General features: G+C 44.1%; 3 protein-coding genes across 3 annotated transcripts in view; 2 read left to right on the forward strand and 1 right to left on the reverse strand.

Moving 5' to 3' along the window:
* The window catches only part of LRIT1 (leucine rich repeat, Ig-like and transmembrane domains 1), a gene marked incomplete at its 3' end in the record, with an annotated part of 65801 nt that extends 58007 nt beyond the window's left edge, over positions 1-7794 (reverse strand). Inside the window, 3 exon segments of the mRNA XM_082308046.1 lie at positions 6415-6579; positions 6582-6631; positions 7752-7794. Of these exon segments, the coding sequence (XP_082164172.1) occupies positions 6415-6579; positions 6582-6631; positions 7752-7785 (249 nt within the window). The 5' untranslated portion in view covers positions 7786-7794.
* Positions 7795-19172: 11378 nt separating this feature from the next.
* On the forward strand, positions 19173-20774 carry SLC18A3 (solute carrier family 18 member A3; the record flags this gene model as incomplete). The annotated part of the gene is made up of 1 exon (XM_082309765.1): positions 19173-20774. The coding sequence occupies one exon, from the start codon at positions 19173-19175 to the stop codon at positions 20772-20774; it is 1602 nt and encodes a 533-aa protein (XP_082165891.1).
* A 5244-nt stretch (positions 20775-26018) lies between these two features.
* Positions 26019-55884, forward strand: CHAT (choline O-acetyltransferase; the record flags this gene model as incomplete). The annotated part of the gene is made up of 14 exons (XM_082308862.1): positions 26019-26081; positions 28168-28359; positions 30563-30681; positions 32102-32155; positions 34858-35038; positions 36042-36219; positions 40768-40937; positions 43034-43134; positions 43336-43464; positions 44631-44753; positions 46280-46421; positions 49565-49627; positions 53761-53898; positions 55615-55884. The coding sequence occupies 14 exons, from the start codon at positions 26019-26021 to the stop codon at positions 55882-55884; spliced, it is 1923 nt and encodes a 640-aa protein (XP_082164988.1).
* Between the last annotated feature and the right edge of the window lie 11297 nt (positions 55885-67181).

Here is a 67181-nt window from a genome sequence, read left to right on the forward strand (position 1 = left end):
GGGGAAGCAGCACTTGGCATCTCTCAGTTTTGGGTTTTTTCTGAAAAGTCAACATTCCTACCATTTTATTGTTTCTTTCTCATTACAGTAAGGAGACTCACAGAGCCCACAGCCTCCATTCACCCAGCACGTGCACAGAGCACTCCAGGGTGCATATTCAGATGTAACCTGCCAAAGATTTCCCACAGCCCACCAGGACAGGTTTACAACACCTGGTGCAAGGATTTGGGACTAGTATCCACACGCCACAGCAAAGACAGACACTTCTCCCAAGGACTGCAGGGCACCTGATTGCCCATGCTGCTGTTTGTTTATTTATTTAGCACAACTGGCTGAGCAGCACTGGCCAAGGACGCCAAGAGAAAAGCCCTTCTCTCCTACCACAGCACCTCTGGAGGGGAAAGGCATTGATCGCTTCTCTTGCTGTTAGTTTTCCAGGCTGTCCCTCAATCCAGAAGCACACTCACATAGGGACATGAGCCAGAGACAGGGAGCTTTACCCACGCAGCTATTCCCAACTCCCAGGGTACCTTCCTTCCCTAGAAGCAAGCACTGTCCTCCCAGTCCTGGAGATACATTAAATCTCCTAGAGATCTTTCTAACCAGGGGAACCACTTCCATGTAATGATAAAATAAAATCATTTTCCCAATAGACCGTTTCTAGTAAGAGCAAAGTGCTGGAGAGAGGACAGTCCCTGCATTGCTTGCTGAGGGGAAGGATCTGATATCCTGAGCATCCATAAGCCCATTTAATACAGTGACCTGTCTCCATTTCCTGAATTGATTTGGCATATGAATGTTTATACTCCGAGTGTATTTAAACTAATGGCTGCTAAAGCAGCTTATGTGACTTTTTAATCTAGCTTTTCCATACAGTCATTTGTAGAATGACTGTTTGGAAGGGAAACAGACAAGAAATTGGGGCAAAACTTCCACCAACAGACACTGAAAATGGTATGATGCGGCCACAACACATGCAATTACACAGGCAGATTTGTGGCTTGTTCATTAGCTTTAGACTACTTTCCCCACAGCTGAGCATTTCTACAGGCCACCAGACTAGAGGCACATGCACACTGCCTCTGAGCAGATCTCAGATGAGCCCCGAATGGGCTGCACTTTACAAAATTAATTTCAGCTTCTGTAGCAGAAAATACAAATTCTCCCACCAGTCCCTTTCCTCAGGGAGAAAGGGGACACATCCACTTGAGAGAAGAGGCCCACCCAGGTGGCCCATTCCCCTGTGCTCTCTCTCAAGGGTTTTGACTATCATTAAACACGAAGGCAAAAGGAGCATTCATCACTGAAAGACAGTTTCAAGAGCCTGCTGCAATGTGCAGAGACTGGCTCTGATCACAGATTACTTCATTTATTGAGCACATGTAATATTCTCTGTGACTGTATGGTGGAAGTCTTTTTGTGCCATTTGCCCTTAGAGAAAATAACGTTGATCTCTTACAAAACGCTAAGATCTGTTGATCTGTTATTAAATATATCTGTATCATACTATTTTCCTTTTCAAGGTCTTCCATACCTTTCTATAGTAATTAAGCATGCCACGCCAAAAATCAAATCAGTGCAAAACCGTATTTACCCCCAACATGTCACGCAACTCATTGTTTCAGCATACGACAGAAAAAAGCTAATCAAAGGACATCACACGTGACCTTCTGATGACTTCCCCAGCTTGTGTGCTGCAGGCTCACCTACCCACCACGCTGCAGAACTGCAGACAACACAGGACCGTGTCTAGGTATTGTACCTAACCAATAACTCCTTCACAGGTCGTCTTCTAGGCATTGCCACTGCTGTTTTAAGTATGATCAATAAACTGACATAAAGTTCATTTTTAAAATAAGCATTGTCTAAGCCTGCTGTTCTGATACTGATATATCCTTACTAACAGTGGTACAGACACTGCTTCAAAATTAGAGACAAAAAACCCAGTCCAAGACACTCTCCTCTATGGGGACGGGCGCTACCCACCCCATCAAACCTCCACCCGCACATGTCCCCACAGAGCCAGGAGCCAGGGCTGCTCGCACAGTCACAGATCCCCCATGACTGTCCTGCTGCACTCACGACAGCCAAGCAGCACAGTTTGAGAGGCCCTGCTCAGAGCAGGGAGTTGGTGATCTGAGATATAAATATAGGAAAATGAGCCAGGAAGGGATACATAACACAAACATAATTATGGTTCCTGAGTAATAAACACCGCCTTCAGTTTCCTGAAGAAAACCCTATTCCATCAGCGTGACTCCAAAGGTAAAGAGTCGGTTCCCGTCACCTGTCACAGCAGGAAAAGAAAAAATCACCTTTGGGTAATCTCATCCTGGGGGTAATCAAGTTAGCTCAGCCTGGCAGACGCTGAAAATCTGAAAAGCAGATGCAGCATGATATGACCAGCCCAGCTCTTTATGAAAGCCACCTTCGCTCCTGGGTGGCTGGAGCCATGCTCAGTGCAGGGGTCTCCACTTTTCTGGGCATCCCACCTTCCCACAGCAGTGGCAGCACCCAACTGTTGCTGCAGCTTCTAAAACTACAGAAGGAAATGGCATGATCTACTTAAACCACAAGATCCATCTGGCAGTGGGTTTCTGAGTGATTATCACATACCTCAGGTTGCCTCTGGACTTTAATCACCCACGAAGTGCGATAATCTCCAAAATACATGCCCTATTGTGGCTTATCCATGGCAGAAAATGACAGTGATGCATAAATGAGTTGTGCTTTCTACACACACTTGGATCTGGCATGGATCCCAGGAGCCAACTCATGCCCTCTGTTGGGTCAAGTGCAGAAAACAGCTCTCCTTTGCCACTGCCAGCTCAAAGGTACACCACAAGGTCATCTCCAAATACAGCGCATCAAAGATTTGCTGACTAGATACTTGCACGCACAGCTGGGAGATGGAAAGGTTGTTCAGTGCTGTGCCTCCTCTCAAAAAATAACATTATGTGGAAGAAAGCTGCTGAATATAGATCATCAGTCCAAGACTGACGGCACAAAGTGGCAGAAAGACGAGCAACGAGAAGGGAAAACCACAGGTCCCTGTGATAACTATTTCTTCACTTTTAGAAATTGCTTTGATGAGCTCTCAACAGGGGGTAGCTGCCATTTCCTTCAGTCTTCACTGAAGCTTTAGTAGAGGCGTGGGCTGTTTCTGTTGGGATTTTGATCAGAGAAGAAGTGGACTATACGATTTCCTGCAGAAATCAGGGTGTCCTCTCTCAGGAAGGAAAAGGGAGATTGGATAAGTAAGAACAGAACCAAAGGGGTGTTTAGGTTCAAAGATGGCACCAGAAGGATGCCTGAAAACATAGAAAATGTTCTTTGGAAGAAGGCCAAGATACAGAGGTGCATCTCAGACTGTAGTTACAAAATAGTTGATACTTTTAAAGCCCTGGCTGGCCCTCCATTCAGCTACTTGTCTAAGGAGCCCAGCCAGGGCTCAGCTTCTGGTTTATTTTAGACTTACAGGACAGAGCTGTCTGTAAAAAGTCAGAGGGAGATTCATTGGCTGGTCTCTTCAGGCCAATGGCCACTGGCAGCACACCTCACTGCAGCTTAATCTGCTCTAAGCAGCCCAGACAGAGCAGCTGCCATTTGCTCTGTGCTCTTCCATAAATGCGGATTTTACTGTGAAATCTGGATTTGACAAACTGGGAGCAAATAAAGACAGTTGATGATGATACCCAAGCATCCGAGCAGATTGCCCTTAATGGAGACAAACTCTGCCAGAAAGAAAATTTGTTTCTCTAAGAAACTTATATTTTTAAGATTCATATATTTGTTTTCTGTTCACCAAACACATCATTTGAACAACATTCAAATGCAGGCATTGTGACACATCTTCACTGGCATCATCTTAATGCATTACCGATGTTACAACAGAAAGAAAGAAAAAAAGACAGTATCACAACCAAATTAATATCTCCATTGATCATAAAACATAGTGTACCCATCCTCAGAGAGAGGAAACCTTTATGATGATCCTCCTGAATGTTTAGAGAATATAAAACTAAGACTTCCTTATACAAAATTCCTGTTGAAGCCAATAACTTTAAGGTAATTCCTGTGTGAGGAAGAAGTTGCTAATGTTCTATCAAGCACAAAAATACCAACTTTTTATGACAAAAATTCTGTCTTGTAATTCTTAATTCCTTTAAAATAGTTCTAGCACTAAATACCATTACCCGGTACAGGACCTAGTGAAAACATATAACATTTATTAACAAATTTTCTAAACATATACAACTGCTATCAGAGTCTCAGAGGCATGAAATCAGAGAGCTGATGTTTCTGTGCAGAATTTGGTGTCAGCATATAGCAGGCAAGAACAATACTTGTTAAAGCAGCAAATCAGTGCTTATGCTGGTAAGTAATGGAGAATGAAGTTTTTATATCACACGCTCTAAGATGCAGGAGGAAATATTAAAAAAGTGAGCTTTGTTGACCTGAAAGTGGAATTAATTTCTTGGTATGCCCCAATAACTAAGCTCCTTCTCACTTCAGAAAATAAGTCTTTTTTACATGCAAAAGGTGGCATCAGATCTCTGTGCTAAGGAATGAAAAAGCAGCAGTTGCTCCAAATATAAAAATAAAATACATTTTCACGCCAAAAAGACATGCAGAAATGCTGTGCTGTCAGTAACAATAAAATACTATCTAGTAAATAAAAGTGAGTTACAGTAAATAGAAGGAACCCCATTCCCTGCCAGGCTGCATCTCCTATAGCAACCGGCATATGTGCAAAGTGAAATGAAATTCTATCAGATAATGCTTCTCCATCTGCTTACACGCTGCTGCTTCTACGCTCTCTTCTTCCTTTGCTGTCAAAGACTTCCCTAAACGCTAGGCGGTAGATAACCAGATCTGGGGCTAAGATGGAAAAGAAAAGGGCTTTTTTCCCCTCCCGAAAATACACGATACCTTTGCACCCTCTACTGGGGACAGAGTCACGAGCAAACAGCCCGCAGAGCCCTGCCGTGGAAATCTCCCGCCCTCCCTCCCCACACCACCTCCATTTAACTACTGACCACTGGGTTTCATCTTAAACATTTTATTTCTTTTAACCCCGGGATATCAATTCAATTCTAGCCATAATCTCTACTGACTTTAGTTGCAGTTAGTGAAAAGTTTACACATAGGATTAATGAATAATAAGGGAAGCTCATGAAAATTCCTTATTTTATGATCATGTTCTTGCAAGGTCATTCAAGTCTTTGCTTTTTGTAAGGAAGGAGATCTCTTGTGCTTGGGTAAAAAGGCCATTTTAATACAAAAAAAAAAAACCCTTAAGTAGCAATGTATCATTAAATAACATGTCAGGAGGACAAACATTTGTTAGCTACTGAAAACCAGGCCTTTGCTATTGACACACAGAAACCACTGTGGCAGATTTTCTGTAGCGAGGATGGTGAGCCCTCTTCTGTAACTTTGACTCTCTCCCTTTAAGGTCAGGAGGAGCAGATCACAGTATGATGGTTTTATTCTTATCAGTATTTTTTATTAATTTAAATAGTAATCCAAGGGAAAATGTTCATGTGACTCAGTAGAAAGTGTATTAAAGTATTCAAGAAAGCTACTAAAGAAGTTAGACATTTAGTTATTCCAGTTTATCAAATAAAGATAGCAATAAACCCATTTTTAAAGAGCATCTCTGCTGTTATATTTATAACCAGAAGGTGGCATTAAATTGCCACAAATCTGCTCCAAGTGTCCTTAACTGCTGCCTGCCAGAACCTAGCAGGGAAGAGTCCTGGGCACTTCACACAGCTACAAATTTGTCTTTTAAGCTACTACTTGCGTAAACTCCCTGGAATTAGAGCAACGTAGCCAATAACTAACTCATGCTACACTGGCAACAAAAATGCTTTATTTCTTCCCTCCTGTCTGTTCACCCCGTGTAACCAGCCTCTGGCATATCTGCCCTGGCTTTTCTGGAAGACGACTGAAACGACAGAACTCAGAAGGACCCCACGTCCCTTAGTGTATACAACACATGCAATACTGTCTCATGTCAGCAGTGGAGCAGAACCTCAAATACTCAGGGGAGTTTCAGAGGAACAGGTTCCCATGATCCTTGCTACTTACATCGTCTCCAATGAAAACGTCACACCAGGGAAACTCGGGGTTTGGCTGGATCCTCTGTTGGTGTCCAGCAAGTCTGAGGGCCACGCTGCCACCTTGCCTCTCCTATAGTGTTTCTGTATAACTTCAGGGATGCATTTGTATTGATTGCCCAAACAGAGGCTTCCCAGGTTTTACTGAGAGAGAAGTTATCTCTGTAACTGCTCCACAGCCTGGAGCCCTACCCAAGTGCAATGGAAAGCACCCTGAGTGCACAGGCTGATATTGAAAGCATCTCTCAGATGGCTGAGGTTTCAGGAAGAAAAACCCACACATGCACACCTGCGCACTGACACCAAAGAGAGCCTCCGAGCCCTCAAAGTTTCCTCCGTGTGGTTCAATTGACCAGGACGCTCGATTCCCTCCTGCGCTGCTCCAGATCTGCACTGCTCCCCTCAGTCCCGGGGCCGATACGCACTCCTGAGCAGTGGGACACCCTGGGGCAGGCGCTGCTCCTGCTGCACCGCCAGCTGTCTGTCACGGATGCAGAAGAGATGTTCTGTGACATAAAAAGAGGAGGTTGAAGGGATGCTGGGAATATCCTGGTAAATCTGCTGCTACACAGCAACGCTCAGCCCTGCACTGTGTGCAAAGTGAACAGCAGGGTGTAAGAGCAGCACTAGAGACAGGCATAGCCTCCCTGGCTCCAAGCCTCTCCTTGGTGCAATGGCAAGATTTCCCAGCAGACTGCAGCAGACAGTGGAGCAGGAGAGCCAGGGTCCTGCTCCCCTTGGCCTGCCACATCCCCACACCAAGTCGCAGCCATGCCATCCTCTTTGAAGGAGGGAGCTTTGCTGCCACAGGGCTAGCTGCCAATCAGACAGCTAACAGCATGCAAACGCACGGTGCTCTGCCCATGAACAGTTGCTGTCTCAACACAGACTCTAGCATACTGCCAGAAAAGAACTTTAAAACAAAAAATATATATAGTTTTTTTTACTAAGATAGCTCAACATGGTTATTTCATTTTCCATTTTTAATGAGTTGGTCATTATTCTTTTTTAGTGAAATCTTGTCTTATTTTATTCTAGTGCTACCCGACCTCACCAAAAAGAACCCATTTGGGAGAAGAAATTGCCATTTACTAAAAAGTACAACAGAAAAAAAATAAGTAGGCATCCAAAGTTGCAAAACAGAAGGATAAACATTCAGGATATTTCAGCTCTAATGCAGGATAAGGTGACAAGGTGAATACTGGGACTTCCTTCTTTCTGTGATCATTTCCACGCAAACACAAAAGGAAAGTCCAGCAAGGAAGAATCCAGGTGTTGGTACTACTCTGTATTTACACAGAATAAGTAGCAATTCTCTCAATAAGTTTTAAGATAAAGACAAAGCTCATTTGTGGCTTCGCTTGGGAAAGAAATAAAGAAAAAAGCATAATATTTTTATTCCTGCCTTTCAGATAAACAATTCAGAGGTTTCTGAGTGTTCGGAGGTTTCTTTGTTTTAAAAAGAAGGCAGGGGCTCCAGTGACGGACATTTAAAGAAGAGATCAGCTTTGCCAATGCCCATGTGGCAGCCCAGACAAGATGAGTATGTGCATGCAGAGGGAAAAGAGAGAAATAAAATTCAGGGTTGGAAGAAGCCTTGCCATTTGGGTTGCCAGTCATCTGGACCAGCACAGCCTCCTGACAGCTCACAAGTCTGCATTTCCTTTGCCTGCGACTTGGTGGTAAAGGGACTGAGAGGACGGACCGAGACCAGCTCTCAGCATGACATGAGCTAGATGTGGTCAAGAGCCATACCTGGACCCACAATACAAACATGGCAGAAGTGGGGCAGGGGGAGTGTTTATGTATGAGCCCTATTACTGCTGCCTGAGAAAACGTAAGGCAGGGAAAGGTTTGGAGTGAAAAGGCAATGGCAGGTAGCTCTGATCAAAAGCACAGTGATGCTCAGTTTGTAGCACGTGAAACTACTGAAAGATTGAGTGCTGAGAGAGACTGAGGGAAATGCAAACAGAGCCCCCGGAGGGGAACCATCTTTCAGCAGGTCATGAGCAAAGCCAATAACGATTTCCACTTCATTTGTATGTGCGCTAAACATACTTGGCATTACTTCAGAGACTGGGGTCAAAAGTTCGATGATTATAGATCTTTGCTAAAGGCATTGTGCTAGAAGATGCATCTGGATAGCTGCTAGGAGAGGGTCAGAGACAGGTTTGCACTAATCCTTACCCCTGCCCTGTCCTGGTAGGGTTTCCCAGCTGAGATCCATCATATAAGTAATGGCACCACACTGAAAAACATCTGGCCCGTTACCTCACTGCCAAGATACTTCAAAACAGTGAACAGGAAGCAGAGCAAGTAGGGCCAGCATTCGTTTTGCATCTCCCAATAGCCTTTCCATGCTGCCAGTCTCCTGGGCCAGCAAAAGCCTTCCTGTGCTGAAGAGGGTCTGGAGCAAAATCTCCAAAAACATATCTAAGTACAGCACACACAAAAATTAAGTCATGCATATATGAGGGAGGGGGAAGGATAGCCATCTTCCCTGTCAGCTGTCAGGTAAAGGTAGGTAATTACAGAAAGGCAAACTAGAGCACTTTGAATTAGCCAGTGCCTAACACAGAGAGTGCGAATACTCCCCCTTGCAATAAGTCAGCATGCACACTCTTGCTGTCTCCACAGTGGTGCCTGCACTGCAGTTGAGGCCCTTGTACACATTTCAACACCCACTGCTTTCTCACCACACAGTAGGACACCAGGTACAAACAGCACCTGGTCTTGAGGGTATCCTTATGGGGCTTAAATGGGACCAAACTGTCCACTGCTAAAGGAAGCTTTGGACCAGCCTCATTCCCCCAAGGGAAGTAGTAGCAGCAGATGCCTGTTCCCAACCCCAGGGCAGCTCTGCAGCAAGCCAGCATCCCTCTGAGCGCCCCAGCCCCCGGAGCAGCACCAGGAGGCAGCTCCCTCACAACCATTGCCACTGCCTCTCTGGAAACAGAGGACACTGCACCCTTAGCTGCTTCACTGCTTGCCTCCCCATAACGCAGCAGCAGCAAAGCGAGTCCCAGCACTAGCTGATTTGCCTTGACCCAAGAGAAACACTTAGAAAACAATGGGCCAGACAGCCGATAACTTAGTTTCTTGGCAACACTGACAGCATTTTAACCTCTCCCTTTAGACTTTAGTGGTCTGGTGGACTCACAAAGTCAACGCCACATGCTCCAAGATACACAGCGGAATTCCCCCCGTGCCTCCAAAAAGGTGGCCATGACATCACCCCTTATGGCCCCTGTAGCACTTGGCTGTTGCTGTCTGGGGATAAGCTGCAGAGAAGGTAACCTGCAAGCACAGGTTTCTCTGCCGGAGAAAGATAACAAAGCTGCCACAAAAAAGCGTCAAGTACACAACCACAATGCTGGGAGTGTCCTTTTGAATCAGCAACTGATATCTTGGCTCTCTTGCCTTTCTCCAAAACATACCTGTGTGACAGAGACTCTTATGACTCACTGAGTTTCAGCACATAGTTTGACTTTCTTTACATTAAACTGGCACAAAAAGGAGGAGATTTCCGTTGACCCCAGGGGCATTACAATTACACTGCCTGTGTTTCCCAGCTATGAGTAGCCTCACAGAAAAGAAATCTTCCAGGGAAACCTCAAGCAGACTCAAGGGAAATGGAGGACCAGAAGCTTTCATTAACTGACACGGGGCTTGGTTGAACTGGATTCAGGCAATGAATACTAGCTAAGACAGACATCGGTTCATTTTTCAAGGACTCCTGTGCAATTTTCTTGAACTTTAACAAGAGCTTGTAATGCATTCTCTAAGGGTATAAGCCTCCTAGACACACATTGTCAATTTGACTTTTCACAAGGGGGGGAGGGGGGGGAGCTAAGGAAAACAAACCCATTTCTTTTTTAGAAACTCCCCACCCCTTTCTTTTGTAATTAAAACCACCATAATGACCACTGCAGTCTAAATCTAATAGGAAGTCTGAGTTTCTGTTTTCCATTGGCAGCCATTTGCACTGCTCAATTTGGGCAACTCACTAAAGCATAAGAACAATATTGCAAGACAACCTTCTTGAGTCAGCGGGTAAGAAGAAAAGCTTACCTAGACAGCATCAAATCACTAAAATTGATTGCACCCTATTGCTTATGCTCTGATTCCACTGGCAGGAAAGGTACAAGCTGGCTTATTTACACACACACTAGTGAACGCATTCACACACAGCTGCTTTCCACCTTGGAGCAATAAAAATTAATAATAAAAATAATTAAACCTCATCAGCCTTCAAGCATTTGGAAGCCCCAGAGCCCCATCACCAGATCCTCTGAAAATGCATCAGCCTCCTCATGAGAGAGATTGGGGCTTGGTTCCTGCAGGGACTGGCTGCCAGAACTACCACGGCGCCTGGTCGTCACGCTCCAGCAACAGATTATTCCATGGTATCGACCCCCCTGCTCTGGGTTAATTCTTTTAATTGTCTCACCACATCTTTTCCCATTAGGCTGATGTAACTTGTTTAAGCATACACAGATTGATTTATGACAGCACTAGGGATGTTAATCAGATGCCTGCTCTCCAGTTAATGCATGCTCTGTAAGAGATGCAGGACAATAGTTTCCCATATGGGAGCTCTAGCCTTTTGCCTTGAAATCAAAGGCAGCCTCACAGCAAGAGCAGAATTACACTGCACTAAGAAGAGGCAGCTTCCACCAGCGTTGCGGGTAAGGCAAGGTCATTGCCTCCTGCTCTTGATTCTCAAGTGCCATCTTCTTTAAATATAGCTGCAATCAAGGAAATGGAAAATCTTTTTAAAAGTTCACTGTTAGGAACTTATTAGAGCCCACTGAAATCCTCGTCAGGAGGTACAGGGTTCCCTTCAAATGCAACCTCATTTGTCTCCATTTAAAGAGGCACTTCCCTTAACAGTGTATGTCCAACATCCTTTAGCTCACTGCTGCGTGGTCCCTGCATTTCCCTTTTACTGAAGCGCATAGTGCAGAAGCCCACATAGAACAGCCTTCTTTTCCATACATACAGCTTAGGTCACGTAATGCACAGAAGACATAATGTTCTGATACTATGGAAATAGTTGAAAAAACAGAGTTCTCAATAGTACCAATAAAAATTAGAAAACTCTTTGGAAAAAATAGGACACCCTGCAGATCCAAGGTACTTTTCTTTTTATTGCTGTGTTCAAAATTAAATCAATTTGATACATTCAGCAAGAATGAAGTTCATCTGCAAGTGCCACCATCTCACTGAAAGTCAAAGAAAACTTGCCCCCTAGCTTTGTGCTTCTAGGAAAAGAAAAAAAAAAAAAAAGCCAAACAAAAAACTCCCACATATCCACCATGCCAAACTGCTAAAGAAAACTGAAGTTCTGATTCTGACTGTAACCTACATAACCAGACAACCTTTGGAATTACAACCAGGACACCACCAGTCCCATCACATTTTGACAGCAAAGCCCATGCATTTTCCCACTAGCAAGAGGGCTCAGAGCAGGACCGCTCTCAGCCGATTCTCACAGGTGCTCCTCCTGCTACCCAGCTGGTCCTGCCTTGGTTAGCAAATGGACTTCATCAGCTCAGATCTGCAAATCCTCCAGAGAGCTTTCAGTACAATTTCTAAACACAAAGTTACTAGATGTGCTGACAAATCTCAATACTTCTTAAGAAATTTCTTCCACTTACAGCCTACTCATCTTAGATTCAAGGGGGGGGGGGGGGGGGGGGGGGGACGGACTTATATAAAAACGTATAAGAAAATTGCAGAAACGATCTCTTGAACTGAGTTCCAGACCCATCTCAGACCCTTTAAACACAGCAGAGGGGAAGCTGATTTGGACATAACCAAGAAAAGAGAAGAGCAAACACAACAAGGCCTAAAAGTGACCAAATTGATGGCAGTACCAGAGGCTTTGGGGAGAAGAAACATTCACACAGTCAAAGGAGGGACACACTTCCAGAACTAAGTAACAACGATACACCTACGCTTCCACAGTTTTCTTATTTCATCTGACTTTTTCTGCAGCCAGACCACAGTCAGCAATGCCTCTCCATCAGTGCCGTGCAGCCTGGAACCTGCTAGCAGCAGCCTTGCAGCCCCTGAGCAGGGGCCAGGACTGCCCTGGGCCGGGAGCAGGATACACCCCCACGGCATCGGCCAGGCCAGCACTGCCTGCCACTCCACTGCCAAGCCCAGCTCTCATCCAGCCAGGGTCACCAGAAGCATCAACCCCAAGAAAGATTTCCCAAAGCCCTGCATCAGCATAGACATGCCAAGGATGAGACACCAGGCAGGAGAGGGGCAACCGGCACTAACTCCACATGCTTCCAGCCCAGGCAGGGAGGCAACGGGAGGTGCCCAGCCCCTGAGAGCCAGTCAGTACAGTCCAGGTTTCCAGTGTCAGGTATCTCATATTTACAGCAAGTTCTTTGAGAACAACCTTCACGCTGAGACCGACTCACAACATTTTCAAACAAAATAAGTGAGACAACTGTAAAAGTACCTTCAGATGATTCATGAACAAAGACTAAAAAACCCTTATCTAATGTATTATTAAGTGTGGATTATTATTCAGCTCTATTAAAAAATACCAAAGGCTGCTTTGATAGATCTAAAAGCACCAGCAGGAGCCACTGCCCTTTGTACCTTGCTACGAAGAGCCCCCAGCTGACAAGGGCCACACGGACCATATGCTGCTCTGAAGCAGCACTGACAACAGAGATCTCAGCAGATATTCCAAGTGACAAAAAGCACTACCTTCACTCTTCTGCCTCTACCCACAATCTATTCCAGGCCCTCGCTCCAACAGCGGCTTGAAACCAGCACTGGTTTGTCCCAACCCAAGACTGACATCACCTATGGCCTGAGCCCCTCCTCCCCAACAGGATAAGACTCAGCCTTATACCTCCCTGAGGAACCAGCCCCAATGAACACCTAATGTCCCTTCCTAAATTTGCGTGGATACTAATCCTACACACCTGCAAGTACCTACAAGGTGGCTTCAGTCTCCACTGACTTTATCTATGCTGCAACAAGCAGCATTTTCTCCTCTTGTCCTCAAGTGTTTTCAATACTTTGAAATGCCACAGCCATTCAAAACGTTAAGGCGAAGGATGAAAGCTACAGAAATGTAACCTCTTATGGACAAAAGAATGCAATGAGAAGAGATGGGCAAGACGGGTGATAAATTCTGCCACAGCCACACCTAACATGCCTATAATGTATGCACATGAGTAACTACCTAAGGCACTGAGTAATCACCTAGGTTTATCTTTTCTGACTTTCACAACTCACACATAAAAGTAGGATCCACTACAACTATGTTGTTTGTCTCCAGACACTGATGCCTATTTCATGCTTTACTCAGAATTGTCTCCTTTGCAATAATTTTGTAGAAAGGCACTACAAAATTGCCAGAGCTTTTCTTGACAGTGAAATTTCACTTAAATAGTATGAAGATACAAGCTGACTTGTATCCTGTGACTGGGATATGTCACATACAATATATCCTGCAAACATATTTTTAATTCTTTGCCAAGAGATTTGCCTCCCCATTTAAGTAAAATATTCATATTCAATTCATTCTGCTTGGGACAATGTTGATCACTTTACAGATTACCAAACCAAAATATCTGACAGGTTATTTGAAATACCCTTCTTCTGTAGCCAGCACAAGAAGAATGCCCAGCATGATGGAAACCTACATTTAAACTGTCAGCAAATCAGATTGCCAATCTGATACCGCTTTTAAAGCCACAGAAGCTATTTGTGAGTGTGTGGAAGATGTGTTTCCTGCTGTCTTAGTTCTGAGAGGCTGTTAAGCAACAAGGAGCTAATGAGGAATTCGATATGGGCTACGGCAAAGTCCCGAAAGGTGAGCAGACATGAGAGGCTGGTGGAGAAGCAAGTTAGGAATCAGTAGCACCAAAGCATTTCTTCAGTTCCTGCTCCCTGCAAAACTGGATGAGAAACAAGTGCATGCATGAACTTGAGGGTTTTTGGAGCAAGGATAGATTCTGTATTTTTACAATTGAAAAGCTGAAAAACAGGGAAACTTTGGAAAAAAAGCAATATTTTTATGGTTGGTTGGAGAACATTTTGACAGGCTTTCTCAAACAAGCAAAGAAAGATATGATAGGACAAAAGTGATGCTGAAGTACTAGGAAGAAAAGCAGTCATTGGGAGGAGCAGGATCTTCCCAGATCTTACAGCTGCTTCTCGCATCTCAAAGCTGGACACCATTTGTAGTCCTCATCTAGTCTGGGACTGACAGAGCAAATGTTTGAAGGATATAGAGAAAAGACAAGGGTGGCCTTTAAGGTGACACACACAGTAGACATAGGCATAGCGGGAACAAAACAGGAAAAGAAATTTCAAACTGAACATTAGGAGACTACTCAAGCCGTGAATTTTATTGGACAGCTAAGTATTCTCCAAGGGGGGAAGTGGAAACTCCATTTGCTCAGCCATTTAGAAGTAGAGACATGACTTTATTGTAGAGAATACCCTGTACTTTCAGAGTTGGAAGGCACACTATAATTTAATAGCTCTTTTTTAAGTCTAACTGCACAACTGTCTATTACGACCAACAAGAACATCAACTATTGCTAGAGCTAACATAAGCTTAGACACAAACCCTTGAATTACTTTCTCTCTTCACCTTCTCATCTATTTTTCTTCCTCTCTCTAAGCGTTATTGCCAAAGAGTGAAGCAGCATGAAGTATGGGTGCAATATTTTAAAAAAAAAAAAAATCAGATCATTTACCGTTCCTCAAAAAAATTTAGTTGTGACAACCATTTTTAAAGATTTGTTTTGCTTATTGAGCACAGCTTTTACAGAAATGGACAGGCACACTTTCATGTACAGTCCCTATCCCTTGTCACACCTGTATCATCCATGAAGTTTTGACAGAGAATTACAACAGCCATCGATGGTCTCCCCAGAAGGCTGTGCCTGGTGGCTATTCCCGCTAACGCCAAAAGCCCCGTTGGCTGCAGGCGCTAAGGCTTGTCCAGCCAGTACTGCCAACCAGACCTGCCCAGCGGGAACCCGAAGCAGGACCAGGGGCACCGAGCCCTGCCTAGCCTCCCCACCAGTGCCACCGCATGACACCACCAGCCATGGGATTTGCCAGCCCCTACCAGGACTCCCCCTTTCTTCTGCTCTCCGAAGCTCCTGTGTGTGCCTTTGTGTGCCTCTGCCTGCACCCGTGTGTCTGTCTGCTTTCAGAACAAAGATTTTAGTGCCCAACAGGATGGGTAGGAAGCTCAACTGACATCCAGGCATATGTTAAGGGCTAAGGCAAAACAGCAAATGTTTTCTCAATAATTCCACTCATGGCAATAATTTATGGGTTTCTGTTTGACAGCCCCACCACTTTGTGCACAAAAATGCTTTTGAAATTAAATTGTTGCAAATGGACTTTACCTTCTATCTCCTTCCTTTTCCTTCACCACACTTCTAAAGATTACAACGTACTTGTCAAACTAGGTGAGCATCTCCTATTTGGCAGGATCAGATTAGCAGGTCTTTTAGTCAGAAATTAAAATTAGAAAAGAAACATATAATTAGTTTAGCACTAAGTGCTAAAAAGTATTGCCATATCCTTAAGAGGACAAGCTCTCTATTGCAGACATTAAGTACTCAGGCTATCACGAAAATATTTTGCAGACATGAGGAACTCTTAACTCTCTGACTCATTGTGTTTGGACTCCTTATAGCAAAAAGTTTTTCTCCTGTGGAAGAAAAACTCCTGAAGATACACGATTAACTTAAGTCCATTCCTGACAGCAGAGTGCATCACAGCAGTTGTTGCTTCTCTCTCTCTCTGTAAAATCACCCTGATACAGCATCAAAACCAACTGTCATTCCAAAGAGCAAGGACTATCAATTCAGTAGGCAGCGGGACAAGCAAGCGCAGATTGTACACAAGTCATTTTTTCTGTTTAACTACTCAGTTATTTATTTTGATGTTTGGAGAGAAACCTTTCTCATTTTTCCAAAATTCCTAAGGCAGGCAGGTCTTTCTTTTTAAACTAAAGTGAGTGTTAGAAGTGTGACCAGCTGGTCATACTAAACCCCACTTTCCCCTCATGTTCAACTTGAAGTGATACCATCATCAGATATGTAGGTTTATATGCCTGTATGTGTGTTATGTATTTTCTGTTGTTTCTGGAATCTTGAAGATGCTAAATGTCGTTTCCCTTCCTGGGCCCTGGGCTTTTTTTGGACTCAAGAATAAATTCCTCTCTATGACAAAACAGTCATCATGAGCTGCATTTTTCTTCATCTACAGCCCCTAGAACAAAGGAAGCAGTAGGAAGTCCTGGTGCAGTCAACTCTGTTCTTTAGAGAGACCTAAAATCTTCTCCATCTCCTTGACATTAACAGTGGCTTTCCAAAACCGCATGTTCTGCACTGGAGGACAAATGAAGTACATCACCTCCTCCGCATTCCTCTTCGTAAACCAAATAAGTAAGTGTCACATCTTCTGGGCTTCGGGATAGAAGTACAAAATTTTAAAAGTCGTCTCATCTCACCCCAAAGTCCCTTCCCAAATATAATTACGAGTTTCTAAGCCAAACACCAGGGAGACTTTTTTTTTTACTTTAATTTACCGTAGGTCCATCAACTTTGACCACGTTTGAAGGTACATTTTCTCCCCATTAGTTCTGTCTAGTCAAAGAAGCTCACGTAGCGATGACGCATCTTTTACAGATAAGGGTATCTGCTGATTTGATTTACTAAGAAGGCTAAATTTATTATGCAACATTTTACAAGTCTAATTCTGCTTTCCCTTGATGGTAATAAATTCGATATCAGCTCCCCTGAGACAAGAGAACCAGTCCCTTTATTAGCCAGACATGACCCCCAGAGCCAGATTCCATTTTAGAGACGGGAAATGGCCATATCTCTGATTAAAAGGGAAACTTTAATCAAATAAAGTGCCTCATCAAGCAAGAGCCAAGATTCCAATACTCCCGACTGCAGCACAGCAATGATCCAAAGTCATATCTGCCCCCAACCCATTACCGCTTACTGCAAACGTGATATCCATCCCAAACAGGAGGTGCATCCTGCAGCAGTTTCCTTATCATCCTGGGAGCCGCTCCTCCTGTGCCCACAGTCCCTCACAGAAACATGTTCTCACACTGCTACCCCAGGGTCTGTTTGAGGAACCAGAGGAGGATGAGCTTTGCGGCATTTGGGGTTTTTTTCAGTCTCGCAGGTGACAAGTAGGTTGAACCGTGCAGCCAAGTGCAGCAGCCACGGCCTTCAGCTCAGTACCCTTCCAATAACACCTTTCTGTTCTCTCAGATACTTTCCTTCTACACTCTGAAATGATCTTCTGGAGCATTTAGGATACTAGCTTATTTAGAGTCCCAGGTCAGAGCTTTGTCCCTCTTGTCAGTGGTGTATTTCTGCAGTTTTACAGCAGGGTAGTAAACGAATAACAAATAATGACAGCAATGACCATACGGATGTCTGGGGGTATTGTTATTTTAAGTGTGCTTTAAGACTCCACTTCTGTGTAAGCACAATCGGATCTGTATGCCACTCCATGCAGGGATCCATCTTAAAGCCTTTCTGGCCATCTAGACAGTTTTCTTGCAACAGAGCAAGATACAGCAACTGACAGATAAATCATCTCCCTTTCAAGCCACAGAAGCCCAGCTATGCAAGCAAATTAAGGCACCCAAACTCCACGTCTACTCAGGAACCACTTGTCTGAGAGATCCAGTTATTTCATACAGCCTTCTGCAGAGATCCTCCTTGGATCAGCCCACGTGTCACTTCTGCTAGAGCAGTCACGCTATTTACCCTCTGCTTTATGCCAGGAGTATCTTCCTAATACCAAAGCCTCTGCACCGAGTGAGGCCCCTTGCTCTGCAGGGCTTCCATCTGCAGCAGCGGCCAGGCAAAACGCGGGAAGTATGTCATACCACCGCACTTGAAGATTATTTCCCCAGTATTTTCTCTGAGTGTGACACACACACATGCACGCCCGCAGGAGGATGGCTACTGCGTTGCTCCCTGCTTTCCAATGCAGCTTCAGTGGCCTCCGAGTTGCGAGCGCTGTCCCGGGGGGCACACCCACCCGCGGGGGAGCAGGGCTCAGCCCGGCCCTGCCTAGCCCCGTTCCCGCTCAGCCCGAGTGCTCCCGCGCCCTGCCCTGGCCCGGCCACGCCGTCGGGGGTGCGTCCCGGGCGGCGGAGCTGCGCCGGGGGTCGGTGGCCTGCCCCGGCGAGGAGCTCTCGGGTCAGACGGCGGCAGCCGGTGGCACAGAGCGGCCGGGGAGGGGGCGGCGGTTCCTTGCGGCCCCGGCGCGGGGGCAGAGGGGGCCTTTGCGGCTCGCACCGCACAGGGGCCGAGCCGGCAATCGCCGAGCTCCGCAGGCGAGCGGGGCTCCGGACCGACCCTCCGGGGCAACGGCGGCGCCGGGCCGCGAGGACACGGGACCGCTGGCCGCAGCACTGGCGGGCGCACGTCGGACCGGGCCCGCTGCCTCTGCGCCGTTCAGACCCAGAGGGAGGCGACGGAGCGAGGGCTCCGGAAGGCTGCCGGGGGAGCCGGGGCCGCTGCCGGGGCCGCTGGGGGGTCCGCGGGCAGCCGCGCCGTCGGGGCGGCGAGAGCGGCCGGCGGGCCCCCACCTCGGGGGTGGGGCCGCCTGCCCACCGCCCCCCCCGGCACACCCCCGGGGCGGGCAGGGACCGGCGGCATCCCCGCCCCGCAGGCCCCTTCCCGCGGCCGGGCAAAGCTGTCGCCGCCGGCGCGGTACAGCGGGGCGGGGCGCGGGGGGCGGGCGAGCGGCGGAGCCGGGGCGGGCGGGCGGCGGGGGGGCGCGGGGCCGGCGCGGCGGCGGGGGCGGGTGGGGTTTCCGTGCGCGGCGCTTATTAGTGTGGTGATGGAGGGCCGGCCCCTCGGAGCCGCCTCGCAGCGGCGGCGCGGGCTGGCGGCGGCCGCCGGGAGGTGAGCGGCGGCGGCTGGCGGCTCGGGCGGCGGAGGCGGCGGGGCCGCCCTCGCCGTGCCCCATGCGGGCGGCGGCGGGGCGGCGGCGGCGCTGAGGGCGATGTCAGAGGCGGGGGGCGCGGGCCGGGCGCGGGCCGCCGTGGCGCGGCTCTCGGAGGCGGTGGGCGAGCGGCGGCGGCGGCTGGGCACCGCCATGGGGGAGGCGCGGCGGCAGCGGCGGCTGCTGCTGCTGGTGGTGTGCGTGGCGCTGCTGCTGGACAACATGCTCTACATGGTCATCGTGCCCATCATCCCCGACTACATCGCGGCCATGCGCGGCCGAGGGGGCGCCGCCGGCCCGTTCGCGCCCGCGGGGGGCAACGAGAGCGGCGGCGGCGGCAGCGGCGGCGGCAACCGGAGCCTCCTGCCGGCGCGGTACCCGCCGGCCTCGGGGGGCAACGAGGACGTGCAGATCGGGGTGCTGTTTGCCTCCAAGGCCATGCTGCAGCTGCTGGTGAACCCGCTCAGCGGCACCCTCATCGACCGCGTGGGCTACGAGGTGCCGCTGCTGGCCGGGCTGGCCGTCATGTTCCTCTCCACCGCCACCTTCGCCTTCGCCGAGAACTACGCGACGCTGTTCGCGGCGCGCAGCCTGCAGGGGCTGGGCTCGGCCTTCGCCGACACGGCCGGCATCGCCCTCATCGCCGACCGCTACGCCGAGGAGCCGGCGCGGAGCCGCGCCCTGGGCACGGCGCTGGCCTGCATCTCCTTCGGCAGCCTGGCCGCCCCCCCCTTCGGCGGCATCCTCTACGAGTTCGCCGGCAAGCGGGTGCCCTTCCTGGTGCTGGCCTGCGTCTGCCTCCTCGACGGGCTGCTGCTGCTGGCCCTGGCGCCGCCCTGCGCTGCCGGGGCGCGGGCCAACATGCCCGTCGGCACCCCCATCCACCGCCTCATGGTCGACCCCTACATCGCCGTGGTGGCGGGGGCCCTGGCCACCTGCAACATCCCCCTGGCCTTCCTGGAGCCCACCATCGCCAACTGGATGGAGGAGTCCATGGGGGCCAGCGAGTGGGAGGTGGGCCTCACCTGGCTGCCCGCCTTCTTCCCCCACGTGCTGGGCGTCTACGTCACCGTCCGGCTGGCCGCCGCATACCCCCACCTCCAGTGGTTTTACGGGGCCCTGGGCATGGCCATCATCGGTGCCAGCTCCTGCCTGGTGCCAGCCTGCAGGAATTTCGGGCAGGTCATCGTTCCCCTCTGCGGCATCTGCTTCGGCATCGCCCTGGTGGACACGGCCCTGCTGCCCACCCTGGCCTTCCTGGTGGATGTGCGCCACGTCTCTGTCTACGGCAGCGTCTACGCCATTGCAGACATCTCCTACTCTGTGGCGTATGCCCTGGGGCCCATCGTGGCCGGCCAGATTGTGCACACCATGGGCTTTGCGCAGCTCAACCTGGGCATGGGGCTCGCCAACGTGCTTTACGCCCCTGTCCTCCTCTTCCTCAGAAACGTCTGCCAAATGAAACCCTCTCACTCGGAGAGGAACATCCTCCTTGAAGAAGGACCTAAGGGACTCTATGACACCATCAAAATGGAGGAGCGCAAAGGCATGGGCAAAAGCCTCCGGCCAGCAGGCGAGACGGAGGAGAACAGCATGGACCCCTACCGCAGAGACCTGACAGGGGTGTCCGAGGAGGACTCCTCAGACTATGAGTACAGTTAGGTTCCCCCATGAGGCCCAGCCCCAGGAGCCAGGAGGGGTGTGTGGGAGAGAGGGAAAGGGGGGTTGAAAGCGTTATTGCATTATGTTTCTGTACTGATGTGCAATATATACAGTTTAACCTTTGTCATGATGTAATGGCTTTCTTCTTCTAGACTTTTAACTGGTATTTCCTTCAGCATTCTGACAGGGTGGAGGGGGTGGAGAATGGGGGGGCAATCCAGAAGAAAATTATGTGAATAATCATTGGCATAAATCTGGCGGGAAACCTTTCAAAAAAACCCCAACAACAACAAAACAAAAAACCCAACAGCTTTGTAGCTGGGGTATAATTGTGCAAAGTTTTTTCAAGCTGAAACTGTGTGTGACATACTGTATATCTGTAAAAAATATAAGAAAAGCAAAAAAAAGTCTGTGTAAAATTTTGAATGGCATATTCAGGGACTTAGTAAATCTTGTGTACATATACTTAGATTTTCAGTTGGTTTCATATATTTAAGAAGAGCAACAACTATCACAACGTCTTATTCTTCCTTGGGAATAAACTGAAGTATTGTACTGGTTTTTTTCTCTCTTGTGCTGCTCTCTGGTAAGTGCAATATGCTGTATTACGTTGAATTCCAAACTACAAGAATAATACGATCTGAATAAATGGAATTGAAGGGGATCGATTGTCTTTGTTTCATTGTTGAGGGCTGCTTGAGGGAGGGAGCTGGTTGTGCTCAGCGTAACCCCTATGGTAACAATTCCTTGTAACACAAACCTCATCGGTTACCAAAATCACCCAGGAGAAAACCCCGGTACAAAATGTTCTCATTCATTCTTCAAAACATATGTTAACGGGGCCGAGCAAACGACATCACACTGCAAACATGCTATCGATTGCCTAAAAACAGCTCCTCGTATTCTCATGCGAATTTAATTTTAATTCTCACAATCATAAATTTCAATTTTCGAATATTCCAAAAATTACATTACCAGCAGTTAGAGACACAGCACTGGAAAACGCCTTGCTTGGTGCTGAATGCTGCCCCAAATGCAATGTGCCCACCTCAGTGTAGCCGACAGGGACTAAACAAAACAAAAGATGGGTGAAGTGCTTCATTCAAACCTTTACAAAAAGTGGAAACCTTCAATCCAACCGCAATGGAACCAGAGTGCATATTTTGCCCTGTAAATTTATCTTGATATAAAACAAAACCGTTTATTTAAATTCCTAGCTCATTAGGAAACAAATGACTTCTTATCTCAAGAGGGGAAAAAATTACATAAACGGCCACAGGAACTATTAAAGGGCTTCCACCGGTCCCTGGGGAGCTGGGCGCCGCGAAGGAGACGCAGAGAAACCGCCGGCCGGTTCGGCCGAGCTGGGCGGGACGCGCGGCCCCGCCGCGCCGCAGCCGCTGCCGGGGCGGCCGAGCCGCTGCTCGCCAGGAGCAAAACCCATGAAAACACCGCGACGGTGCTTCGGCACGGCGGGCTTGGCGAAGGAGCAATGGCCACGGCGGTAGGGGCTGAGCCCCGCTTCCCTGAACCGGCAAGCGGCACCAGCGGCGTCTCCTGCGGCCCGCTGCCCCGGGGCCGCCCCCGCCCCGCCCCGCTGCTGCCGCCGCCGGCCGCCGGGCAGCTCCCGCGGAGCCCGGGCCGCTCCCGGGACCGCTGCCGCCCCTCCCGGCCGTGGTGCCGGCAGCCCGCTGGCAGCGCCGCCCGCCTGTTCGGCCACGGAGCTTTCAGGAGCCGCAGGCGCCCCGCGGCCACACTGCTCGACACCGGCGACAACCCCCGCGGCAGCGCGGGTCACCCGAGAGGTGTAGCCCTCGGGGGCTCCCCTTGTCGCCGCCGCCGGGGAGCCTCTCGGCTGACCCCGACGGCGGTAAGGGCACGGCCGAGCCCGCCTCTGCTCGGCTCCTCCCGCCCGCCCTCCCGGGACACAGCCGGCAGACGGGGCAGAACACGCGCGGCGCGGCCGGGGCGGCGGAAGGGCGGCAGCGCCTGTTGCGCGCAGCGGGAGGGGCGGGCAGGGCAGGGCCGGGCCGGGCCGGGCCGGGCCGGGCGGCGCCGGGGGCGCGGGGCGGGGAGGAGCCAGGCGGCGGCGGGGACGAGCCGCGCTCCGCACGCCCCCGCCCAGAGGGGACCCGGCCGCCGAGGAGGCGGCGGTACCTTGGACAGAGCCGCCGCGACGCGCGGAGCCCGGCCGGGAGCCGCTCCGGAGCGCCCCGACGAGCAGGTACGGGCGGGCGGGCAGCGCGCCCCGCGCCTCCCGCGGCCCCGACGGCGCGGCCGCAAGTGCCGGGGCGGGAAAGCCGCGGGGCTGGGGGCGGGGCGGCGGGTCCCGCGGCGCGGAGCGGAGCCGAGGGGGCTCCCCTCGCCGAACTCCGCGGCGCCGGCGGCACCCACGGGCCCGTCCCGGGGCCGCCGCCCGTGGGTCCCGCCGCGACGGGCGGTCCGGGAGGGAAGGGTCCCCCCGGGGCTGAGGCGGGGGAAGGTCTCGGGGCGCGCCGGCAGCCTCCGGCGGAGCGTGAGCGCTCCCCGACGGGCCCCGCCGCTGCTGCGGCCCGCAGGGAGCTCAGGGCCGGCGACGGGGCGGCTCCTGGCTGCTCTCCTAGTGTCAACGGCCGCAGCAGTGCGCACCTCACGCATGTATTCCTGATAACGCGTACACTCCTCTTAACTTTAAGCATAGATTCCTGAGAACTTTAAGCTTTTCTTCCTGATAGCACCGAGAGTGAGGATGAATAGATGGGGGCTGAGTGTAATGCCCCAACAACATTATATACTGTAAGCTGCCTCCCGAGTCCACAATGCATAGAGAACTCAAGCATAAGCACACGGGCTTATTTCAGTCCTCTGCTATCTGCTAACGGAGAGATCAGTGCCTTTTGTTGTGGATTTGAGCTGCTGCTCTGAGCTGTGGGGAAGGCCACCCGGCTCCCCAGCCTGCCGTGACTTGCAGCCACCCTGCTAAGCCGCCCACCCCAGCCCTCCAGCTAAGCCAGCTGTAAATAAAAACAGCTAGGATTATTTTTTTTGCTTAATAACTTTGACAATGCACTTCTCATTCCAGTGATCAACTTTGAAGTCATCTTGAATTTCTGCAGGATTTTCTCTTGTGTCAGTTTCCTTGTCCTTTACTAAGCAAATACAGCATTGGGTGTGATGCTAAGCTGGCAGCGCTTGAACCAGAGACAAAGCCTCGGTTCATCCCCATGACAGGAGAGTACAGTTCAGGCTACCACACCCAAACTCTTTATTGCACTGATTTTACAGATATATGAATCTGTTATTAGTAGCATTTCCCACAGACACAGAGCCAGTATGGACCTGTAGTCAGTGTGACTCCATATTGCAGTTTGACCAAAAACATAAGGAAAGGAAGAACAAAAGTCCCAGTGAGAAGAATACCAGCAGGATTTTTCCTTTAGGGGAATACAGTTTTAGGGGCTCTGAAGACAAAATGGCTGCTCTGTATTTGAACACAGGTGGGGAGCTGAGGCTAGCCCATAAAGAGCTGGGCAAGCCACCATCTTCCAAGAGTTACAGGACGTGTCCATTATTTGAAGTGCTTTGAACCTGTATTGCTAGGAATAGAGTGCACGGCTAAGTGATGAGACCTGTGTAGCACACGAGAGGGAGCAGAGCAGCGCAGTGGGTTAATGTGGCCTTTCCGTGAGGGAAATCGTCTCTCACCTGGGTTGAAATCGTGAGCAGATGACAGATCAACACGAGTTTGCTGTGTGCCTCATTGCAGGGCCCAAGGGACATCTCTCAGCCTTATACAACCTGCTTCACAGCACATGGCCCCACTGGCAGCCAGCACAGGACAGGGAGAGGGCAGGACCGACACAAGGTGTCAGTGACCACATACACATTGGCAGAGCCATGCTGAAGCCGCAAGGCTGGAATAGCCAAGCCGGTTCCTCAGGAGAGGAATAATGCAAAGCCATCCCTGCCCGTCGCTAAACAAAACTCTTCATCTCACTTTCATACACTGTAGGTTTTTATCCAAATTGTTCTTAAAAGCTGTTGTAGAAATAATTCAAGTGCCCTGAATGTATAGTCTCAAGGGTTTCAGAAGGGAAATATGACATTCTTTTCTACTTAGTCAACCCATGTTGTCTTTTATATTTTGCATACACACAGCGCAAAGTAATTTAAAAAACCAAAAAACCTGTGATCTGCCAAGACCTGACTGAACACATAGAACTTACTCTGCTTTAGCTGTACCACCGTAACTGAAGGACAACTGCTTGGTGTGGGCTCTATTATATCGGAAGAAATATGTGTGCCGTATGGCTTGTTCTTGTACAGAAAAGGAATAAGAGGCATCTTCAGAAGTGAAAACCAGGATAAGCACAATACCAGAGATACACAAGTGGAAGTATTTGCTCTGTCACAGATGACTTCTGTGACTTTTGGCAGGTTAAGCCGTCTCCATGTACAGGTTTTTGCTATTTTGAAAGACTGCTATGCGAAGCCGCTCAAATGCAGTGTATGCCACCCCTCCCAGTTCTCCCACAGCCAGCCAGCCTGGGCAGGCTTATGGGGTCCCCCAGCCCAGAGCTACGCCCCAAAGCACCGGCACCCTGCGAGCTGCTAGCCTGCAGGGGCAAAGGCACATCTCCGTCAAGCTCCTTTCCACAGCTTCCACATCCAACACAGAGATGAGAGCACCACACTGTGGAACTGTGCAATGACAAATAACATTTAAAGACTGTGGTGCTTTCATATAAAACGGTAAAGGAAGGACATATAAGATCCTTAGATAGAAAAATGCAACCTTACTATTACCCGTGTCGACATGAGTACATTCAAAGAAAAGTCACCTCTTTCCTCCAGCTAACATATAACAGTAAAACAAAGCATGCAGATCATGGTACAATGCATTGCAAAGTAAATTAGAGTGACAAAATAAACCATGCTGAGAAGGGACCATTTATGTGCATCAGATAGTTCTGCATAAAGAAATTTATAGCTAAATGAGACAAACAATGTCAGAGCAATTTCCACAGGGCTCAGTTCAGCTACTTTTGAATGTTGTACTTCTATTTCTCTTCAGTTTTGCATTCTGAAGCTTCTATGTATGCTTGCGCAGGGAATACTCCCCATGTACATTTTGGTTATAAATAACGGGTACTGACTGGACTTTAAATCTTTTCTATTTCCAGAACTAAGGCGTGAGGCTCCATAAGTGCCCCCAAGTGGCTTCAATTTCTGTCCTCAACAAAAGATATCAAAAGAAATGCAGGAATGCCTGTCCTAGAAAAAAACATGCAGAAGAAAGAGAAAGATACATGCAGTAAAGATGAGACAGTAAGTGACTGTTTCTGGGAAAACAAAAAGAAAAAAAAAAAGGTTGAAGGTGGATGACTTAACAGCTTTTAATACTGTAAATTAATGCAAATTAATATAATAATTGTAAACCAAGCTCTGTTCCAGAGCTGATTTCTTCATTTCAGGGAACACTAGTTATCCTGCAGCAGTTTATACTCAGGAATTTCGATCTAACATTAGTGCTTCTCATGTCCAAATACACTCCTCCTTCCAACATCCTGTGAAGAATTCCAGTAAGTGAAATACTATTACACAACAGCAGATGCATTACTACACAGTTAGAGATGGCATGTAATTATTTCTTAATAGTACAGAACTATCAAACTCTCACATACGATTCATTTTCAAGCTGGTTTAAAAGATGCTGGATGTGTAAGTGCCTGTAAGTAGTCAGCCCCTTGGGTTTAAAGCTTTTTTCCCTAAGCAGAGTCATGAATCGTACAGTAACCTTACCCAGAAAGACGGGGCCAAAGCCAGGTATCAAAAGGAAATACTATTTGGCACATCTGTTTCCACTGACCAAGAAATCAGTGACGGAAGAGATATGCCCTGACTAAACATAGCTTGAAACTGTAGAATTACCATTCCTTTATTTCTGAGATCCAGGGTGCATTACAGACTAAATTGGATTTGCATTTCCATTAATAACTGGTAATCCTATGTCACTTCTTATGAGTATCTGAAATCTTCGGTTTCTAGATAGGGAAACATAATGCAGCACTGACTTTTCTGTGGATGTCGAAAGGCAGAGCTGGTATTTGAGCTCAGAGGCCACCCACTCCCTGCCTGCTGTTCAGAGCCCTTCCTCCACACCCTCCTGCCCTGCCTGCACTAGCAAAGGAGTTCGCAGCTAGCCTTGCTCTCAGCAGCAGGTGGGACTAGGTGACTGCCAGACATCTCTTCCAACCGAAATCACGCTATGATCCTGTGATCCCGTCAAAATGAATGTCTATTACATCAAGAGCTAGTAAAAAATTCTGAACTTTACCAGCTTTGGGAGACAGGCAAAAAACAAATTAGAGAAATAAACCCTCCAAAAGTTTATGCTGTACACTAAGCACTAATGGACAAGCACAGCTGAATTAGATGACCGTTTCTCAACTGGGAGACACGTCCACCTCCCTGAGGAGCCATGCTTAGAGCATCACAGCCTCTTGCAATTTCCCAGTCTTTCATGGATTACTTCCTTACTTGATTTTCCCACTGCCCCCATAATTCCTCTGGCTTTTAAATGACTAATTACACTTCACTTCGTTAATTCTACATTAAAAAACAAAGGAAGCTTAATTGCATGGACAGCATGAGGTTGTTTTCTTCCCAGATAGTGTTGGTTTCCTGCTCCAAACAGGGTAAGGATAAAGCAAGTATAAACAGAAATGTTTTATCAAGCCTTCTAGGAGGGTTCCAGACTGGCTGACAGCAGTGGTTTGGCAGGGTAAAACACAGGTTTCTTGGGGATTCTGCGTAGTCAGTGCAAATAAACAGGTAGACCTGCATGTTTTCTATTTCTGCAATTTTATAACCAGTCATATTACCAATTGGACAAGTATTAATCCACGGTTTTACTGATCACAAGATAAATGCACTTCTTTACTAATGAAATACCTTCTCTTAATGCATTATTTCATTATGCTCTAATGTATTTGAAGATTTCCTAGACTATATGCTTGCATCATGCCTATTCGCCTGTTTGTTCTAGGATTTCTAGAATTTTTACCAAGGAATATTCTCCTGTTTTCCACTAGTTTCCTGGCTTATCCATTTGAAATCCTCATTGGCCAAAGGCCTACAAATAGAGCTACTGGAGAGGTACCGCTGCTTCAGTATTGCATACAACTGCATACTGTGTCTTAAAATCCAGGCGCTTTAAGACCTAATGAAACTCCACTGAAGTCACACAATTACATTTGCAGTAATCAGGCATCTCAACTGCTAAAACAGAATAAATGGATTAAAAAAGGGATGCAATGTATTAATCAGCAACAGAAGAAAAAAAGGAAGAAAAAAAAAGAGGACAGTTTGGGAACAAGTAGAATTACTTGCTAATCTCTTTTTTTTTGATTAGGTAGTGCCAAAACTTCCAGTCCCACCACTGCAACAGACCTTACGCATGTACCTACAGTGCATGAAACACTTGGTGCCAGAGGAGCAGTTTAGAAAGACCAAGGTCATCGTGGAGCAGTTTGGAATTGCAGGAGGCCTGGGGGAATCCTTGCAGCAAATCCTCGAGGAAAGAAGGGAAAAGACAACAAACTGGGTAAGCAAATGCAGATGAGAAAAATAATTGCTGTGTTGGATGATGCTCATTTACAAACTCTGTGATGTTCTATATGTGATCACCGCTTTCTTTCAGTGAGTCAATGCAAACAGGGGTCACATGAGATTCTACCAAAGGGAATGGATATTTCAGACATATTAGGCTAGAATTTTCAAATGATGTCAAAATCTATGTCATTATTATGTTTTCAGATTAATAGCTTGTTGACATAAATGAGGGAATTCGTGCACCTCAGGTGCATGCATGCAGGTGTCAGCTCTACCTGTAGGAAGCACTAAGTTACATCCTCTTTGGATGTAATTTCTTCCTTTCCCTTTAATAACAGGACTTAGAGTTTTTATTAAAATGAAAAATACTTTCTGATGGGGCTATAAAAAGTGCCTTGCATACCCATCTAGCCAAAGCTCTGATCCAGTCAAATTATTCTGGAATGGAATACTTTAGGATACGTATTACTCTTTTTAAATTAAACTGTTATTTGCCATTCATTGTCACACCATACCAATGTAGCTACCCTGAAGTATTTACTTTGCCAAATATACACACACATGTATAGATAGATAGATAGATAGATACCTATCACATAGACCATACTGAGACCTCAGCCTTTAAAAAAGTCCAGCTTTCTGCTTGCCAAGACAAGGAAAACTAAATAAGCTGTAGATAAAATAGATTTTATCATTCCACAAAGTCACAGTTCATCCTGCCTGCATTAACCATGTTACAATACGGCAGCTGAAAACTAGAAACACTGATTTTATTGAAATCCTTCCATTGCAGCAAGGAAGAGAGACACTGAATGGTTTCATGGGTTCAGTGAAATCCTGCAGGCTTGCTACTGATGTCAGTGAAGTGTCATTCTTCCTTAACTTTTCAGTTGTGTGACCCACAAGAAAACGCCATCAAATTGCTGCTATAGTCAGAAAAAAAAGGCTACAGTACTGGCAGTGCTTTTATTTTAAAAGCAGTGCTTAATTTCTGAACTACTTGTTGCCACAGTCCGAGGGCTCCACTAAATACCACCCAATCTCATTTTGTTATGCTGATCATAGAACTTCATGTTTTTGGTGGCTAAATTAACCCTCGCTTAAATAGTGTTGCTGATAACAAATAGTGTTCCAGGAGACAACTGTTCATTTAACCACTTACAGCATGAAAACTACAGAGGAAGGACATATAAGCGTTTTTTGAAACGTCTCAACTTTAAATACTGTTTATTAAATACCTGATTCTTAAGATAAAACAGAAATGTTTTTATTTGGAATTTAACTTGCCAGGAGTACAGATCTAGCCTGTTCTCCTGAAGACTCCAGAGACTGGGGGGGAAGCATCTGTTCTAACAGCAATGAAATATCTCAGAGGAAAACTTTTTCAACTGATGCATGCATTTGTAATTATTTTTGCATAATTTCATTGTTGTTTATAGCTACTATATGCAAAGCGTGCCCGCTAAACTCAGAAAGACCATGTGATCTTTTTATGAAAGCCTCCATTTTCCAAATAATGATTCTCCAAAGTCTGCTCAGACATAAAGGAATGTGGTTACCGTGCATCTGTGTTTTCAATAAAAATGGTTAGAAATTTAGTATGTGTGTCTGTCTGGGTCGAGCATCAGTAATCTGCATTTGTGTCAGTGGAGGGAATTCTCCAGGGGCCCTATCCACGTGCTAGTATCTGCAGAACTGAACCATTAGGCTTGGGAAATTTTTTTCCCACTCTGTCTTGCTATAGGACAGTATCTGATGGCTAGCAACAGAGCATCTTGGCATCATTGACAAATATTTGAAGCCCCTTGAGGAAAGCCACCACTAGTAAAATTCTGTCCGTCTCTTAAATATATCCTAATCACTGTTCAAGGGTCAGCAGTTAGCATATTGTACTGAAACATTTTTTTATTGTAGAGAGAAGCAAACAACAAAATACCCAAACCACCACAATATGGAGCTTGTTTACTTTTTAATGGAACACACTGTAAATTGCCATTGATTGAAAAATAGGATTATGGAATTGCAGCTGATTTCAGCTGAGCTGAGGTCACAGAGCTCAGACTGAAAATGCTCAGCAGCTCCATTAATCAGAGCCCATGCCTGACACCAGGAGCACCAAGCACTCTCCCCTCACCCCCCGACTGCTTTTCTGCATGTTGTTCATAGCTTTAAGATTTCCTGTCCCCTTCCCTTAGGTGTTTAACTACTGGCTGGATGACATGTACCTCAACAACCGGCTAGCTCTTCCAGTCAATTCCAGCCCAGCAATTATCTTTGCTCGTCAGTATTTCAAGGATGTGAATGACCAGCTGAGGTAATGTACTACGACTTTGCAGCTTTTGCTAAATGAAAGGGTATTTTAAATGTACTGCTTTTGCAAAAAGACAATCAACTTTAATTAAAAAATAAGGGCTGTAACCATTAAATGATTTCCTACTAGGCCTGCTGACTGAGGGTAGTGTTTCTCGGGTTACTCATACTGATATTCAGAAATGAAAGTGTCATTACTAAAAAAAAATGCCATGGAATTTATAATTTTTTAAAGAAATATTTGCAAAGCTTTTCATTGTATAATTCAAGTAAACCATTTTGCGATGGAAAAAAGAAATACTAATTTCTGACACATTGTTTAAAGGAAAACCTTAACATGCCATCACTATGACTCATGGCCACCCTGCAAACTGAAAAGGCCGTGCTGGCATTAAATTGTCCCTCTCGGGTGCCTGAAAGGGCACCAGAAACACAGGGGATCTAAGAATAAGAATTCAGAAATCACTCCTCCCCAAGAACACTGCTTCCTTCAGGCCCATCCTTCCCAGCCCTGAACTGACCTTTCTCCTTTGAGCTGTTGTGGGCAATTACAATCATTTAAAAAGTGAAAAGGTAAGAAAGTAGCCAAGCACAGAATATACCTCTCCAGACACCCTTAAATCAGGATTCCATTCTTCAGCCTTTGCCAAAACATTTTCTCCTTTTAAAACAGTAAACCAGATCAAATCTACCTTCACGTAGTGCAATTTTCCTCTTTGCTTTTCGCACTCTCTAGCTGCTCATTACTGAAAGAATTAACTGCATGTGAATTTATGCTATTATAAAACAGCCAGAACCTTGAAGCCGATATGTGTTATTTTAACATTTTGCATAGACAGCCAATGTATCATTTACTTTACTTTACACATAACTATAAATGCTTCCATTCATTACTGACTAAATTTATTGTGCACACAGCTTCTGAAAAACCTCCACTTTGCATTTTCTAATGCACGTGCTTTAACAAGGAAATATTTTTCTCAGAGCCTCCCATTCAGACACAGTGCAAATGGGCAGCGTCAGGAAATAATACACCTGTCCACAGTCCTGCAGAAAGAATATCTGCTTAGGACAGGAAGTACTCTAATAAATTGGACAGCTTATGAGTATTGATATTGAAACCCATGTTAAGGATTCTATTAAATATTCAGCCTCTGCTCCCATTCTCTAAATAAATGCTTTCAGGCTTCTTCCTGTGGTAGTCTGTTTAACCATTGAAGGGACCATCTCTAGGATTTCATATTTCTCTTGACATGAATTAATTTAGGTTTTGGGTGGGGGCGGGGGGCTCTTCTTGCTAAGCCAGAAGACTTTCTTTCCTTATGCCGTGTCATCAATCATTCAGGCTCTCCTCTGTCTCTCAGAAACAGCCCAGTGTTGCCAAATGACAAAAGACTGATGTCACTTCTATCTGCTACTTGCAGGTTTGCCGCCAACCTCATTTCAGGAGTGCAAGACTATAAAGCTTTACTGGACACGTAAGTAGCTTGGAAGGAGAGCTGCTGCTTGAGTATCTGCAGGGCTTCTGATTCAAGGGTGCTCTAACATGCCCAAAGTCAGGCTGCATTGCACCTCTCCACCATCTGGAAGGGCTGGGCTCCAGCATGCTTCAGGGCAAGCGCTTCAGCAATTTTTTATGCACTTTCTGCTTTATTACTGCAATCTAACAGGTTGGAGAAGGATCCTTTTTGATGCCTGGTAGTCATCACTCTAGCACGTGCAGTGCAGCCCAAAGGATGCATGCAGTCTGCCTAACAGAGCTATTGAGAACACACGAGGAAGTCTGTGCTCCCCAGACCCAAAAAGCAGCAGTTACACAGCGCTTACACAGCCTGCACACCTTCCCTGGCACCTGGCATGCACCCCTTCCACATACTGCACCCTCCATTTAGAACATCAGCCCCCCTGCCTCCCTCCTTCCAGAAAAGAAATAACACATCCCACCAGGAGAAGAAAGCCTCACCACAGAGAGGCTGGTTCAGTAGCTAGTAAAAATAAGTTGTTACTTAACGCCATTGGTACTTTCTGTATATAAACATAGGGGAAATCCATGATTCTTTGTCACGTATGAAGCAGTTCATAACAGCATTTTACACAGCACTTCTTAACCTCACCTAGTATGTTCCAAGTTTACTGCTGAAATCACTGCTCCCTGAAGAATAGAAACAGTGGAGAGCCAAGCACAATGGACACCGCGCCATAGCAGGGAAGGGGTCATTTTCCTGTCTGGAAATACAAGAGGCCTATATGCTTTAACTAACACTTATTTGGATGAGGAAGGCAAAGTCCATATTCAAACAACAAAGTCCCTGTCATCTATGAATTAGATAAAAGAAAGAGGAAGAGGCTGTTTGATTTTTCACTTCAAAAGTCTGACAGCTACTCAGAAAGTATAGAAGAGGTACTTATTTAAGAACACGTGCTTTTGTCCAAGATATGCCATGCAACTGCATGCACCAGCACTGGCGTGCTGTGAAGTACTATTGCATACTAATGTAGTTCATTGCATCTTTATATGACAGCAGCTGAGATGAGATAAAGAAACCACATTGCTCAAACAAAGGCTAATTTAAATTCTTATTATTTTGACCTCGCTACTCGAGATCCAAAGACTCCTCTGATCAGATTTGCTTGCCTTAAGTCAATCATCATTTAAATCCTCACTACTGCATCCTCATATTGTTATTACTGTTTGCTTATCACCCCTCCTGTGTAATTATGAGGACATCATAATTGCAACATTCTCGGTTCCTTGTTGCTGTTAAGGACTGCTACCGGTGAGCGTACTGCTAGCTTCTCTTGGATCATCCCACATGCAGATGCACAATATTCCAGCCCAAACCCAGGTGTTTAATTTTAACTGTGCAGTTATTCCATGCAGTTGCCGGGACTAAATATTTCAAACAAAGCCTAACTTGCTCACATAAAAGAGTTATAAGATCTTACACAGACATCTCCTAAATTAGTACAAGATTTTCTGGTGCCATCAGTCAGAGTTAATAACCCCTTTCTTAACTGCTATAATCAAGGATTGTCTTACCTAAATCTACCATGCTATTCTACTATTTTTGATCATCATAGATGCTCTTTAAGACTCTGTTAAATTTAAGAGGATTTCTGCATTATGTGAAATGTGGGAGGAGGAGAACACTAATAACCCTGTTTTGCTGATAAGGAACAAAAAAAATTAAGCAGCTGTACAAGGAAATAAGTGATACAGAGAGTTTGACAGCCAGGAACTAAAGTGAATATCCCTGGTTTAGAACTGCAACAGTTCTAAAGAGACAGTTAAACAAGATAAACGAGCATAAAACGTTACCCCGTATCAGCTGTATAACAGTAACCCTCCTTGTGTGCTTCTTTGCCCCTGCGCCACTCTGGCAGGCTGGAAGCTTAGTTCTCTTTTGCTGAGGGAAGACCTCTGCACCACAGCATCTTCTTCCTCCTGTGGTCTCTGCATCCTCTCCTGAGCGACAGCACCATTATTTCCTGCTGCAGCGTCAGTGGGATATTTTACAATCCATAATCATAATTGTGATAACTTCTTTTCTTTTCTGGCCACTAAAGAAGCCTTTTAGGAGGTGCTGTTTCCACACGCTTTCCAATAAAAAGGCAATAGGTTTTCAGCACTTATTCCCCCATAGGTCTAAATAAGGATTAGCATGCAAGCAAGGCTCTGTGGAAAACAGAAATGCCCTCTGTATTGCCACAGTCGTTCCAGTTCATCAGGCAACTCCCTCTCACACACTCTCTAACCACTCCACGCAGTACAGGGCCACTGTGATTTGCAGTGAATTTCACCAATACTTTTTTCCAAGGTGCTATCTTTTCCAGCTGTTCTGCTGACTTCCGTCCTGGAAAGTTTCTGGGGTCCCATCTAGGCAAGCTTCCCATGCACGTTGCAAAGCTGCTTGTGACCTGCTATTCTTTCCATTTCCACTAGATGATAATGCCTTTGCTTAATGAATATGCATGAAGCTGCCAGGAATGATATATTTAACTTTGGTATGGGAATTCATCCATTTCCCTTATACTGTAATATCATTTTATTATTCAATTTGTGTTATACCTGATCTAATTGTAACAGAACAAAGGACAGATTAGATTTCTTTTCCTTTCTGTCTCTCTCCCCCCTCTCTCCCCTCTTTTCCTCTGGCTTTTTCTCCTTCTCTCTCTCCAGCCATGCTTTACCTGTTGATTTTGCTCGTGGACAGCTGTCTGGTCATCCTCTCTGTATGAAGCAATACTATGGACTCTTTTCTTCCTATCGTCTTCCAGGACATACGAAAGATACCCTCGTGGCCCAGAAAAGCAGTGTAATGCCAGAACCAGAGCACATCATTGTTGCTTGTAACAATCAGGTAAATGAGTGTTCTTTTTTTATACTTTTCTATATTTCTTAGTTTGCTTCAATTCACTCAAGAAGAGCCTAATGTGACCACTGTTCAGAAACACAATTAGCATGCTACGTATGAGCTCCCTTTTTACCAAGCATTCGCTGTCAATATTTCCAAAAGATGCTTCTGTAGCATTTTTGTCCTTAGCCCACATTATGTTCCAAGTACAGTGATGCAGAAAGGAGGAATGTAGCAGAATTCATTTGCTTTCTCATTCAAACAAAAATGTTTATTTAACAGAGAGGAAACCACAGAGAAAAAAAAAAATCTTATTAGAGTGCATTTGCTGGAAATGCTTTTCACTTGACAGTCAAGTGTTGGCACACAACGCATGGCATGTATACCACCGTCCCACGTAGGGGGATCTAAACTATGCCTGAAGAAGTTAGCACAGGTGCAGGCAGAAATACTGAAGCGTTAGAGTGAATCTGCCCCAACCAATAAGTGCCATCGAGCAGCAGAGTATATTGGCTGGGCAGAGTACCTTACAGCCCAGCTCGACTGTTTGTAGTACTGGAGCCGTGCCTGCAGGCCCCCTTGGAAGGAAGGGGTAGATCCCAGTGGTCCCTTTTCCAGGAAGTCCTGTTCTTCACCTCAATGGGAAGTTCTCTAGATTCTCTAGGTTATTATTAGATAAGCAAATAAAGCCATGGAAATTATTTACATACTTCCTGATGTTCTCTCTTCAGTTTTTTTTTTTAAGCTTATTCAAATAACGTATGTTTTATTTGAGCCCAACACACAATATAAGTCCCTTATAGCAACTGGCATTACACTGGTGTAAAAACACAGGAGGGATGAGCCCTGGGCCAGTCCCCAGTGTTTTTGTGCTCCACTGCCTGCAGGTCTGGCTCTCCAGGCAGGACTTCAGCATCTCAACACCTACCCAGGCGAAAGCGAAATGTTGGACCACTAAGGGTCCAACCCATCCGTGACTGTTCTTCTGACTTCTGTCATTTTTTTGCAGTTTTTTGTTTTGGATGTTGTCATTAATTTCCGTCGTCTCAGTGAGGGAGATCTTTTCACTCAGTTACGAAAGATAGCCAAAATGGCAGAGAATGAAGAGGAAGTGCTGCCTCCAATTGGCCTGCTGACAACAGACGGAAGAACAGAATGGGCAGAGGCCAGGACCATCCTTATGAAAGGTTAGCAGCAGCAATCCCAGCTTTCTTTTCTTCATCATCTTCCTCCTCTTCCTTCTCACCATCATTGCCTTTCTTTGCTGGGAGTGAACATTACAGCAAATATAGGACTGAATGTGCAACATCACTGCTGAATTTTTCTAGCAGGAGGAAACTCAATACCTGTAAGTGTTCAGATGTGTGTTACCAGGGAAGCAGCAGATATGGTGTGACCCTTTGGCTGTGTATGTGTAAGCGTTACGCCATGTAAATAGCTCTCACTCCATTCTCTGTTTTTCATCACATGAATTACATTACATCAGATTTTGTGATTTGTCTCTTTCTTCACATCCATTTTGTACCAATAGGAATGATGTATCCTCTTAGCTTTCGGCAACCATTAGACATTTTTCATCTCATCTAACAAAGGTATCTACAAGTTAAACACCTATTGAATCTAGCTGTGTACTCTTTCCAGTCAATGGAGAAAAATAGAAAGTACCAGGGCTGATTCATCCAAATCTTAACTAAGTATCTAGGAAAGGTGGCAGCAATTGTTATCTGGGGATAGTTCTCTCTTTCTTCCAACAACAGGCAGCATTTAGCTGTCTTGGATTCTGGACTCAAATGCCTGACTTTGAAACAGATGAAAATAAAGGGTGGGATTAGTCCCCTCTATCACTTCACACCTTATATATTTTACCCTGAAGCTAAGTGATTTAAGCACCCTCTTTTTGCCATTTTAGATGACTTAGGTATTCATTTTTCCCTCCTGAAAAAAATGTTAACTCATCTCTTTATCCCCAGTTCAGCAATGCTACAGAAAATATTGCTGGTTTACCAATGCCCTGGAATATACAAGAGTTGCCAGTAGTCTCAAAATACGTTTACCATCCCAAGGAAGATCTTCCCTTTTCTTATTCAAGTTTATCTGCGCTTATAACAACTTTATATAGATACACACAGAGAGAGAGAGTGAGTCCTGGCCGTTATTACAGCATTATCACGTGGCACCAGTCTCATCTTCAGGCTTTTCCCCTCCCTGTCTTTTCTTTTTAAAGCAGGAGAAAAAAAGATTCTTTATTTTAATGAAAATGGAGATAAACACCTAATAATTTATTTTCATGCCATGCTTTTAAGTAAAACAGTGAATACCTTGAAACCTGCAGCAAAATCATCTTTGTAAACCTGCATCATCCTAAAGAAAAAAAGACAAATCAACAAAAACTAGCAGAACCATCTCTATAGTGTTTTTGGATCACCTGGCATTTGCCAAAACATTCATTTTAATGAGGAAGCAAACCAACTCAGTTATGCAGCTAAAAAAAACAGATTCTGCACTAGCAAATATCACAGCACCATGATGTGAGCCTTCTCTAATCTAAGCAGGAATCCCGTCCTAGACCACTCATATTAGCACAGCTCCTCTATATAGTATAGTACATTGCTGTTACGCATGGATACATGATTATTAACAGCCCTTTTTTCTTTCATATCTGTGGTGAAATATTCATGCAACAATAACTAACAGAGGAAGAGAAAAGCCTCTAGCAAAGCAGTGTGAGGTGGAAGGGGTCACTCCACAACTGTTCTGTACTGGGCAGGGAAAGAGGATGCTTCGGGACGGAGAAGACCTATACAGCGCCTTGCAGAGGTTATGAAGGAGATAGGTACATGGGCCTGCATAGACCTAGAAGTAGAGGATAGGTCTTCTAGGTGAGAAAATTTCAAAGAAATTGTAATAAACCTAGCCATCACTGATTTATAAACACATTAAGTATTTGAACTGCATTCAGGCTGCAGAACTAACTCACTCTCCTAACTACAGGAAGTGAATTCTTACTGCTATAGGGGCTGCTGTCCCATGCATTCTATATCCAAATTTGATTCAGAACCGCCTTCTCATATTTTCCTTTTTAAAACAAAAACCAAAAACCCCAACTAACCAAAAGCTGACTCGCCAATTCAATGCAATTGTGTGCATTAGAAAGGAAGAAGGACAAGAAGTATCTTGCAGGGCTTTAGGCTTGTTCTCACACTTCTCCTCTGTTTCAGCTCTTTCTGAAGATATTTATTTTCCATCCCAAGTCATGGTTCATGAGTTCTTGTGCAGTTCACTGCCTGCTTTACACGATAATTTTTTCAGTGTTTGATCAGCTCTCTGGACATGTCTGTTTCTTTCTGTAAGGGCATCTTTCCTCTACTTTTCTATTTCTAGCAGAGCTTAATTTTATTCACTCTAATACCTAGACTCAAGATACCCTGAAACCATATGTCAGAATAAGGGCTTCATATCTGTCAAAGACGTGTGGGCAGCAGCCACAATGAAATATATATAAACCTATCAGACAACATAAAGCAGAACGCTGAGCAAGCTGCGAGCAGTTTGTAAATCACTATCCAAGCAGTTTTTCCTTGAAGGTGCCTGTCCACAAATAGCAGCAGCTGATGTATACAGGGCAACTTCCCTTCACAAGGATCTTTTTAGCCTTTGCACTGACGTACTCAGACCATCAATGGAATAAATACCACAATTACAGTGAGCCCTGCAAGTGTCAGATGCTAGAAGAGCTTTACAGCCAAGAGGACAGGGACATGCCTTCTCCCTTATAAAGCTTCTGAATGCTTTTAAAGACAATTTGTAGGGACATCAGTGTTTCACATGTATGGGGACACAGATCAGTGGCAGAAAGCTCAACCTATCTGCGTGCCCCATCAGTTACAATCTCCTGGCTCAAGTCTTTAGAGGAGATGGCAGAAGGCCAGGTGCCTTCCCTAGGACTCTGCTTCTGTGGGCAAGAGAAGACAACGCACTATGCACTCCACCAGGTCCCCACACAGCCTGCAAGAAGTCAGGCTGGCCACCCCTGTCACTCAGGCCCATGGCTGCCAACACTCCCTCGCAGGAGCCACCAGACAGCAATAGACAGTACCTGACCATAACCTGCACAGAGGGCACAGCTCTCCCTCTTCCTTCTCAGCCACTGCTGTCACTTGCCTCTCCTTCTCTTGTCACCTTTTTCATTTCTTGCATATTTGCGCTCTTTTTTTACTACACAGCATCTAGAGACTGAACCTAGATGATAACAAGCAACTGTTTTTTTTCTAGCTCTTCACTAAAATATGTTACTCATTTTGGGAAGGTACATTTTTTCTTACTTTGAAAAATGATGTTCTTTCAGAAGATCAGGCTACTTTTCATATTTGCAAACATTAAACACATGTACATTTTGAAATGGCTCCATATTTCAAATGCAAATCAGAATTATTTAATTTTAAATATTTTTTCCATTCTTTCACCTACAATAATCTCCTGAATTGAGCACAGATTTCCTGAACTTAGCACAGACTTGCAAGAAGTTTTGATCAATCTGAATTCATATCATTAGTTAAGAACATTCTGAAACACAAACTTTTACACCAAAATCTACAAAAACTAGCAGATGAAAGTTGATCTGTTAAGAATGGAAAGAATTTTAAGTTGATGTCTGAAAGCCCTTTTTCCTTTCATCTTGTTAACAACCATTTAACAGCAATTAATGATGTTATGTGCTTTTGAATAAAACAAGTTCTTGTTATAGGTCCCACACTTTCATCCTTTCAATTAAGAGCTGTATTAAGTGCTCACAATGAAATATTTCCTATGCCTCAGTCTGGCCCTCAGAAGCAAACAAACCTTTACTTTCAAACCTTTACGAGTTAAAGAAACTGAGAAAAAAAACCTGCACAAATACATCATAAATAAGGAGGAAAGCGCTGAGGACAACATAAAAATAGCCTTTGTAGTCCACTTGTAGAAGCAAGAGTGACAGGATAGGAAAAAAAACAGAGAAAGAGAACCAGAAAAAGCACATTTTATTCAGCAGTACACTAGTGATAGGAGGGAAGTGTAATGTGGCAACCCATGGTTTTGGGAATACCATGTTCAAAAACGGAACCTCACAACCTCATCCGCAGATGTTTCCTCATGTGATGTAGGCAATATACCCAGTCCAGGGCTTATTTCTCTAATGTACAAGAAATGACCAGGGACAGGAGAGAAAAGAGGGTTTTAATACAAGAACACAAAACCAACATGGGCCCTGCTGTTCCTTGTCCAGAAAAGGGTTTTAATGGGAGAACAGCACAAAACCAGTATAGCCCCTGCTGTTCCAGAACAGAATGCTGCAGCACTGCAGCAATAGCACGAGCTCTGAAATTCTCTACTTTCCACCTGTCCTCTCTGTAACCGCTATGTATAGATTAAGTAAGCATTGCTGGCTTTAAGAGTAAAATAGATCTATTTTGTAATACAATTACTTCAGGAAATGAAAGTCAGAAAAAGAAAGTGGATATTATTGAATCATATGAAAGATACACAGAGACATTGCAAAAGTTAACACATGAATTACGTTACGCCTTGGTGTAACGTTTCCTTGCACTGAGACGTTCTGCTGTTGAGAGAGCTCTGCAGGCACTAGCTCATTGCAGAGTCAGGGTCAGATCTTCAGTGCTCTCCAAGGCAGCAGGGTTCCCCAACCTGTCCTGCACTACAGGTAAGAGGATGTGAACATTTCACTCTTTTATCCCCAGACTCTACTAACCGCGACTCCCTTGACATGATTGAACGGTGCATATGCCTGGTGTGCCTGGACAGCCCAAGTGGGGTGGAACTCAATGATACAAACATGGCATTGCAACTGCTACATGGGGGAGGCTACCATAAAAATGGGGCCAATCGTTGGTATGACAAACCTATGCAGGTAAAAACCTTACAGTACTATGATATTACTCGGACGTGGTAAGGGACTCCGGTTGCCCTTGTGGCAGGGACCACTTAGAATCAAGTGGGAGAAAGAGGGGAAGGTGGTGTTGGGTTGGTGTGAGCAGCGCTGTTCCTTGCAAGGCAGGGGAAGCAGACCTACTGCCTTGCTGGCAGTGGGGGGCCTTCTCCAACACAGGTACGCCTTCAGCTTCTCTGAAGTTGCCCTTTGCACTTGAGGAGGTAGACAGATACACAGACATACAGGTAGGTAGACATCTGATTAAAAAAAAAAAAAAAAAACCAAAACCCAAAAAACCCAAAAAAACAACAGTACACATTTGATTACACTCAATCAAATTAAATAAAAGTGCTGGACTAGCATCCCAGAACAAATAAGAAAAGCACGATACCTTTCTCCATTTTCTGTTCTCACACATTTTCCTGACATCCTAGAAATACTACTGCTTATAATTTAGTGTGTGTTTAAGTTAGTATTAAGTTCTCAGTTAACAGAATGTTTACTCATTTAATGACATCCTTGTTGAGACTTTCCTGAAAGTATTGATTTCTCTAGCCTTTATCCCAATCAGATTTTGATTGTCATATTTGAAAGTGTTGCACTGTTATTTTCACATTTTGCAATAGACCCAGGGTGAAGCAATGTATTAATCTCCAACTGTCAACAATGTTGACACCTCATGAAAAATTGATAAAAGTGCTGACTGATACATTGCTTGCGCAATGCTTGTTGCTCTTGCCATATCTAAGAACAGCAACATGAAAAGAGAAACCACTAAACTAACTTCACTTGCACTGACTTAGCCCAGTGCAAATACATTTCAGTGGTCATTCCTGACTCATGCTGCTGCAAATGCTATTATTTGCAGACTCCAGTGCTGTGTTTTTAAAGAACAAATCATTTGTCTTTAGTTAGAATCCTCTGTTATTTGCAGGACCACTGGTTGAGATGTTTCAAGCAGATGAGAATAAACAAGATTTTTTTTTACTATCAGAAGGTAGCAGAAAGCAAATAAATTTGCATAGTATAAGGGAGAGCTTCATCTGTCCAGATGCATTCAGGCCAGAAGTAGTTCAAACGCAAAGAGAAATTCTTAGGGAAAAAAGATCCCATTTTCTTTCATGCAAATGCAGATTATTATATAGGAAGCCATTCTCACAGTAGGACTTGTTCTTCCTCTCCATATTCTTCTTCAACTTTGCAGCAAGGCATCAGAAAACATCCAGGTAAACTTTTTGCATCACACACACTGTGAAAACCTCATGGGAACCAGGGAAGCAGGATGCGTATGTGTGATACAAATGCACAGGGGGAGCTCAGTGGGAGAAGTCCAACAGAAGACACTTCAAAAGAAGTGGGGGGAAAAGTCCAGAAAAAGGACAAGAAACATGTGAGACAACTTGCAGTTTTGTCCTAGACATCTGCTTTTGTTTGAGATGCAGAAGTAACCAACTGCATGGGTATCACAGAACTACAGTGCAGCAGGTTAAGTGTCACCAGTTATACCACGTGTATGCAATGAAATCAGGAATGAAGACAAGTAAGAGGGAAATGAAGAAAATACCACAAAAAAAAAAAAAAAAGGTAAGGAGGAGGCAGGACAGTAAAACAAGCTATGAGAAAGCTATCAAATAAGGATGAGCTTGCTCATTTGATATATTTGTAATAAAATGTGATCCTAAGGGACTTCCCAGATACAGAAGTTGCATTGCCTCCAAATGTAGAAGGAAAACCCCAGCCTGTCTTTCTGTTGACGGGTTTTCTCTACCATAAAGCAGATGCTAAATCCAATTTCTGGACTCCAGTGGGAATTGCTAAAATTTACATTGTCGCAGGACTCAGTCCAAAATAGCAGCATGAAAGGGATCCAATGCAACGCCATTCACAGGACAAGAAAGTCTCCTGCGATAAGTCTGTAAGTCACCCACTGATCTGTAAGTCAAGGAAGTTCTTGATATGAGCAATAAGAAAACCACAGGAGAACAACGTCTTTTGTTAGGTTGCCGTCATGGGTAACTTACCCAGAACATTATTTATTCCCTATAGCTCTTGCATTTGTTCTTTTCCTTGCTTAGTTTGTGGTAGGAAGAGACGGAGTCTGCGGTACCGTGTGTGAACATTCCCCTTTTGATGGCATCGTACTGGTGCAGTGCACTGAACACTTGCTCAAGCACATGTGAGTCTCCTTTCAGTACAGCTGTTGTACCCACCCCAGCCCCCGGGAAGCCTCTGCCAGTGGCAAATTCCCCCTGATGCACAGGGCCACTAAGACCCATACAACTGTTGGAAACCAGTCATTACCTGCTAAAAAAAACCCAGTGTTTAACAGATAGATTATTCCTGTGACCTTAATGACTTCTCTCTCACATACTAACAGGAAAGAAAGCTCCAAGAAATTAGTCCGAGCCGATTCAGTGAGCGAGCTTCCTGCTCCACGGAGACTGAGATGGAAATGTTCCCCTGAAATTCAGGCACATTTGGCATCATCAGCAGAAAAACTGCAAAGGTAGAACAGATGCCTTATTTTTCTCAGCAGTGACTGCAAGCTGGGAACTACCCAGAGCAGTGAGTGCAGGCATTGGTTTCTTCCTAGAAGGCTCTCCCTGCTCTTCCACTCCTCCTCGTCTTCCCAAGCTGGACATACCTAGCATTTCTTTGCAGGATGGCACCCTTATGGGCTGGAGCTACTTCACTGTATTCAGGAATTGCATTACCATTGTTTCCTTCCACGTGAATATTAGGAAAGCTAAAGACCACTGGAAAAAACAGCTGAGTCCTATTTGCACAGGATGCAAACAGTGCAGGTCCTCTGTTTTTGTGGATGCACTTTATGGGTTTGACCTGACTAAAGCTGAAGCCAGCGCAACGGGGATACATATATGGGACAGTAGAATACAACTGGTTTGAATAAACAATTTGAATTCAGGAATGTAATTTGTTTATATCTATGTTGCTCCTACAAAGGTTAGTTCTTCTGACTGTGTTTCCAGACTGTAAAAGATTTGCATAATTTTGGGGGTGGGGATGGCAATGAGAGATTTTTTTTTCAAATTATTTCACCTCAGCACTCAGGCCTGTGATCTCTCTGTAGAGAATTAACACATTGTTCGCATGATCAGCTGTAAGTATGTCCAGTGTGATTGCATTAAATGAGACCTCAAAGTGGCTAGAAGCATACATGAGAGTATGAAAACATTCAGGATGCAGAGTAATTCCTTTTTGTTTTTAAATAAAGGTAGTAGTCCTCTAAATTGAAACTTGCAAGGAGCTTACAGCCTTCATCAGGTTTTAAATCCACCCATTTTCATACTAGTAAATCTCACAGAAATTTGTGGAGAACAAAGGAGGCCCTGGCTTAGGCTTCAGGAGTGGAAACACTATTTTTTTAATAACAAACAAACGTTTTACTCAAATGAAAAGAATGACCTGAGTGCCACAGCTCATGTTAAGGCTACAGATACCAAGCCCAGTCTAGAACCTGTATGAATAAAAGTTATTCATACATACATAAAAACAAGTTACCAAAGGCCAGGACTACCTGAAGAGCAGGAGCCCACTCACCTCCAAGGGGGTACAGGCAGGAAATGATCTCTGGGTTTTATTTGCAAACAGAAATGGAACATGAGATTCTTGCATCTCCCCCCACAGTAACTGCCTCTGCTTGTTTTCCAGGATAGTAAAAAATCTGGACTTTATTGCCTACAAGTTTGAGAACTATGGAAAGGAATTTATTAAGAAACAAAAGATTAGCCCAGATGCCTACATTCAAGTAGCACTTCAGCTGGCATTTTACAGGTAAGGTTAACTCAAATCATAGGAACAAGGCAGCACAGAGGAGATTCACACTTTGTTTTTTATACAGACAGTCCATTTTTTCCTCAGCACCCAAACAAATGCCTCCTGCATGGAAATGAGTGATCTTGCCTAATGACTGTAGGTCAGACAAGATAGAAATTGTCACCCAGTTCTGAGACAGAGTACTCCTTTCCTTCCCTCCCTTTCCCTCTCCTTGCTCTACCTTCCCCTTCCCCATGTCCCACACACACCATTCCCAGCCAGTATCCTCCCTCTGCACAGCTGTCCCTGTGCTTGGCATAGAGAAGAGGGTGCAGGGATGTGGCAGGGAGTGGCAGACAAGCCTGCCACCCACAGCAGCAGAAGCAGCTAGGAAGTACAAGTCCCTGGGGCAGAAACACTCCCTTGCCACCGCGGGTAGCTTGGGAGGAACTGTGGCAGTAACCCACAGCTCACCACGTATGCGTCCCCCGCGCCGCAGGGGGAAAAGCATTCACAGGGGAAAATACTACAGCAGCATATCCGATCAGAGTTCCTACACAGGATAGTAACTACTGCTGCTTCCTTCTTCACAGGCATCCTAAGATTTTGTAATATCCTGTAATTTCCATGGTATTATCAAAGTTAAAAGCTCCTTTCTGCGTTGTCAGAACAGCTAATGCTCCAAGTTAGAGATCGGTTGCACGGTTTCCTGCAGAATAGCCTATTACACGAATAATTCTTTACCATGTCAAATTAAATCCTGAAGTGGTCTTTACCTAGTCAAAATGAGAGATGCCCAACACATTTTGCATACTCCATTAACATCTGTTAAACATCCGTTTTGTGTATTCCATTAACCAAACTCCAACAATGATCTGGTCCAAGACTGTCATCTGGATCCCAGCCATGATAGAAATCCTGTGTTCACAACAAAACGCTTCGGGGACAGGTATGTTCTGAGACCCCTGCATCAACTGGAAGGCACAGTTGGTCTCCTGAAGCGAGGAATAGTAGCTATATATACCTGGCCCCAAATTAAACAATAGTCTTCACACTCTGTTCTATTTGCTATGTGGGTTTTCATTCCAGTTCACAGTCTCAAATAGCACCCTTTTTCCCTCTTAGTTTTCTATTTTTTGTTCACACACAGCATGCATTTTTTCTTGTTTTAAATAAAACATATTTCACGCCCATAAGTAAATGATTAATTACACAATTATTTTATGATGCAGTACAAATAAAACATTCCTTGAGATCTTTCAGTAAATTTTAGTTTTACTAGCCTTGTTTTACACAGCAAGCCATTTTTTACTGGCAATGCATAACTAAAATGTATACAGCTGTATCCAGCTCCTCATATTAGAAAGGAGTGAGCATCCATCTTTTTTAAGTTTCTTATAGAATTCCATCAACATTAAGATGAATACTATGCAAAAAATAAAATTGTGGCTGTAACAATAAAATGTCCTAAGCCTATATTTCTTTTAGTCTTCATGACTCCTTGAAAATAATTATTCTTTGTTTTTCTTACTTCATTCTCTCAGATGCCACAGGAGACTTGTCCCTACATACGAAAGTGCTTCCATACGCCGATTTGATGAGGGCAGAGTCGACAATATTAGGTCTGCTACCTTGGAAGCATTTGCTTTTGTAAAAGCAATGACTGATGACAAGACAGCTCTATCGGTATGTTGGTCTGGCTCCCTCTGCCTTCTTTGGCAAAACACTAAGCAAATAATGCATTTGTGATCCCCAATCTCTCACTTTTTAACTGTTAACTGAGAAGATAAAGGCATAGGGTAGGGTATCAAGCCTTACAGGATTTTGCTTTTTGTGCAAACCAACCATTAAGCTAAATATAAATATTTCCTTATTTTTATTTAAGCATCCAAAAGATTCAGAGGTGCCTAAACATGACATTATAAGAAACAAAACATCTGATTTTAGACTCAGCATTGTCTTCTGAATAATCTGTCATCAGATCCAAATTCTGCTCCCTGGCGAGATCTGGGCTGAACATGCAAAGTTCAGTATCATGATACTGCCACACCAGGGGACTTGCCTGGCAGGTCCCCTGCAGTAGATAGCTCTGCTGCAGATTGCAATGTGTGAAGTGATGTAATTCACATGCTTTGATTTCTGAGTAAGATGGATATGTTCTGGCTGATCTTTTTTGTTTTAAAGGTGTGCTTCTACCAAATACAGTTAGTTTTTTAGGATCCTCAAGGGGGCTGAACCTTCATGATGAAAAAATTTCATCAAGCTAATAAAACAAGTCTCCAAACTGTCCTGACATCATCCTGCAAAAAGAAAAATTAAATTGCCTTTCTTTGAGCCACCACCATCTGTTTGCCAGAAGCATGAGTACTGTACATAGTAGATGGGGATGCAAAGAGGTACAGCTGAGAGAGCTGAGACTATAGCTGCATAAACAGCTTTGTGCACTGTCCCTCCCTCCATCCCTGGAGGGCCTCCCTCAACGTCTCTCTGTGTGCCACTTCCACCCACTGCACTTTGCTGCTGTACAGGGAATTTCCAGGTGGCTGTTTAGATGCAAAATGCTGCCACAATATAGATTATTTTGCACAGTAAGCCCACTCCAGTGGCAACAGCCCACATGGCTGTTCTTTAGAATCTAGCATAGCATTGCTAGAAGTATTGCTGGGCTGTAGCTTAAGTGTAAATTAATGAAACATTGTAAACCAAGCTCTCATGTCCGAGAGGATGAGTAAAATTTGCCCAGAGAAGTGCTCTGTTCCTCAATTGCTGCTTCAGTCTCCTTAAGGTTACCATGCCCAGAACTCAGCTCATGATGAACAAGACTCAACTAAGTTCCATCTTAAAATGAGTAATTCCCTAGGCTGAGTGGGTAATTCAAGGCAGATCATGACCATACTATTTCACATAAAAGTGACTACCATACAGTAGACAGGAAGAGGCTGTCATTAGTTGCTATCAGTGTCCTGTCTGACAACATGGATCTTAATCATATTTCATTAGAAGCTGCTGTCATCTGTGCACACCTTCCCCTCCACGCTTTGGTGCTCACCATACCCCCAGCCCCAACACACATTGCTGCAGGCTGACTGTACCCCTAGGAGGAGCCAGCCTGCTCTTAGCACGTTATTTTGCCAGATCCTTCTTGTTCCCTCCAACAATCTCTTCCTACCTTCCTTATTCCAACACTTACTGACTTGTGCAGCTCTCCCAAACCTTCAGCATTTCTCACTGTTTTACCACCCAAATCTGAGATTGTGCCCACCTTTCACAGCATCCTAAACTGTACTGCTTCACAGAAGCAAGCAGAAGAATGCCATGCATATCTAGAGTGATCTCAGTCTCGGCCTCCAAATCTTTATATTGCATGCCTTGGCAGTACCGAATAGGGAGAATAATGGTTTCATTCCCCCTGAAAAACCTGCAATCATAATGCAAACCAATCCACTGATAGTTTTCCTGGCTTCTTGTCCACTGAGAGATGCAAAGGACATTTAAAATGATCTGTGATTGTTCTTTCCCGCAAACATTTAGAAATCTTTGTTTTGATGTGAACATCTTTATCTTTCAGCTCAAAAAAATATATATGATTATCACAGAATCATTAAACAAAATTCACTTAACACAGCCCTATTCCAAGGTAATTTCTTTAGACGTACAGATTGCCTCTAGATGTGAAGGGGTTAATTCTATTTTTTGGACAAAGAGATGCATCACTTGGTTTAAGTAGCCTTGAACTCCCCAAAATATTATTTGTTAATAGCCATTAATCCAAATCAAATTAAAAACAATTTTCTATCTGATGCTAATAAAAATTGTCTTCAAATGATAGCTTGAAGAGTCACCAAAGATTGATCGAGTCGGATTGATTCTCTAGCAGGAGAAATATCTCATGCATTTGACACTTGCTGTAAAAGAAGCAGCAACTGACACTGCAGAGATTGCTTGAATAGCTGTAAATTAATCAGATTTAAAGACTGCATTTAGTAATTTAATCTGTATAAGGGAACTAAGGCCTAGCTTTAGCCCTGTGAAAAAATATCAGACTCATACTTTGAAGGTCCCTGATGGTGGCCTTGAATTGCTTCTAAAATGAATTCTTTGTTCAAAAGATCATTAATCGTCCATAGGAGCTGAAGGTTCCCTGTTTGTCTGGAGACCCAGTCATTTTTGGCTGTTTCAGGGTCTCCCAAAGTTGCAGTGTCGGACTTGATGTACAGCAGGTCAGCACTTCTTAGGATCGTTCCCTTAATATAAAAGGCTGCCATTTGACAGGAGTCAAAATTTACTAGCTTGTTATCTGAAATGTGAGGCATCTGTGGAGGGTAGGGCAGCCTTGGAAAATTCTAGATGCCCTTTCACACAGGGGAGTAATTTTTTGACTGGCTAGTAAAATATCAGTAATGGCTTTCATTAATATCACTGTCATTGTCTAGATAAACCATTCTGGAGAAGATATACAGCCTGGCTGTTTTGAAAACACTGAATTACACTAGGCAATTATTTTCCCTACTTCAATTGGAGCGATTCAATTAGTAATAATCTACATCCCCGAAATCCAGCGACAGAATCCATGAAAGGAACTGCAAGGCTTTCCTTGACTTCCAACAAACCACCACCAATAAGCCTGTTCAACCCTTGCACAACCAGGCACCGTTGCTGCTCAGGACATTGAATCCCTATGGCTTTTCATTTATAAAGAGTACTTACACCTGAGCCAGGAGCAAAGGACATTAGAGAGTGCTTGCTGTTTGGCTGCTGGTTAATTGATTGAAGATGCTATTTCTTTGAGCGTTTATTCAATAATAGATATATTTTAATTCCCCCAACAGGATTCTGAGAAGATGAAGAGATTTAAGGATGCAATTACAGCTCAGACTAATTACACTATTCTGGTAAGTAAAACACTGCTTTGTCTGAATAAGGACTAGTTAGTTTTTTTCAAGAAAAGTATGATACTGTCATTAACTATTTAAGCACCAGAAAACATAGGCATCTCTAAATAGGAAAGTACCTGCTATGTCACACTTATCAAAATTTCTGATGACCCAAACACCCTCCAAATAGCCATATTCAACCAACTTCACCTTAAAAAATACTTCCTGGAAGGCAAGATAACAAAATTCTGCATTAGACATCAGTGGCAAGACCATCACTCTTGGGCATTATCTCTCATATCTAGAACTGTCACAGAACATGACACTCTGTATGCAACATATTCACAGGGAATGTGCACCTGTGAAACATTTATGATTTGTATCTGCGTCATAATTAGGAGTCCCAGCCACAAATTAGGATTCCACTAAGGTTGGTGTTGTACAAATTAACAATTCAAAAATGGCCTCCATCTTAAAGAGCTTGCATCTTAATTAATTAAAGATTAAAGCTCTTAAAGAGCTTGCATCTTAATTAAATCAAAATTTAATAAAGGGATTTTTTTTTTTTATAAATATTGAAAGGTTTTCAGGGGAGATCAGTAGCCAGATGAAATAACCCTTTATTCTGTACACTCTGTGATCAACATGAAATGTTAGCCATGAAGATAGCCAAGAAAAGTGGCAATGGGGTATTCTAGTGGGGTATAGCAAATGGACAGCCAAGAGCCTTATCAGGATGAGAAGTAAGCAAGGCTTAAAAGTAACCAGCTTAAACTGCTGTGTAACACGCATGAGAAATAAAACTCCAACTGCAAAATCCAGATCCCCCAAACTTAAAGGTATTTAGACCCATGAGCTATAACGTTACAGATAAGATCAAGACAGCTGTAACACATCAGGAACTTCCCCTCCTCCCAAAAAACTAACCATTTATGCATTTTCTTATGTTTTCCCCAGAGGAGAGAAGTCCCTGTTTGGGACCTGATCCTCAGAAGGACTGGTATTATGGAAAGTGTATTCTGGTATTCCAAAGTGCCATTTCTAATAACGGTCATTAACAATGAAGGAATGATTATAGTAAGTTCTCTTTTAAAGACCTGAATGCAGTGTCTAATAAAAGGAAGAGACACCCTCCAGTGAAGAAATCAGTTTAGTATCAAATACAACTCATTTTCTGTTGATTAAAAATGAGACAATTCAGCCTGGGTAATGCTCTACATCCCACTGTGCCAAGACAAAGCACAGACTTACTCTACAAACAACTTAGTCAAACCACTCATGAAATTAATAAATGTTAATAACCAGCTATGTTAAGTGAATTTGCTACCTATGGTTTTGCCTCAGACCATTGCCTAACAAACCCACATTGCTGATTACTGTTTAAACACTCATAATATTAAAGAAATCGTTCATTTCCAGAGGTGGTTTCAAAGGTATACTCAGACCACTGGAGAGGTGAAGTGTTGCTTTCAGGCAGGATTTGTTCCCAAGACTGTGAAACAAAAGAAGCAGGGAAGAAAAACAGTTTTCGTTTTCAAGCCTTGTGCTGGGAACTCACATCTTAGAAGCTGAGACTCCACATCATTTCTAAAGCAGAGGCAAGTCTTACTTCAGGGCAACTGTCTCACCTGAACCATCTCAGGGTAACCTTGCAATGAGCACAACATACTGCAGGTCTACTAGGTCACTACTAATGGAATTTCTGTACAACATCTCTTTAAAAAAAAAAAGAAAACATTTCCACAAAATCCCCCCTCCAAGTCATTTCAGTTCCAGAGACTGCTATAAAAATTCAGCTTCCAGTGTAGCTCATGGGAAAATATTAAAGTCGCCATCGGAAAGTTAATTCATCTTTAAATTTAAAAAGGTCTCTAGGTATTTCTACTCAGCAAGCTCTCCTTTCTCTCTCAGAATAGCAGAATGTAATTGTTGTGCCTTTAAACTATGGGCAAGACTTACATGGTCTGACTAAATCGTGTGTAACGGACTGAAATGTAATAGCTCCTAAGAAAAACAAAAAAATCTACTTCATAAAACAAAAAGCAATTTAATGATTTTATTTCCCCTTGTTAGGGCTTACTAGTAGCATTGCTATCTTAAATGCGGAGCTTTAAAATTCGATTTAGCACAGTTTTTTCCTATTCGTTGACTCACAGTTTATTTCGTTAGCCTGTCTCGGCCTCTCTTCAGACAAGACATTGATCTATGTTGCAAAAATGTCATTGCTAACAGCCTTATAAATCTTGTGTGATAGCAAAATATTTCCTTTGATTATCAAGTCAGTTTCCCTCTCTGGGAAAAACAACATAAACACTGCCCTCATGTATGCTACTTTTTTGCAAGCATCCTTGCTCTGTCTGGGCTGATGAGCCAATAGCCCCTTTACCAATGGGTGCCTACTCCTTGATAAGCCGGACAGGATTATGCACTCCTGGCCCCCCTGCTTCAGGCACTTATCAGTGGTTAAAATGATTCTCCTCTTAAGAGGAAAAGCGAACTTGTTCCTTTCTTTTTTTTTTTTCCCTTTTTTTTTTTAACTCTCTCCGTAAGAGGAAAACCAAGCTTGTGCTCTTTTTTAAATCCTGCCTTCTCTCAGGTTGCTTGTCCCCCTCATTACTAGCTGCCTGTGTCACAGGGATATCAAGTTCTGCTCTCAGTGTAGTACAACGTCCCTTGTTCAGCATTCCCTTCCTACATGACTTCAGCCTGCTACCAGGGATGAGCTAGAGCTCAGTCCTCATAATCAATGCTTTCACCAGCTAGAATAAGCCTAGACTGAAGGATTTTTAAATGCACATTTTAATCTGAGGCAATTCCTGCCTGGTTGGAACAAATTTTGATTTGGTTTCCTACAGAAACAAAGCTCTGTAACTATCCTGTCTGCCCATCTCCCACTACTGACTTTTGATCCTCTTAGCCATCTTCAATCACATTTGCTAGTAGGGCAAAGATTGTAAAGCTAATAAATTCCTCAAGTCTATAGCATTAGGTAGCTGGATAGAGCAGAGGGACCCAAGCACAGTAAGCTCATGTCAGAAAGACTTACTGCAGGCTTGGCAGTAGTTCTTCTGAGTTGGCTAGCTGGCCACCAGGGTGCCCCTGCTGCTAACTTTCAGCCACTGCACATGCTGCCGATTGCCTCACCTGTAACCATGAGACAGAAGAGGAAACTGGGGACATTTGGGAGCAGGGTTTGGGGGCAAGCATGGCTGGTTCTGTGCTGGGGATGATGGTGAGCAGAGACACAGGCAAGCAGGACAGCAAGCAGACTGCTCTAGGTCTCTTGCTTCTCAAGCACATTATTCTCCTTTGTTAAATGCTGTTTAATTTGATTCTAGACTCATGGTACCTGGACTACGGTACCATCCAACTGTGCTGTCCTAGACTTACTGTTTTCAATTGCCTCATCAGAGTGAGGGCTAAAGCAAGGGCTATCCCTGAGATAATCCAGCTCTGCAATGATGCCAGCACAGGGAAAGGGGGAGGGAATTGGGATATTTGGGCAGTGAATTAAATTGAGAAGGCATTGTGTCTCTAACCCCAGTCTTCTCAAGTGGTGGGGTGTGCTAGTAGATCTGTGATAGATCACTGGCAAATCTATGTTATTCTGTGATCACTGTTAAATCTGTTGCAGACATCTACCAGATCTTTGGATCTAAATTCTATGGAATGATACATGCTTTACCTGCCAGAGTGAGACGCAGGCAGCAAGGCAATGAAAGATTAATTTGTTGCAATTTGGAGGTGTTTTGGAGCCCCCTATCTTGAAATATAACCCAAGTGACACACAGGAAATTCTAAAATACACCTAGAGATTTCTGGTGTCCCATATGTTCCCTTCAGCAGCTTTGGAAGCCCAGTCCATGATATTTAGCTCTGAGAGATGATGAACACCCAGAACACTAGATAATATCAGCACATAATACATCTCAAGACCATCTCCTTCCTAATTTTTACATCTTTAGAGCACCATATGAATTTCTAGTTACTGATCATCAGCAAAGTACATACTCAGAGTAACATCTGAACATTATAGGCATTACATCACTCAAACCAACTTCATCAACTCCGACCAGAAAACAAGGCAGTAACAGCCATGAAAATGTCTCCATACTCAGTTAAATGCTGGTGTCTTATCATGTTGTCCACAGGCTATTACTGGAATGGCAATAGACAATCACCTGCTAGGGCTCAGAGAAGTGGCACGGGAACACTTCAAGGAACTGCCAGAGATATTTACGGATGAGACATATTTGACAAGCAATCGATTCATCCTCTCGACCAGCCAGGTGAGTTTCTCCTGTTCACTGGTCTTGCTAAGCAAAGGCTAATTCACTTGTGTTCTGCCAGACCTTGCAGCTCACAGTGAGAACAATGTTAAAAAAAAAAAAAAAAAAAAAAGAAAAGAAAAGAAAAAAGCAGCTAGAACTGTCAAGAAGTCTGCAAAATACTCCAGACTTTTAATCTAGTTTTTGTTCCTTCCACAAAATGAGCACAGTAAATACTGACTGAAGTTATCACTTCCCTTGCAACATCCCAAAGCCCTTCCTGGAAATTCTGGAAATGCACACAAACTCAGTAAAATTCGCATGAGGGCTCAGGGTTTCCTCACTTTTCAAACTCTGTATCTTCCCGTTCCCCTTTCTTCTCCTCCTTCCCCTAAGGTGACAGCTCTAGTGGGAATTCTTTACTCCAGTGACAGTACAGCCACAAGCCAGGCAGGCTGCCACTCTGAGAAACAAAAGCCAAGAGCCATGAGGAAATTTTACTCTTAAAAGTAACAACTCTGTTTGAAATCTTCGAGAGCCTTCAGTTATTCTGTGTAAGACTGCAACCTGTATAGGCTTGCCTCTTGGATTTATAGACATTTTAGACATTTACAGATTTACAGTTATTTGCAACTATACTAAGATACTCTAAGACTCAACACTAGCTACATTTAAAGTTCTGAATAAGGAAACATCTTTATAGCATACAGCCTAAAAATTAAATGTGTCATTGCATGTAGTAGAAGTCCTAATGAAAGAAGAAATCTATGGAGGAATTAATTTACTGAAACACTAGCCCAACTGCACAGATTAGAACTATGCAACAAAAGAGACTTATGATATCATGCTACAGCGTAAAACCTTAATAAGTGATTTGATCTTGTCATAATGTTTGTAGGCTTTCAGACATGAGTGAGTGTAACCAACATACTACTACATAAATTCTCCAAGAAACTATCCATGAGCAAAGAGTGCTTCTGAATAGCTTTATGGCCTTCGGCTGTTGCACAGCAAATTTATCTGACAATTCTATGGCTCTATTAGCAGGACTAATGGCTTGTTCTACACCATTAAAAAGCCAAATGTCATTTGTGAAGGCCCATGTACACAAAGTCTGAAACATATAGGTTTCTAACACATTTTTCATTTTCTGCAGTAGAAAGTGTTTCACTCCTGTACTATGCCATGATTAAACCAAGGTGTAATAGAAATATAGCACCTAGATGCATTAAAATATGTTTTTATACAGCATCACAATTATGAACGATTATTTGAAAAGGACAATACTACTTTCTAGAATTGATTACAGTCTTCACATTATAAGTTTAACATAACCTTAAGAAATTAAAAACCTTAGAGAAATTTTATGCATCATAATTTTATGTATCAGAATTACATACAGCCTTAAAAATTCCCTATCTATCAGTAACAAAGCTTATAGCTGTTAAAGATCTATACAAAGTGAGCAAAGAAATGCATTATATCCACCTCAAATTATACCGGTTTTCAAATGGTAGCAAAAAAACAGAGCAACCAAATTCTATACTGAGATCAGCTTTTACCTTCCAAGTGTCAGCTCCAGGTCTGGACTTCTGAAGGAAGTGATATTCTACAAGGGGAATTCGCCACATTTCCAGCATTTGTAGCATTTGTTTATCTTTTTCCTCATTCCTAACCAGCTGATTTCAGGTGCCCTGATTAATCAGAGATCACTCCTTACCTTCTCCCTGCAACCAGGTTCCAACTACTACGGAAATGTTCTGCTGCTACGGGCCTGTGGTGCCCAATGGTTATGGGGCATGTTACAACCCTCAGCCAGAGCATATACTATTCTGCATCTCAAGCTTTAAAGACTGTAAAGAAACCTCCTCAGACAAGTTTGCAAAAGCTGTGGAAGAAAGCCTCCTAGAAATGAGAGATCTGTGCAGCAAATGCAACTCTACTATGGCAAAGCCACTTGCTAAACAAGAAGCAGCCACACAGCTGCCGAGCGACCGCAAACTCTAAGAGGCCGTGGGAATTACTCTCCTGAATTCACCTTATGAAGAAACAATGACATAGTTGTTCAAAGGCAAGATAGTACTAGTAATATATTAGTGTAGAACCAAAATGTCATTTGTTTTACATTGTTGCCAACATTTAAAACCCTGTAAGTACTAAATCTACCATTTCTTGCTTGAGAGTCAGCAAAAAAAGGTTTGGTCTCACTGGCTGAAATGAAGGAGGAAGTAAGAGGAGTATGTGTGTTGTACTACCATTTCTAACCATAATTAACTTATGCCATTTTATCACCTAAAAAAATTGAGTAAGAGCGTATGTGACATAAATTAAATACTAAGGCACACCAATTAATTAATATCCCCTGCAAGTAGTTATAAAATATTCACATCTATTCCTGCAAGATTTGCATGTAAAGAAAAAAAAAAAAAAAGAAATTTCCCCTATCAGGAATGTTGAGAGTAACATTGTACGTAATAGGCTGATGCCATTAAATCTTGAAAATCTGCATGAAGAGTATTTAAAAACACCATGCTATTTTCTGCATAAAAAAAAGCAGATTATTTCTAAGAGTGGCTGCTGTGTATTTCCACAAACAGAGTTTAGGAAGATTACACTAGCATTTGCATGTTCCCCCAATTCAGAAATGCTGCAGAAATAATTTAGCCTTTATTCTGGTTTGCACTGGCCTCAAGCACAGTCCCATTTTGAGAGCAGCATGTTGGAGATAAGATCAATCACAGAGAACTGGGAGAATTTTGTCTGTAATGAATTGACTTAATTATTTCTTTCTATCAGTGAGCAAAATCCAGTCTGACAGAGAGGCAAAGCACAAAGCATAAGTGCAATTCAATCCTACTTAAGACCTTTTTTGTTTGCACAGGAATGAATTTAGTCACTGTGACTAGCAGGAGAGTGTATCCAACCACACAAAATCAAAGAGCAATAAATAACTAGAATGAAGAGGCAAACTTGCAATATAAGGAAGTCTACAAGCTAGAGCTATAAACACCAGTTGAAGAGTGCTGGTACTCTTATCAGCTTTGCATCATCCCACTTGGGAGGGATTTATATTTTATATTTTTTAATAGTAGATGTAGGGTATCATATTCTGCAATATACAGTAAATTCAATCAGGAAAATAATATAGTATCTGGGAATTCCCATATTCTGAGAGTGTTATCCTGAGTGTTTCATTCCCTACAAATCCTTCCAAGGACTGATATTTTCAGTTACTTTCTCTCAAGTTGAAATATGTTGCCTCGCTTAGAGGTGTTCAGTCATCATTGTTAGAATACCACTTATTCCCTGACTAAAGACACTTACTAACTCCAGTGCAGATCCCTTGCTAGGCAAGCTGGAGCACACTCGGAAGGCTGGCCAGGAACTGCTTACCTGCCTCTGGAGAAGTGGAGACATTTTTTCTTCCTTCGTAGACTGAACAGTCACATGCTTAAGCACTCTCAAGCCTAAAAGCAGGAAAATAGATTTATTACAATAAACTAGAGGCACAGATACATTTCTGCCCAAGAACTCTAGATACAGATTCAGTAGATTATGTATGTCCATGCTTATTTAACTGCCTCTTCGGAGTTGCATACATGCAATTAAGCAGTCTGCTGGATAAAGGCTATCCACAGCCCCATATATGACAGCACAGTGGGCCTGATAATCAATTGGAACAAGTCAGCTACGTTGGAGCAAATCAACCATGTTAATTTACAGTGATTGAGAGCAGGGCTCATTTTTTTAAAGTTAATGCGTTCATTTAAAAATATGCATGTTTCATTAGTCCATGAGCTGTGGTTCAAACCAAAGATGAAACCTATTTTTAGATTATATAAATAATATTATGTCATAAAAGCTGCCCCAAAATTAAAATGTAAAAAAATAAAAAAATAAAGAAAACTGTTAGTCAAACCACATGTTCACTTAATGAATATACTGTTCAAAACATGACTTTAAATTTTTCCTACACTATAATTATGAAAATTACTTTGAAACATTCCCAGTAATTTTGCTTTGTTCTGTCTCATGTCACTAACAAAGGCTTTCTGCATTTTTAACATTTGGAGCACTACAATCTAAAGATTTTTCCATAGGATTTTATGTTTAAAATTATAACCATATTTTAAGTGTATAAAAACGCTGTGAATAGTTATTTGATTATTTATTAATTTGCTTCTAATGAAATACGTAATTTTATTTTGTATACCTAGTTCTATAGGTACTGATATTTATTTGCAAATATTATCTGTGTTTCCATTTCACTTTTTTGGCTGGAATTTTAACAGTAGCTCAGACACTGTACTCAACACACAGTCAGAGAATTCAGGCAGAAACTACAACCACACCTGAAATTTTACACCAATTTATCACTAAGAGCCCCTTACTTGTCCACAGCTGCTGTAACAGGTGCTTTGGATTCTCCCACACTGGAAAATACTATGGTGGAAAATACCAACACCATATTTTTACCTGAGGAAGAAACCAGTGACCACCCATACTTGCTATTTATTTAGATAACCATTCCAAGTATCTTAGATACTTACTGATCTGGTTTTAGTATTCAGCCTGAATACCTGAAATGAGCAGCTTCAATGAACTCAGTCCCTCCAGAGGAAGGCATTTGCGTAAATGCTTAACCTTAGGCATTACCCATGCTAAAAGCAGTATCTGCAAAGTACCTGACTTTGTTCAAGAAACTTCAGACTCAGTCCAGGTATGTTTAAATTGAAGAGTCCTGATGAAATTACAGTTGGATAAAATTCACAGCACAGGGCATTACAAACCTCTCGGTTTGCCAGCAGGAGCTTCATGAGGGACTGTGCTGCTTCTCAGTTAACAGAATCCCCTACACCTATGTGGTATGATCCCATGCTGCAGCTGCATCTATGAAGGATTTCAGGAAATAGGTAGTTTTCCTAAGTTCTTATTTTAAATTATTTGTATTATACAAATGAAGTTCTCTTCCAAAGTTTAAAAATACACAGCCTGTGCACATGCACTTACGGAAATCAAACATGAAGCTTTTAAAATATTTCCAACCAGAAAACTATGGAATAGATTGTTCATTACAAAAAGGGAGAAAATCTTGATTGACAGACGAAGTGTAATTACGTTAACGTAACAAGGCAATGATTGAATGAGACCTCTTGGTGGGACCTGGGACAGACAAACCCCCTGCAAGAGAATTTTAAGAAGGTAATTGTTTCACTCTCGCTGTAGGTGTACGCCCACGTACACGCAGTACTGGGATGTAGAAATTAAAAAGCCAATTTTTGTGAACGTCTATATTCACAGTGAACAAAAGCGAAAGAAACTTGACTGCAAAACAGTGGTGGTTCAAGGGTGTAAGAGCCTGACCTCGCTCCCCTGCGCGCTGCCAAAGGCCCCGCGCCATCTGTCATTAAGCAGGACGCGGCTGTGACGACACAGCTGAACTCCTTCTGGTGTGTGAGTTGCAGAGGACATAAAAATATTTTAGTGATACTTTTATTTTTATAGAATATTATAGATTTATGACAAATGTAAATGTGTATTTATAGCACACTTTGTTTCTGTTATGTTTTGCGCTCTATTGAAATATATTTACCTGTCTATATTCATACATACGACCTGAAGCGTACGCCGGTACCGCGAATTCAGCTTGTTTAAAGACAGAGCTCCGCACCGCAAATAAAAACTACCAGAGCAAAGATCTTGCCGCCTTTTCGTGCCCTGCCCCCGCAAGGGCCGCTCACCCCGCCACGCGCCGCGGGGGAGCCTGCGGGCGGAGCCCGCCGGCCGCCCCTCACGGCAGGGCCGGCGGGAGAGCGCCGCCAACGGCGCCCAACGGCTGCCAACGGCCGCGGCACCGCGCCGCCCGCCCCGCAGAAGCCGGCTCGTTCGGCAGCCCCAGACCCCGCCGCGCCTCGGGGCGACGCGGCCCGCCCCGCGACGGGGACCCGGCTAAAAACGGTCCCCGCCGCCGCGCCCGGCCGTTGTCCAGCCGGAGCCGCGCTCCGCTTTTCTCCTGACGGAGGGGAGGTGCAGCGGGCAGGGCGGCAGCCGCCGGCGCCCCGCGGGCGGGCGTTCCCGGGGCGTCGGTGTGGTGACGCCGTACCGAAGGGTCTCGGTGTCGCCCGGCCAAGGGCGGCTCTAGCCGCGGCCTTGTGTGTGTGACGAAGGAAAGAGCGGCTCCTTAAACACGCCTCGGACAGCACAAACGCTTCCATCTTTTACGTTTGCTAAAATAAGCTTGTGTCACACCGTGTATATATTTTCCTTTTCCAATTACACAAGCCCTATTACAAACACAGTCTGACATAAACTCATAAAGGTGAAAATGTCTAAGGCCAAATTTAGCTATAAAGCAAAGTACTTGGGAGGGCAAAGTAACGCTTACTGCTCACCGGTAATTCCCAGGGACTAACGCAGCGCGGGTGGCAGGTACCCGCGCCCGGGAGCCGAGCTGCCCCCGCCGGCCCGCGCCCGCAGCCAGGCTCCGGCCGGGACCCCCCAGCCGGGACCCCCCAGCCGGGACGGGCCCGGGGCCTGAAACTGCCTCGCCGCAGAGCCAACAGAGGAGCCGCGCCACGGGGTACGGCAGAGGTAGCTGCTACTGCACAAGTGGACTACCCGCACTTCAAGTTGCGGTGGCGTATCGCCCACAGAAGAAAGTGCAGCTATTTTTTTCCGATTCATCACAAATTCTGTTTATTAGGGAATGAGCAACAGGTTTTCTCCGTTCTAATGCTTTGCATCTATAAGAGGATACATAATAAAAACTTCTGCCTAGCAAAATCCATCTGAACTTGCAAGATAAATCAAACTGTATTTTATCTAACATTTTCAAATAACTCAAATTTTGTTACTATAAAGTCTTTAGGTCATATAGATGCAACAAAAAAAAGAAAGATAAACTCAATATCGGACAAATCAGTATTTGCTTGACACTGGAAACTTACAAAGAACATAAGTTAATACAATATATAGGCTACCGGCAACTCATTCAAATTCTTTCACTGGGGCTGCAACATCAGTGCAACACACCTGACATGGACTGAGAGAGACCAGGCCTCAACCTAGGGAAACGAGTACCTTTTGTTTTTTAATTTTAGAGCCAACAGTATAGAGATGTCACCTCTCTCATCCATTTTATACACATGAATTAATTGTCAGAGATTGCCATTAAAGTGTCCTAGAAAGCAGTGGGAGCTGTCTGATGAGGATGACAAAACAGCAGCAGAAGCTGAAAGCATGCTGCTTTATGAACCGGACTCCTTCCTCAGCCAGTTTCTATAGTTTTTTCCATAATTAAATTCCATAATTAAAATGCCGCAAACAGCTGTGACAGGTGGACATGGTTAGGTTAAATGTTGGAGAAACACCAACCCTTGCAAGTCATACGGCTACAGTGGAACCGGGCTAGAGGAAGCAGTACCTCTGCCTGCCAAAATAACTGATGTGTATTGCTCAGTACGCTGTCTCAGCCTGAGCGCGTAGCTGATACAAACCCCGAAAGGTGAGATCCTGAATGTTCAACTACACAGGAATCTGCTTCTGCCTTGTAAAACAAGTCAATAGAATAAGATGAATTAAAAGAAAAATTAAATCTATGGGGACCCAGGCAGAAGCACGTGGCATTTCTGTGTTGCTGGAATTGCATTATCAGCAATTATCAGAAATCTCTTATTTCTCCAGTTCCGATTAATTTGCAACAACACTATACAATGTACCGTAATAAACCCAGAAAGCACCTAATTCATCTAAACAAATACGTGGGTCAAGAGAGGATTTTGTCCCTTCTGGTTTGATTCTCAGCTTCACAAAATCTCAAGTCTTTAACGTCCTGAGGAATTACTCTTTCAGCAGAAGCAAAATGAATTATGCGTCAATGAACAATTGGGTTATCAAGGTTGTTCACTTAATGTTCCAGCTGTTCTGTAGCACCATCTTAATGTTTATTGGAGATTTCTTTTGAATTTAGTCTTATTCCATGGTACTTACAAATAAATGCATCGCGTTTCTTACAGCTGCTGTGCCAGTTAATAGCAAATACAAGTACATAATGAATTTCTTGCCTTTTACTGCTAGAACTAGAAATGACAGAGGGTGGAGGCTTCATTCAAAGGAGATCCATTAATGTAATAATAGGGAAGCCAGAGATTAAAGCCGATAGGATTTGTGGGGAGTTTTGTACAGCACTTAACTACATTTACACTGTTCTTTGCTCCTTGCCCTCATAAGTGCTAAAACTTAGATACACTCAGAGTTCACAGGAAACCAAGCAAACACAGTGCTGGCCACTGCTTCTTTGCCCCTTTTCCAGCTGTCCTGCAGGCAGGTGGACATCAGCTTACTCTGGAAGAGATACCAGACTGGAATGCCGTAGAGCTGGTGGTCAGCAGGGAGACTGTATTTCGCTGCAACATCAATGAGCTGGGTTTTATTCATCGCAGTCTCTCGCTGAAAGCACTTACATTTTGAAATGAGCGCTTCCTAAGGCATAAACAGGCCAGGTTCTGTCAACATTAACACTTTTAAGCTCTGCACTCCTTTATATTTGAGGCAGTTTGAAGGGCAGTCAGGAAGAGAGGATGGTTTGGGAGTTAAGGCCACGCTTGGGAGAGCACCGCTCGGGGCCTTCCCGCATGCACCAGCAGACAACCACAAGAAAACCTGCTGGGTTTCAGTCCACAGAGGTATTAGGACATCCTTTTGCTTTCGAAATAGCAAACATTTTTCTTTGCTTGGGCCTTAGTTTCTTTGGGTTTTTTGTCTTCTCCTCCTCCCTCCCCAGCAAAACACAGATAATACCATTTCAGTGCCTTGCAGAGATAATTTTTTATCGTTTTTTGCTGCAGGCGAGACAAGGAGTTCAGGGCTCAAGTTTTCTCTTCTGTGCAAGTGGCTTCCAGAGAAAGGCTGAAAGCCACTGCTTCTCACCTCCCCACTTTTTGACAGCCTCCCTAGGGCTGGGGACAGGAGTTGTGGAGCAAAAGCAGAAAACTGACCAAGGATAATGGCATTTCCAGCACCACAGCTTGGTTGGTTTCACCTTCCCGCAGGGAAGGCAGACAGGCCAGGAACTTGGACGTTCCAGTTGGAAATTTCTTCCGACAAAATACATCTTTTTTTTGTCCCATTCCTATGCTAGACAGTGAAGTACTGGCTAATAGGCCATGCTACCGTCTGCTGAACCGCTGGCACTGCTGCATTCACTTTTTGCTCCGTTTCAACTCCAGATCAAAGCTGAATCAATCTGATTATGCAGCTAACCAGGGTAGAGCCAAGCTGAGTCCAAGTACTGTGAGGGAGAATGCAAAGGAGTATAGATGCTAGGATAAGAAGTAGAAATGTAAAATCAGAATACATTTACCTGGATATACTTTGCAAGTTGTGTTTTTTCTCCTTTAGGAGGTGATGGCAAGTTGGATCCACTTTGTGAAGAAGCCAGAAAAGCAGCATTAAATGCTTACTGATTTACAGGGACACATGCCCTTTTACCTTGGTTTTCTGTCAGGCAATTTACTTGCATTACAAAGGTATTAGAAATGACAGGATACAGTTGGTTCTTTACACTTCTAGGTCTCTTAATGAAGCTCTAAATAATCTTACTTGTTACACCCATGTGTCAACCAAGTAAGAATATACCACCTTTTCCAGAACCAGTCATATGTTACCACCCTGAATATTACAAATTCGTGTAGAACTGTGACTTGCATGTAGTTCTAATAATTTCATTTTAATTAAAAGAAGATTGAAACTCCTGGATATCTTTCCTTCTTTCAACTTTTAGAAAGTTTCCTATGTCAAAGATAATAATTTCAGTCATTCATAGCTGATGATCAACCCATACGTATTCACACAGATGTGCCCGTTCTGCTCTTCTCTTGGCCACAAATTTCCCAGAGAACATTCGTGCATCATTAGACACAGCCCAAAGGCACGGAGAGAAAGAAGCTGGCACAGCCGTAAGGACAGGATTGAAGCTGACGGGATGTTACCACAACTGATACTCCAGGTATCTCAAAAGTAAGGCTGCCTTTTCCTCTCTCTTTTTTCCCCCCAATAACTAGAGTATGAAGCTTCTTTTTTGCTTCTGATTTGTCAACACATACTCTCAACCTCAACTTCATTTTAAAAACACTTCTGACTCAGGTAAATTCAGCAGTTTGCAGATAATCATACGCCAGAATGCTGGTACCCTGAGCAATTTTCAGTTTGGCCCGTAATTAGTTATGAAAGAAAGAAGTGGTTAGTCTTTGCATCCTAACGGATTGGTGTGAACAAAGAAACACAGCATTTGTTGAGGCTCAGGAGCGCCAGGCAGCAAAGCTGCAGTTTCTAGTGCAGCTGCAGGAGAGACAGGCTGCCCAGCATAAAACCAAAGACAAAGAAATCCTATCACTCGATATCTCCTATCAGCTGTAACCCGCAGGGAGATAGATAGCTGTAGTTACAAATAACCAAACCACAGTTATGGGGATACTGACCCAACACAAGTGTGTTATCAATATAACACTATCCCTATGCCCAGATACACTCCCCTTACCAATGACCTATAGATGACAGAGGCATTAAAACAGTATTCAATGAGAAAAAAGAGCAAAGCAGAAACTATATCGTCCCTTTAGAAGACTGACACATTTTTGCTTTCTACATCTCTGACATAACAAGATTAGAAAGTGAAAACATTCAGAGTGACCCATATTGAGAAGATCAAGACAATTAAGCTCGGCACAGATAACGAAGGCACTTTCTGCAGCAGACATTCACACAGACAGCAGGCTGGGGGTTCAGCACCTGCCCCGCTCCAGTTCTGCCCTGGACAGCAGCGAGTTAGTGCACGCCTGGCTGTGACCCTGACCCGTAACTACGGAGCAGGCTGTCCTCAGCCCAGCTCCAGCCTCCGGCTCCAGGGCAGCCCTCGGCACAGAGAGGGGCTTTAAAAAAAACCCACCCTACTACATTGGTCAGTGGGACACCAACAAATGGCTTTCTGCTCTGGCAGTAAATTGTTTGTTGGCCTCTTAGGTAAATGCAAATTAATTAGACTAAGTTAGTTCAAATGTTAGTTCTGGGCAGAATTTACTCCCCAAAATAGAAGACTAAACTCCCCAGACCTCTTGAGCATGGAATGCTGTGAACATCAGCGGAAACGCTCCAGGCAGATGAACTCACCTGTGTGACTAGTTTATTATTTTTTTTTTAAAGTTTCAGTTTTGCTATGTTCAGCGCCTTCTGTAACATCGCTCTGAGGACATTTCTGCCATACCTCCAAGTTAGAATGCCAACAGTTTTGTAGGGAGATATTAAGCCTTAATAGATCAACATGTTTAGCTGGAACAAATACAAACAAGCTTTGAGGAACACAAGGCTTCAGGTCTGAGAGAGAAGCAGCAAAGTTCAAGACAAGTATGGGTTGAGAACAACTGCTCTGACTTTGCTTTAGAGTAATATTATGACCAAATTGTGAAAGCTCAGAGACAGAGGAGAAAAAGGTTTTTAATATGACAGCCAGGTATCTTCCAGCAAGACAAAAAATTAGCTCCATCAGCCATTTTGAACACAGCCAGCTAGAATGCATGAAGGCAGCTCAGGCCCCGTTATTGTGCTTTCGTTACAGAAGGGAAAAATAAATACAAATTTGAAGTACTCCTTTCAGTTTGGTACCCGTCCCCCAAACACTACCTGCGATTAGTTGCCATGGCACTAGCAGGCAGCTGGATATTTGAAGGCACTGTAGTAGCCACTCGGACAAAGGCATTTAATTTTTTTATACATGAAATAAGCACTTTTTTCCTCAAAGTCTCCCTCATTTTTAAGGGGATTATCTGCCCCACAGATAATCATGGCCATTTGAGAACTGAACCTAGCCTGCAAGTCCTCTCTACAGTGACTTTCATCCAGACTATTGTGATAAAGTCAAATCAGGAGGAAGAAAACAGCAGCAGCAAATTATTCCAGTAGTAACGCCAACTAAATTGCTGTGCAGCTTTTACGGTTTGACTAATTGTCTCATTAAGACACATTTCTGATCACTGAAATGGATCTCAAGTATTTTTAATCACTGAAAAAACTGTACCACTAAGAGCCTCTCTCCCTCCTATCCTCGGCACTATTTGCAATGGAAAGCACACAAAGGCTCCTGTTGATTGGAGCCCCACTGCTGCACAGTCAGCAGTCAAATGGTACTAATGGCGCAATAACACAATATAACTAAAATAGTTTGCCTTTCAGAGTAACAATCTCTTATAACATGATTAAGCTCGATCATGTGCGCTTCCTTATGTTTTGCAAATGGCTCCAAAAAAATCTGACAATTTTTCCAGTAATTTCTTCAAAGGGGAAGGGAAAATAAAAAAATCATTAGCTATCAAAAAACAAATTAACAACACTTGATACATTAAAAAAGATGAAAACAACTGCACCAAGCACGGGCTGCACAGCAGCATGGCTGTGGGGCACCCAGTCCACTCCCCCTTGCAGAACGCACCTCCAAAGACCGAGTTTGTCACATTTAATTGCAGACGCTTTATTGAAGCACTTCGTTTAGGAGCTGGCTTGCCCTAGGCTACCTCTGTAACTGATGGAGAGAGGCATCTCCACACAGCAATTCGGATCTCTACTAAGTATAGATTGTAGGATCTCTGGGCTCCTAATTTAGGTACTTTTTTGATGTTTGGTTGCAAACAATATTAAGAGAGATGAAGCTTCTTCTTCATATGAGGAGCACATTTCAAAAGGAGCAAGCTGGCATTATCTAACGCGCTACTACATGCTCTTTACATTCTCGGCAAACAGGAAGATTTTGCTCTTGGCCACCGCTCCCAGTGGTTGCACAAGCCATACATTGCAACAAGACATGTCCCCTCACAGGAGCTGTAGGTGTTTATCCCATACATTATCACATTAAAGACAGCAGCCACTTAATTTTCAAGTAGATTATTCTCAGAAGCCTAATGCAAAAGCGGCACAGCTATTGCTAGGAGAGATGTACATTTCTATGGTGGCCGGTCTGATCAAAAAAACCTGCAAAGGCCTAGGAGCTCTTTTGTGGAGATGGAAGTGATGCAAGGGAAGGAAATGACTCCATACAAATACTCAAGAAGAGTTGAAAAGATCTGATTTATTTTCAGACGTATTTTGCTTGTTTTAAAGTGGCTGTACGATGGTAATCATCAGCTTCCCGTGGGTGCACTTCTGATTGTGTACTTGGAAAAATAAAGCAACACACAGCTGATATCAGCACCGTTCTCAGAGAACAGTTTAAACTTCATTAGAGGAACAAAGTTGAATTATTTTAATAGTTGGCTTTT

The sequence above is a fragment of the Platalea leucorodia genome (assembly GCF_965183815.1).
Source record: "Platalea leucorodia genome assembly, chromosome: 4".
NCBI lineage: Eukaryota > Metazoa > Chordata > Aves > Pelecaniformes > Threskiornithidae > Platalea > Platalea leucorodia.